At 44.3% G+C, this 65,068-nt stretch overlaps 3 protein-coding genes and 1 long non-coding RNA gene across 5 annotated transcripts in view; 2 read left to right on the top strand and 2 right to left on the bottom strand.

Annotated features, from left to right (window-relative positions):
- Positions 1-279, top strand: part of LOC144700910 (uncharacterized) — a 1,574-nt gene extending 1,295 nt beyond the window's left edge. Inside the window, exon 2 of the mRNA XM_078572493.1 lies at positions 1-279. This exon is cut by the window's left edge and continues 4 nt beyond it. Coding sequence (XP_078428619.1) covers positions 1-176 — 176 coding nt within the window. The 3' untranslated portion in view covers positions 177-279.
- A 15,953-nt stretch (positions 280-16,232) lies between these two features.
- LOC144700909 (polyadenylate-binding protein RBP45-like) lies at positions 16,233-21,119 on the top strand. The gene is made up of 7 exons (XM_078572492.1): positions 16,233-16,771; positions 17,438-17,894; positions 19,563-19,618; positions 19,689-19,819; positions 19,883-19,979; positions 20,058-20,321; positions 20,879-21,119. The coding sequence occupies exons 1-7, from the start codon at positions 16,406-16,408 to the stop codon at positions 20,879-20,881; spliced, it is 1,374 nt and encodes a 457-aa protein (XP_078428618.1). The 5' UTR covers positions 16,233-16,405; the 3' UTR covers positions 20,882-21,119.
- Positions 21,120-26,962: 5,843 nt separating this feature from the next.
- Positions 26,963-31,632, bottom strand: LOC144700908 (protein DETOXIFICATION 40-like). Of its 2 annotated transcripts, none has more exons than XM_078572490.1 (7): positions 31,189-31,632; positions 29,979-30,610; positions 29,567-29,623; positions 28,935-29,173; positions 27,386-27,504; positions 27,178-27,264; positions 26,963-27,098 (listed from the first exon to the last, which is right to left on the bottom strand). In XM_078572490.1, the coding sequence occupies exons 1-7, from the start codon at positions 31,483-31,485 to the stop codon at positions 27,033-27,035; spliced, it is 1,497 nt and encodes a 498-aa protein (XP_078428616.1). In that variant the 5' UTR covers positions 31,486-31,632; the 3' UTR covers positions 26,963-27,032. The 2 variants fall into 2 exon arrangements, with proteins under 2 accessions (XP_078428616.1, XP_078428617.1); XM_078572491.1 differs by having other exon boundaries at positions 31,082-31,205.
- Positions 31,633-51,284: 19,652 nt separating this feature from the next.
- Positions 51,285-53,681, bottom strand: LOC144700907 (uncharacterized). Its single transcript, XR_013580892.1, has 2 exons — positions 51,838-53,681; positions 51,285-51,616 (listed from the first exon to the last, which is right to left on the bottom strand). It is a non-coding gene; the product is annotated as an uncharacterized LOC144700907 (long non-coding RNA).
- Positions 53,682-65,068: the final 11,387 nt, after the last annotated feature.

Here is a 65,068-nt window from a genome sequence, read left to right as displayed (position 1 = left end):
TGCAATGTGGGGAGAGTGTAACCATAGAAGGCCAAACTTATACAATCTCAGCGGTGACCCACCGCTATCAACTGCGGCATGGAAAGTACAAACCCAGCGAGAAGAGGCTCGATGTTCAGTCAACAGGGAGATATATCTTGAATCTATACCTCGAAAATCTCCTCCAAATTTCGTAAAAAGTCCAAATTCTGTAATTTCTGCTCGTTTTCTGTAGCAAATAACGGAAAGCTCTTTTTTCTCTATGAGGTTTCATGTACAGAAATAATGTTGATTTTTCTATGAAGGTGTCCAGAGTAGGGATCGGCAATAGTCATCCGTCACGTCACGCGTCACCGTGACGGTTTCGTGACGGATGACGTGACGGTGACGGTGACGAATCAGAGGGCCCATGACGGTGATGGTGACGGTGACGGGGTGGTCCGGACGAGTGACATCAGTCACGGATGACGTCCGTAACGGTATTTTAATAAGTCTCTCTCTCTCTCGCTTTCGTTCTCTCTCTCTCTCTCTCTTTCGTTCTCTCTCTCTCTCGCTCTCGTTCTCTCCCACTCTCGCTCTCTCTCTTTCGTTCTTTCTATCGCTCTCTCTCTCTCTCGCATTCTCTCTCCCGATCTTTCTCTCTCTCGCACTCTCTCCCGATCTCTCTCTCTCACACTCTCTCTCCCGATCTCTCTCTCTCGCACTCTCTCTCCCGATCTCTCTCTCTCGCACTCTCTCTCCCGATCGCTCTCTCTTGCACTCTCTCTCCCGATCTCTCTCTCTCTCTCTCTCGCACTCTCTCTCTCCCGGACGTGCCGTTATGCTAATAAAAATATATAACCTATAAAAATGAAAAAAAATTCCGTCACGGTGATGGTGACGCCATCACCGTGACGATGACATGACGGTGACGAGGGTCTGCGGATGAGTGACGGTTCGGTGACGATTTTCCTGAAAATCCTTGGACGAGTGACGTGACGGTGACGTGATGACCAGTTCGTCACGTCACCGTCCGTCACGATTCATCACCGTCCCGTCACGTCCGGGGCGTCACGTCCCGGACGTGTCGTTCCCTAGTCCAGAGATTAACTTCGGATGGTTTGTGAGTCGAAAACTTAAGTTCAATTCAAAAATATCCCTCTGGTTAGAAATTCACGATTTTTTTCTTTACAGCTGAAAAAAGGAAACGATAGAAAACCACATTCATATCTGGTTCGTGAGCTCCACTTACTTTATTCTCTTCCTATTTTCCTTCTTGTTAAAATTAAAATAAAACAATCAGCATAATACTTTCTCGTGTGTGGGTCCGATCTTGACTTATTTCAGTTTTCTAATTTGAACCATAAAATCTAAACAAAGTCTTCTTATTATCCCTTTCGTTCTAAAATTTGACTGGTAAAATTGTAGAAAAATCTGCTCTTCTCCCGTTTCTGATTACACTTTTTTCATATTTCACTCTTATTGTCTGTATCTTTAAATTTTGAATAATAAATTGAGAAATATATTTTTCCCTTCCTCACGTGAATGGATGTGGTGGGAAAATCTGCACCAAGTATGCCAAAATTCGACAGCACAAGACCCCCTATGCAATGTGCAACGCATTTTTTGTGCAGAAATCTGTGCCGCACACCACAAATAATGACACATTCAGGCAAAGAAAAGATGGATTAAAAGGGGGAAGAAAAAAATGAAGAAAAAAGAGGGAGAAAAGTGGGGAAGAGAAGGAAAGAAGGAAAATTGCGAAGAAAAGTAGAAAAGAGGGAAAGAAGAGGGAAGAAAAGAAGAAAGAAGGGAGAAAAAGAGGGAAGAGAAGAATAAGACAAGAGAAGATAAGGAAGAAAATGCCAAAGAAGAAAATATGAAGAATACAGAAGAGAAGAAGGAACAAAAGAGGGAAGAGACCAAGAAAAAAACAAGAAAATTGGGAAGAAGATAAGAGGAAAATAATGAAGCAAAAGTTGAAGAAGAAAATAGAGGGAAAACATATAGCAGGATAAGAGAAAGAAAATAAGAATAATATGATAAAAACTAGAAGAGGGTGAAAAGGGAAAAGGAAAAGCAGATAAAATGCAGAAAATGGGGGAGAGAAGAATAAGAATAAGATGGAAGAAAGAGACGAAGAAGAAAACAGGAAAAGAGGGACAAAAGGGAGGAGAAGAATAAGAAAAGAAAATGGAAAGAAGAAGGAAGAAGGAATAAGTAAGGAAGAAAATAATAAAATAAGAACAAGAAATGAAGAAGAAAATTGGAAGAAAACAAGAAAAATAAGAAGAAATGAAGAAAAAAAATAGAAGCTCTTCTTTATTTTATAAAAAATTATCGAAAGGGCACAATAAAACTGCAGAGAGTCGTGCGCAGTGTGCGGTTCAGTTATTATCTATTTTTTGTTTCCAATTCACTTTAAACCCATTATTTTTTCTCCTGTGAGTGTCATCTCTGTTCCTTGTGGCCCATTGCTGGTTCCATTCTTTTGATGTATATGATTAGTCCACAAGGCCTATCAATTCTTACATATTAAGAATTAATTCTGATCTTGGTTAATCCGAGTTTACTGATAGACTTGATCAACAAAAAATTTAGATCCATTAGTGTTATTTATCATTATAAAGTTATTAAAACCCCCAGTTTATTTCATTATATAATTTTTTTTATAATGATCTTAATAAACTTGCTTCAATGATTTACATCACAAATATGAAATATTGGTGAATCTAAGCATTTTTGTAGTCTATTTACATGTCTTATCAGACCTAATGTAACGAAAAATGAAATCCACTTAAGGGGCAATTAGTATTTGAACGGTACTCTTGATTGAATGGAATCTCAAGTGAAGTTGCTTGATTCCTTTGCTTCTTTTTATTTCCCCTGTTCGGTCTATTTTGGGAGTTATAAATATTGAATAAAGTTCTCTCTTTTTCTTGGGTTTGGAATCCCCCACTGGATTTATTGCTAACATTTTTCTTTCTAAAGTTTGAGTGGTAAAATCAGAACAATATCCTCTTTCTCATTTTTGTATGCCACCCACTTGGTTTTTTTCCCCACAAATTTTCTTAAAAGGTTTTTACAATAACCAAGGAAATAATAGGTATATTCTCATTTTTTCACGGTCCAGTCTCATTTGCTCCTTTTTCTTGCCTTTTTATTTTAAACATTTTTAATAACTACATAGGAAATAAAGCACCTCTTTCTCCACCCTTTTCAGGTCTCACCTTGGATATTCGGATAGTCATAAGTATAGGTAAAAAAGGCAGACAACTGGAAAATACAGAGAGGTCGAGATACACTGTAGGAGACTTGAAGTATATTTTGAGAGAGAGTCTCAAAATTGTCTACCATACTCACGTGTATAAGTTATTGGTCGGTGGGGGAGGGGGGTGATCTCCCCTATATTTTATTTTTTTCATTGAATTTTTTCATTGAATTACAAGTTGAATAGGGTATAGTATATAATCCATCTTTAATTAAAATTTTGCTACCATAGGATATAACTCCACAAAATAATCACTGTATTTCTCTTTCTCTCTCTATCCAACTAAATATATATATATATATATAGTTATATTTATCTCACTCTTGAATTATCTAAATGACTTCACGCCTACAAACATATCATAAAAGGTCTCTGTTATATTTTTAAAGACGTTTGGGGCTTCAAATTAAAAAGCTGCAGTTTCCACTTCATTGGTGTAGCATATATCTAATGGAAAATATAAAAGGGGCTAAAGTATCTTGAGTTATGTCTATTTCTATGTGCAAGTTTGATGTTTATAATGGACCAAAATTATTGTATTTATTATTATCAAATTAAATTTAAATGATTTAAAATCACTTTATTTAATTAACCATGTCCTTGCACCCCATGACGTGCCCTAGCATTACATGCTCCTAGATTACACCTCTTGTCCCTGTATATTATGTATATGTCTGGTATGGTATGTCTATCAATCTCTGTCTTGATATTAGATATCAGTCCTAAAAAATCCAATATTTGTAAAATTTGGGACATATCCTGAGGACGATCTTGGACATCAGTCTGAATTTCGATTGTGCAGCTAATATCAGATATTGGTCTAAAATTCATCACCATGCCGATGATAGAAGATGTTGGTGCTGGATATTGGTATCCAATATCTGGATATTACAATATACTTTGATTAAAATAATATTTCATTTATATTGTACATCTAACTGGTACCAAAATACCCTTCCGTAAGTACTACTGATGATCTGCAACCGTGATAAAAACTATCTAATTTAATTGTTTCAACAATTATGGGTCGCAAATTTTCACAATGATCTCAATCCAAAATATTTCGATTACATGCAATCATTGATGTCATTAACATCCAAAAAAATTAAATAGGGACCAACTCTTTTGGTTTTATAGTGTGCTAACCAAAATAATGGTTGACTCATCGAATTGAAACTGTGTCCAATCCCGAATTAGATAAAATTATTTCAATCCTTCTCTTCTAAAGGCTCATGAATCACTTGCTCCTAAGCACTCATAAAATCGCAACTCTCCGCAGGAATTTGTGCTGAAATTCAAATTTTAAGTTAATTTATTATCTTTTTTATTCACTATAAAAAATAATATATTCACATTCTACAGGATAATAACTGATGATATTGTATTAAAAAATAAGTATATAATTGTTGAAGGACACAAACACAAAAATAACTCTAGGTATATGATCTCAAGAACCCCAAAAAAAAAATTCTGTGTGGACTTAAATTTACTACCATTTGGTTCTTTGGATGAGTCATCAAGCCATGAAAGTGTCTGACCTCTACAGATATATCTTTACATTTTTAAGAAAAAGGAAAAGGGGTGCTAGCATCATTCATGCATCTCCTTACAAGTGGTGAGATCATTCATGCATTTGGTTCTTTCCCTATCAGTTCTTGGCCCCCCCTTCTTTTTCTGCTCATAAATGTGCACCTTGATAGGCAATTTTCCACTGCTGGTGGTTGTTCTGCATGTGGAATGGCTGGCTGAGCTTTACGATTGAATGGTGGGCCTGGTTGTGGTAGATTTTATTGATCCATTCTCAAGATCTCTGGCCACCTGAGAAGCTCACTCCCCGTGATATTAGGCAGTAACTAAATCCTGGAACTGGAAGAGTCTATAAACGTTATTGCCATGGCTTTTGTTTCACTGAAAAGAATGTAAAAAATTTGCGATCCTTGACAATTTGAATTTCATCCGCTACTTCTCAATCAAGTGGCCATATATGTAGGCAGATATAAATGAGAGAGGAAGCACTCAAGAATCAAGTGAAGTTTTTTGGGGATTTTATCGTTCTAGATTTTATACCATTTCTTTGAATAAACCCCCATAATGTAAGTATATTAGTGACATACCATAAACCTCATCTGTGTGACCCCCTAAACTTATGTACCAGTCTATTTAAAAACTCCAAATGAACACTTACTCTATATCTGGTAATCTAATATGTATACTTTATCATCCATATTAATAAATTAATCTCAGATTGATTAAACCCATTGGACAGATCGAATCCCCAAGGATAGATTCCAAATTTAGAGACTTAATTTATCTCAATCTTGGAATTTGTGTTTAATCAACAGAATTTATAAATGCCTTTCATCACTGAAATAGATATAGCCAATGCTGAGTTATGATCATCTCCATAGGGAATGGTAATTACGAATTTAAAATTCTCTTAAGTGGTGATTAACAAGATGATGCATGATCATTATTGAATGTGAGATATGGGGGTGACTGAAATAGGGAGATACAAAGATAATATATAATGGTTATAGATTAATATGAACCATAGAGGATATCGGATAGTGATTTAAGGGAGATAACGGAAAAGTAAGATGGACAATGAAGTGAAAATACTATGACAAGATGTGAATGGTAATAGAGAGATACCCGATTGACGTGAATATTATGAGAGTTTTATTTTGATGGGATGATGGGACAAAGTGATGATGAAGGGTTACAAGGCAATGATGGAGGTGTATTGTGATGAGAAAAAGATAGTAGATGTAATGATAGTAAATATATAGGATAATAATGATGACATGTAAAGAACAATGTAAAGCAACAAGTTTTACCATGGGTCCTTATGCTCTGCATGGACTATGACATTTGTGGCTGTAGGTAAAGTTATGCACTTCTCTGTCTCTCATCAACACCTAGTATTCCAGTAACGAGCTTCATGGATCTCTAAAGCTCACTCTTTTTCAAATATCCACAAATAGAGGAAGCAATTTTTTTATGCTGATTGGACCTCAATTTATATATCTGAGTGCAATAATAGGAGACGATGAAAAATTTTCCCTAAAAAATTTCAGCTCAATCGGCCTTTTGGATCGTCAGATATCAAGCTTCGAAGTTGGAGCACTTATGGTCATTCATTTAATTAAATATTCTCTCTTGTCCACGATATTGTCACATCATATTTGTCCATTATTGGCTTTGTGCCCTCTGAATTCCCATAATCATCGGCCGATGGTTTCCTCATCACTTGAATTCCATGACTTTGAGAGTAATAAAGTTATGATGTCGGAATGCGGATTGTGACACTACCTCAACATGATTTTTTCATTTTCTGTCAATGAAATTACTTAACTAAAGCTTCCCGCTTTTTGGACTTTCCAACATTGAGTAATGTATAAAATACTGACTGATTTTTTGTGATTGTATATAACTGTAATTTTAATCATATTATTTTTTTCTATTAGTCCATACTATCCTGATATTGAAACTCAAAGGGCGTCGATGAATCTTGAATATTATGACATCATAATTGATATTAAAAATGAAAAGGCACTGATGAATCATTGAATATTATGGCATCATAATTTGTGATGCCATAATGGTATATTTTTTCAATGTTTAGATGTGTCGATCATTAACAAAATTGTGCTGGGTTGCCATTCAATTCAGTCAAATGATGACGTGTGACATGGGGGGAAATACGACTGAAAATATTAGATAAATCATGTTAAATAAAATGTACACCCAGGAGGTAAAAAATATAGATTCCAACTGAGAAGAATGATATCACCCTTATTATAATGTCAAATTCATAGAAATAAATTATGAGTTAGGAAAATATTTTCTTTGAGATGATGATGTTAGAAAAATCCTTTAGAGTTTCAATAAAAAGAATCAGAATAGTCCTCCAAAAATGTATCTGTTCATTTTAGGTTTTATCACACATGTATAATTATTTTAATGCATGAAAAATTAAACTTCATGATATTAAATAATAGAGATAGAGATATAGATACAGATATATATATAGGCAGAGATAGAGATAGCAATAGAGATGGAGATGCATTCATATACAGAAATAGGCAGCGATATTGGTAGAGATAGAGATAGATAAAGATAGAAATACATAAAGAGATAGTGACAAAATACCGATAGAGATAGCGATGGATAGAAATACAAATAGATATGCAGATAGATAGATAGAGATAGAGATTGGAATTGATAGAGATAGAGATAGACATAAAGATAAAAATACACAGAGGTATAAATAAAAAGATATGGATATTTAGATAGATATAGAGAGAGAGATAGGCATAAAAATAGATATAGAGATATAGATAGAGATACATACAGATATAGAGAGAAATATATAGATAAAGATAGATAGAGTGATAGATATAGAAATAGCGATCAATAGAAATAGAGATGGATATAGAAATAGAAAGTGATAGCTAGATATATAGATAGAGACAAATAGAGATAGTGAAAGAAATAAAGATAGCCAAACATAGATAGATACAGATATAGAGTGATAATAGACAGAACTACAGAGAGATTGAGACATAGATAGAGACAGAAAGAAAATGAGATAGAGATAGGATAGAGATAAATATAAAATAGAGATACAGAGAGAAATAAATAGATATAATTATAGAGAGAGAGAGATAGGATAGAGATAAATATAGAAGAGATAGAGAGAAAAAGAAATAGATATAATTATAGAGAAAGATAGAGATAGTGATAGAGGGAGGTATATATTAAGAGATGGAGATAGAGAATAAGAGAGGTAGGGATAGAGATAGATTGGGATATAAAAATAGAGATAGAGACACGGATAGAGATAGAAGTATATAGATTGAGATAGATGTAGATAGAGATTGTGATAGATATAGATAGAGATCGATAGAGAGAGAGGGAGAGACAGTTTGATAGAGAGATCCAAACATAGATAGGGATGGAGATAGCGATAGAGATATTGATATAGATATAAATAGAAAATAAAGCTTTTATCCTAAGAATAAAGCGAAATTGTCCTGTTTTTATAACCTCATTCGTAACATTATATGGAAGTAAAAGGTTAAATTGTCCTGTTTTTATAACCAAATCAGAGTAAATTCTTCCAAGTGTTAAATGGCTCCATCTGAGATAACCATGGAAGTAAGGGAGATATTGAATGAAATGATGATGAATTTTGAAATTTGATATCTCATCTATAGGAACATTAATTTTAGTGAGTGTTTCATATCCCATATGGAAGCAGATTATTTGTTTAATATTCATCTTCTATTGCCCTCATTTTTGTTTATAATATACCTTTCAGGATGATCCTCTCTATTATTTGAAGCCCCCCTTTCCTCTTTCATATTCATTTCCGTTTTGCTTAAGTGATCTTCTACCATTCATGATGAGATATAGTCCACAAAAGCATAAACCAGAAATAGTGTTTGTGATGAAAAATTAGAATTGCACCTTATCTTCTTACCTTTCCTGACTTTGTGTAGCTGATTGCACTATCAAAATGAGTAGTAACTGGGAGAAAATACCCAAATAAAAAAACAAAAAAACCTTAATGGCTAGAGTTCCCTGGTGATAGCGCCAATTGATAAGCCAAAAAATTAGGGTTTTAATTCATTATTGGTATTTTTTACTTTAGTCAATAAAAATATAGGCATGTACTCAAATAAGTAAATTTAGCTAGTGATGAGTGCGGACTGTCTCCACAAGGAATGGTGATAAAGGATTTAATATTCTTTAAATATTGATAACCGTGATCAGATGAAATATGCAGACAATATGTATTCGAACGACAAAAAATATGTGAGGTGAGACAAGGATAATTAAAACTATAATTAAGATGATTATAGTAGGTAGTCACAAGTGATAATTAAGTTTAAAGAAGATCAAGCGAGAGCGAGGATAAGTGATGATAATGAAGATAATATTAGGGAGTGATGTAAAGGGCAAGTTGTATTAGGTGAATGATGAGTGAGATGGCAACAATATGGTCACGTGAAAAAGATAAGACGTGATTAGAGAGTATACAGATGCGATGTAATGGTGGGATGTGATGGTGAACCTGATCTATGCAAACAATGATGTCGAGAAGAAACAATGTAAGGCTAGTATACTTACGTTCCACCAGGATCGAGGACTTTTGTGAATGCCAGTAAGCTCCCCCTCTTCTCTATTGCCTCTTCCCATGCACTCAAGACACCAAGACCAAGCTGAATGGATCACAGACAAGTACTAGCTTTTAATCGGCCATATGAGTAGGAAACAAGTTTAAGGATTAATTTGATGAGGATCCATGCCTTTATTTACAGATGCATTTCAGCTCAATCTACCTTTTAGATAGTTAGAGGTCAATATTTGAAATTGGATCAATCCTAGCCATCCATTTTTCTCTCTCCTCATCATTGGTGTTAGGAATGGGTCAAGGACTGCCATTAAATCACAAATGTGGACCCATTCGTAAATGGTGTACCCCTCATTGCGAGGTTGGTGGCCTCGTTCGCATGGCCCGTTAGTCTTCACCCTTGTGATTTGTCCTTTTAGGGGTCCCAATCAAAAATCCTGAAAAAGAAAGAAAGAAGATTAAATATTACAAAAAAATCTCACAGTCCAATCTTTCTTAATAAGATCATACAACTAAGATCATGTTTGTTCACTCAAAGCGACCTGCTATGATCAAGGCTTCAGGCCAGGTCAGCTCTAAGCTTGGCCATAACTTATTTGTTATTTCTTTTGGACAAGGCCCGTGGGCTCTTGATCAGTTTTTCTCCTAGACAGCCAAGCCTAGTGAGAAGCTTAAAAAAACTGTTATTGAAATCCCATAATTGAAATAATTGAAAATAAACAATTACTTTATAATTGCCATATTTCTCTAACCTTTGAATTGATTTACCATCTCTCATGTGCATGCGCTGGCCTCTTTGTGGACCTTATGGGGTCTCTATGTGGGCCTCTATGTGGGACTTATGTGGGGCCTCCATGTGTGGTAGCAATCAAAAGCTCCATGTGTGACGGTGCTCGTCAGAGCTGGCCAGCTTGAGTGTTGTGCGCTCAACAGCTGGTAGTTGGTGATGGCGCAAGCCATCAAAGATCGTCGACGACGTCATCCACGCCGCTGCCACCATCATCGAAGATCGGGTGAAATCGCTCGATTTATCGTGTTTGTTTTTCATCGCTCTTTCTTGTGTTTTATGTTTTCTCGTCTCATCGTGTGTTTTTGTCGTGTCCGCGACATGTCCCGTCTTTCCTTTGTCGTCGTCACAAGGAGGGATCCTTAGCCAATTTGGAACCCCTCCCTTGGGCCCTTGTTTCTTTCTTTCCTTTTTATTTTAATTTCCCTCTTTATCTTGTAATGAGGGGGCCCATTATATAAGCGCCCCCTTAATGGACCCTTCTCCTCCCCTTATTGACCTAGTTAAGGGGGCCCAATTGACCTCTTCCCCTTATAAGGGAAGAGGGGATGCCCTAGCTTGTTAGGCTAGGAAGCATAGAAGGAAGGAATTCGTGTTGCATTTTGTGGTCTTCCCCCTTCCATACAGAAGAGATTTCAGAGAGGAAGGGAGAGAGGAGGACGATCAAGCTGAACAGGAAGTTGAATTCTCACTCTCGCGAGGTTATCTACCACTTGTTCAAGGAGACTGTAGGAGAGGTCTGGCGCACGGCAGTGTTACTACCGCAAGAACCCGACCGTTTCAGGCATCGACGGAGGACTTTGACGACGGATTTGGGAGCTTTCCCACTTCCCCCATTTGACCCCTGTGGGGAACGACCCGTGGTTCGCCCCCCCCTGACCGATCAGAAGCGCCTCTGCCGGCCAACTTTGGTGACGATTCACCGCTGACTACTCGCGTTCAGATTGGCGGAGGCCGAATCCACTTTTGATGCTGGACGTCATCAAGACTCGTCCGGTCGACACCAAGGGTAACGGCTCGGTATCGAGTAGAGAACCCAATCAGACGACGATGGCAAGTGTCGTTCGATTGTGCGGGGAAACAGATATGAATGATGACGAAAATGCGACAAATCCTACTGTAGTACGTGCGAGTGCCGAAATGCGGTGTGCCATTCCAGGGATCCGACGGGGTCGCCTAGGGTATGGTCAACCAGACCACCCGAACCTCGCTCGAGAGGGTCGAGGACGACTATGTCGCCGAACAGGAATCTCCCGCTTGGATGCTCACACTCGTCGGGCTCACTCGACTCATACCAGCCAGGTAAGACTCTCAGAGATTGCGTCGTTGTTTTCTCAACCTGTCTCACCCTCACCTAAGTCTAACACGAGCGCGGAGGAGGCAAATCGAAGGTATACTGAAGTAGATAAGAGACATAAAGGGCAGTAGGAGGGGTACCTTCGTCACGTTCTGCAACGGATATCACGTAGCACCTTGGGGTCGGAGGAGCAGCAGTTGCGCGGCGTGGACGTCGGGGAGACGCGGGGTGCAGGCAAGCGGTAGCGCAGGCCGCTAGTTGGTGCAGAGTGGATGTGGTGCAGACAAGTACCGACGACAACGCGGCCGGGCGCAGCACGGGCTGCAGTGCGGTGACTGGTTGGGCGCGGCGCGGTGGACAGGCGTGGCGGGGGTGCGGATGATGGTAGCGCGCGCAGGCGCGGGCCGCGATGGCGGGCGGGCTCGCTGCGCAGCGGCCAGGCGCGGCGGAGCGGTTGGCGGAAGAGCGCGCAGGCGCGAGCGGTGATGGCGAGCGCGCTCGTTGTGCGGCTATGCATGGGTAGCACGCGGCAAAGCGCAGGTGGCGCGGAGTGGCTGACGGAGGCGGCGCGGGCCCTGTGCAGGGCGCGGTGCGGGCCCAGGGCGCGGGGCGCGGCGCAGGATTCAGCGCGGCACGGCAAGGCACGGGTGCATCGTGGGGCACGGCACGCAGCGCGGACGCGGCGACCAAGGGGCGGCTGGCGGTGGTGACGATGTTCCTTCCAGCACCTGCAAAGGCGAGGCCGGTGGACGGTCAGAACGACGGCGAAAGCCGCGGTGAACGGCGGTGGAAAGGCGGCGAGCGGCGGCGGTCTGGTGTGCGACCGTGTCGGCAGAACGGCGATGAGAATGGTGGCGGGCGATGGCAGGAAGGGCGGCATGCGGCGGCAACCTGGTGGACGGCCGGAGGTGCTGTTCCTTCTCCTTCTCTTCCTTCTTCTTCTTCCTTCCTCTCTTCTTCCACCCTCCTTGAGCGTGGGACTCTTCAACTTCCAACGTTATGATTTCAAATGAAAATTCAAGAGTATCAAAGGAGGGTGCCCACCCCTTCCTCTTATAGGGGATAGGTGGATGGGCCCCTTGAAAACAAAACAAACAAAAATAAAGAAAGAGGAAAATGGCTTAAGGGCTAGGGCCCATTAGCCGGAGGGGAAGGTATCCTCATACGGGAACTTCCCCTTGCTACACACGAGTACGAAGAAAACTAAGAAAGTGGGAATCAAAAGTGGGAAATGCGAGCAGGCACAGGTCGAAGATGGCGCGTCGTCACGCCGAATATTTGAACCCGGGGTTGCGCGTCGTTGTTGTGGCTCGTTGTGTCGGCTGGACACGTGTCGGTGGCGGGCTCAATGACGATGCTGGTTCCTCGATCGATGGTCCCGCCGTATCAGACGGTGCCGCGCCATCAGCTTTCCTTTGCTTCGGACCAGAGACGGACAACCCGAGCAGTCGTTGGAGACTTTTGTGGTGCCTTCGGCATCGTAGGAGCTCCCGTCGGCCTGCTGATTCAGCCAATCGTCGGCGGACCTCCGCTGCGACCACCCGACTAGTTGACTGTCAAGCTCCCGAACTGATTGGTCTCGTTATAACAATCAATCTAATCGACCCAGTCAACTGACCCGATCGACCCTGCGACCAATCGACTGCCTCGACCATCCAAACGACCGAGCTACCGACCGACCAGTCCGATCGATCAATCGATCCATTCAACCTGGCCGAGTGATCCGACCGACCTGATCAATCAACCCGACAGATCCCACTGTCCTGATCCGATCGACCAAACAGATTGATCCTGCCGACTGAACCGATCGGTCCGACCGATCTGACCGATCAAACATGTCGATCCAGCCGACCATCTTGACCGGTGTGGCTGACTAATCAGACCGGCCCTGTGCAAGACGAGACCATGAATCGGGTGGCTGCCCCCGACGCTGGATTTGCTGTCCTTGTGAGTCTTCCTCGGTCATCCATCCCACTCTGATAGCCACCGCTCGATTGCACGGATACTCCCTACCAGAGTTACTCCGTTCGCTGTCGCCCACTTGCCTTGATTGACCATTTCTGCTGGTATCACGCCATCCTCAAGCCGTGCTGCTCCATATTGGCTTGAGCCGCGACTACCACTGAGCTCATCTTCCTCCTTGCCTCCAACCTTTATTCATAGCTTCGGCACCTGCATTGCTCATCGAGCCGCCGACCGCTCTCCGATGCCTCTCCATCACACCCGCTTTGACCGGCGTCGGCTGTCAACGAATTCTGCACCATGAGTCTAACGGTGAGGTACGTTGTCCTCTCCCGTCGCTCGTTACTTACCTTTTGTAGTATAATTTTGATTTGACTCCACCGCGCTTAGGCTAGGTAGGTGAGAGAGGTTTGAGAGAAAACTAAGACACTTGAGTGTCTTACTGGTACAGATGAGACCGTTCATTACGTGCGAGCCCAACGGGTAACCCGTTCGGCCGTAGACGCCTACGTCGCTTCAACGAGGTTCGAGAAGCCACCATCGCCGTCACCGGAAACCTCGTCCAAGCTTGGAGCTCGGTGCCTCCCTCAAGTCGGAACCTTCGTACGAACGTAGGGCTCTCATCTTCACATCATAGTTACATCGACCCATTAGGGTTACCCGTCGGACAATGAGACCATCGACGTTTGATACCATCCTCATCTCTTATTGGCACCGAGCCATCATACTTGGTGTCGATCAGACGATGTCTTAGACGACGTCCGACATCATTTGGCTTGAGCGCTGTCGGCTCCCTCCTTCAGCTGGCCAATAAAAGCGCCCTTTTTTGTTCTTTTCTTTTTTTTTAAATGCCATTTTTATTCCTTGCTACAATATGCACTACCCACTTGTGTGAGAATTAATGTCAGTAGAGATAATAATTCCAAAACATATTCTAGTTGAGATAAAAATGGCCTTCAAAAATTAGGTAGAACTGTAGTAAAAAGAAATGGTGTTTTTTAACTTTTGCCGAATAAGTGTATGGAATAGGAATTTATAGTAAAATAAAGGTAAAATTAGTGAGCTGATGCATATAATGACTCTAAGTTGTGTACATTTTTAATACTCAAAATCACTTTATCAACTACACAAGGATGACCTTGCTAATCATAAACGTCATGCTCTTTTTATAATAATTTCATGCATTTATGTGCTTGTTTTCATTGAAATGATCTTGAGTATTTAAAATCTTAGAATGTGTACATTTCAAATACTTAAAATCACTTTATGAACTACACAAGGACGACCTTGCTAATCATAAATATCATATGCTATTTTTTGTAATAATTTCATGCATTTTATGTGCTTGTTTTCATTGAAATGGTCATAAATGCATGTTATTAATACTTAAAATGATTTAATAGACTTTTATAATGACTTTACTATTTTTCATGATTTTGTGGTACTTTGACGTAGTTTTCCATAATTAATTTCATGAATATAATAACTTTAAATGACATCAAATATTTATTTAGTAAATAGTTTAAAGAATTTATACTAATTCGAAAAATAAATTTGATAGATTTTCTAGTATTTTATGGGTTTTTCTGTCATTAAACTCATAAATAAAATCAATTTGTTAAAATTTTCTACTCCTAGAATACTAGAAAATTTTCTTCGTACCATGCTGGCAATCAACTGATGTCTTAGATTGCTCAATATCCAATTGATGATATCTAACCATTCGCAAGGAATTTTAATCTAAAATTTTGAGGGTATTTCCATCTTTCCCTACTTTATCCATCCACCATTGTGGGTGTATAAATAGAAACCCCATCTTTGTAAAAAAGGCGCCCCCAGATTTTGTTCCATATTTTGATTGGTGGGGTGACTTGTTCATTCAAAACCTCATTTAGGTCTATTCTTGTACTCCCCAAGCAAAGGATTAAAGTAACATTCAGATCTAGACACACGAAGAAGTGCCATTCAAGTCGTCGGCCACATAAGGACAAGGTAAGTGTGATCTTCATCTTTTTAACTCATGTCTTCATCCTTTTCCCTAGTTATCACTGTGGATAGCCTAGGTTTCTACTATCACGCACACCATCTTCAACTCCCGCCGCTTGTTGGCACATTTCCACTTCCATTTCTGTCACATTAGTGACAATAAAATCGTCATCACCCCCCCCCCCCCACTCTCTGCTGCTCATTGATGCACATCCGCCATCATTTGCATCACGATCAGTAGTGGTGTCTCTTTCATCCGGTGCACTCCACTCACGTCACCATCAATTGGTCATTCAGGGATGCCAAAGCACCGACAAAAGTAGTGTCTTAGAATCAATTAGCATTTTTCTTTAAAGTTCTATTAAAAATCATACAATTATTTATAACTTTAGAATAAATTAGGTTAATTACGACAATTATTTTAAACCATTTAGAATTCATTTTCACTAGTTTGCTTTTTTTTATTTTAGGCTAAATTACTAATATAGATATTAAATAACCAATAAATTTAAAGCTAAAATTCACTTATTAAATACTTGTTCTCAATGGATTCAACCCTTACAGGTCATATAAATACTATTGCATAAGCCAAAAGGACAATTATAACCCTAATTTCTGGTTCATCGGGTGCCCAATCAGACCAGCCCTAGTCCTGTCCCACCTAATCATTTCCTCTAATTTTTCCAAAATATCCAAATAATAAAACCGACATAAAAAATCATTTCCTCTATTTATTTCCAAAATATCGAAATCATAAAACCGACATAAAAAATCCCTCTTTCTCTCTCCATAATTCTAAGATCCTCGGTCTTAAATTACTTCTGTGGCTACCCTTTCTCCCCCCCTCTCTAACCTTTCCCGCTTCCCCCTAGGGTTAGGGTTAGGGTTTTTCGCGAACCACGACGATCGAGAGCAGTAGTTCGTGAAGATCTCGTCATCTTCTTCTACAAATTTTCCGATTTGCAGTTCTTCTCGATCTGTGATTATCTCTCTCGAGTTTCGACGATGATGCAGCCACCAGCAGGCTTGGTACCACCTCCCATGGCGGCACCGCCGATCGAGCAGCAGCTTCCGCCGCCTCCGGCTCAGCAGCAGTGGGCTCACATGATGCCGCCTCCTCAGTACCACCAGCCGCCCCCTCAGATGGCTCCGCCGACTTGGAATCAGCAGCCATCGCAGGTTCTTGCGCCTCAGCCAATGGGACATGTCCACGTGGCGCCACCGCAGCCTCAGCCTGTGCAGTACCAGCAGGTGGCTGCCCCGCCGGCCTCTGCCGGGTCTGCTGATGAGATACGTAGCCTTTGGATTGGGGATCTTCAGTACTGGATGGAAGAGACCTACCTTCACAGTTGTTTTGCTACCGCTGGGGAGGTACCCTTCTTTCCGTTTCTCTTCAGCATTCAACTTTGAGTTTAATGGCTTCGTTTGACTGCAATTTTCTGGCCCTGATTATGCTTTTGGTGCTTTTATTTTTAGTTTTTAGTTAAAGTTGATTATCCTGTGAATGTCTGGTGGTATCTGTGTGGGATCTTCTTTATTCCTTAGCCAGGAGTGTGATTGTAATGGTATTTGGCATTGTATTCGGGATTTCAAACTAACATCTTTGTTTCCTGATTTTTGATTGGAATGTTCGGAATTTATTATTCACGCCATTTTTTTTGAATTGTTGGTTTATGATTTTCGGTCTGAAACGAAAGCAGCTTTCGGACGTTTTTTTCCTGATTTTAGTTGATATTGAATCCCCAAGCGAGTGGCTGGTATTATTTGCGAAGTTCCTTGTCACTTTTTCTTGCAATAACACCTTTTATCCCGTATACCTGATTGCGATTTTCAGTCTTTTGATTATTTTTAGGTGAATTTAAATTCTCATGCGAATGAAAAGTGATATCTGTGTGCGGCCTCTTTATCACTGAATCCTGAGTTTAATTTGCAGTTATCTGGCATAGTCTCCCAAATGCTTTATGACGATCTTCAAACCTTTTTTCCCAAATGCTTTATGACTTTAAGCTGAAACTTAAATCCCTCTGAATATGGCAGGTGATGTCTGTGAAGGTCATCAGAAATAAACAAACTGGGCAATCTGAGGGTTATGGTTTTATTGAATTTACTAATCGAGCATCTGCAGAAAGAGTGCTTCAAGCGTTCAACGGGCAGCTAATGCCGAATGCAGAGCAGGCTTTCAGGCTTAACTGGGCAGCATATGGTGCAGGCGAGAGGCGGTCTGACGATAACGATCATCCGATATTTGTAGGAGATCTCGCTGCTGACGTCACTGACTACATGCTCCAAGAGACGTTTAGAAGCCGTTATCCGTCTGTTAAGGGAGCCAAAGTTGTTACTGACAGGGCCACAGGACGATCTAAAGGCTATGGATTTGTCAGATTTGGCGATGTCAATGAACAAAATCGTGCGTTGACAGAGATGAACGGAGTGTTCTTATCTACAAGGCCAATGCGGATCGGTTCAGCTACCACCAAGAAGACTGGTGGTGCAGGTGTGTGAACTTGTGTCATGACGCTATTCTTATATTTTTTACAGCATTTTTTGGCTACCATTGGTGAATGTTTGGTTCTTAGTGCAGATTCTATCTCTAGGCATTGTTTGATTAGTAGTATTTCGCTTGAAAGCCACAGTTTGTTGAGCATACACCCTCAGACTATTTACCTTCCCAGTGCTTTCCTTTATAATTGGGCAAAATTAAATAGAGATCCGATAACTTATTCGAGTCATCTTGTTCCAAAGCAGGATTCGAGAACATCAGCTGAGGTGCATATAACCTTTTATGCGTGCCCCATTCGGTCAGTGTTAAATCTTTAACGCACTCAGGGTACTTCAATTTCTTAAGTCCTTTCTCAAGAGGGTGTCTACTTTCTGAATTGTAAATTTTCTTACATTCCTTTCTTTTGAAGAGATGGTTTCATTACCCTCTTTCGTCTTGCGAGAATCTCCTTAAGTTCTTTCCTCTTTCCATTTCCATAATTAAATTTTATGCTATTATCAGCTTTATAATTCTCTACTCTTTATTTTCCCAATTTTCTAGCATTTGAAGAGAATGGTTTAATTACTCTCCTTCCTGTCGCAAGAATCTCTTTAACTATTTCCTTTTTCCATTTCCAGAGTTATATTTTCTGCTATTATTGGCTTTACAATTCTCTACTTCTTAATTTTTCCTTTTTCCTTTCGTATGAAGAGAATTTTTACATTGCCTTCATGTTTGTGTGAATCTCTTCCAATTCTTACCTCCGTCCATTTTCCAGAATTATATTTTCTGCCATTATCACCTTTATAATCTGAATCTACTCATTATTTTACTCTCTTTCCTTTCTACTGAAGAGAATGGTTACATATACCGTCTCTCCTTCCGCAAGAATATCATTTAGTTCTTTCCTCATTTCTGTGGAAGAATTATATTGTCTGCTATTTTCAGCATTATAATTCGATGCTCTATTTTTCCCTCTTTCCTTTCTATTGAAGAGAGCGGTTACATTTTCCCTCTCTCCTTTCGCAAGAATCTATATTACTTATTTCCCCTTTCCTGTTCCTAAATTAGGAATTGTCATTTATCAGATTTATTTTCCTCTACTCATTTAGTTCTGAGTCCTGTGTCGACTCGTTATCCCAATCAAATTTCGCGACTTCCATTTTTGCTCATTAACATATGACTAGTTTTGCATAGCTGAAAGAACTGTCATGATTCCCCCCTCGTTCACAATTGTTTGATAAAGTATGGGTTTTCATATTATCTCTGGCATTTGGGGTCACAAATGTTAGAGACGTGCTCAAATTTTTGGAATTTTAATTTGAAAATTTCCTTATTTTCTTAGAAAAATAAGGGTCGCTACTTCTGCCAACAAAGAGGAATTACATATTCATAAGCTTTGGGAAATACTTCTCCCAATGGTTCTTATGGTTACTATACGTTTGATTTCACTTTTCAGAACGTTCTAATCTTTTTTGATTCCTGTCCTTCAAGTTTTATCCTATTTGTACACATGATATTGAACTGTTGTTTGATTATCTATTATGGTTGTTTGAACGTAGACATAGTTTTTTACTAATGACGGAAAGATATTTGTACATTTTTGTCTTACACTTGTTTGAAAATTACTAGCACTCTTTGGATGTTTTGGGGGTGAAATATATGCATTATTTTTTCTCGCAGTTTCTTTCCCAACAGCTCAATCTGGTCCCTCGGAGAGCGACCCAAATAACACAACCGTGAGTTTTTTATTCTGAATATATACGCTATACATGTTAAAATTCCACCCTAAACTACATTTTTCTGCAGATTTTTGTTGGTGGATTGGATCCAAGCGTCACCGACGACATCTTGAGACAAGTCTTCGGTCAATACGGGGAGCTCATCCACGTGAAGATACCTGTTGGGAAACGCTGTGGATTCGTTCAATACGCCGCAAGGTCTGGCTCCTTTCTCACCCATAACTGTTGACCACTACTGCTGACCATCGTCCTCGCGCTCAGAGCCTCCGCAGAAGAAGCGTTGAACACTTTGAACGGGTTTCAGCTAGGCGGGCAATCAATCAGGCTGTCATGGGGCCGAAGCCCGTCGAACAAGCAGGTGTGTTTATTTTACCTTGCCCTTCTGGCTATTCAAAACGGTGGTTTGCTGACTATATTTGATCAATGTGGGCTCAAGCCGCAGGAGCAGGGTCAATGGAGCAGCGGTGGTAGCGGCGGCAGCGCCCCCGCCGCGTACTATGGTTATGGGCAAGGGGGATATGATGCAGCCGCGGCGTCTTACGGGTACGCTCCGCCACCGCAGGATCCGGCTATGTACGGGTACGGAGGCTATCCCGCTTACGGCGGTTTTCCCCAGCAACAAGCCCCCGTCCCGTCGCCTCAGCAATACTTGCAGCAGCCTCCACAGCAGCAGTATGCGCAGCCTCCGCAACAACCAATGGTATTTTTACATGTATAGTTCAGGATCGTCCCGGACATGGACGAAGGATGGAACGGGACAAATTTCGTCCCGTCCTACGTCCGGTGTTAGCTCAGGGACGAAAAACCGTCCCGTCCAGTCCCCCCAGGAAGAATTTTCGTCTCGAAATTCGTCCTGGACGAAAATTACCCATTTTAGATTTTTAATACATTAATGTGGATTTTTTCAAGTTTTTTAGGGAATTACTTAGGAGGTAGAACGCAAATGGACATTTCTACAATTATTTCTGAGTGGCGTCCATTTGCACGCACGTAAAAATACGTGGACTTTGATACAAATTGTCATTGCGAGGCCGCGTGGCAACATCTCAACCGTCAGATGTGAATCTGGCGGTCCCTGGGACGAACTTCTGTCCTGATATTCGTCAGGATCCTCGGAGGGGACGATTTTTTCGTCCTGGGACAAAATCCTCCCGTCCGTGTCCCTGCACTATATTTTCACGTCATCTCTCTTTCTCCCTCTCTCTCTCTCTTATGTGTGTCTCCATTTTCTTATCCTGACTCTAAACTTTTCTGCAGTGATAGCATGAGGCAGCTGGATGGTGGTGATGCTCTTTGTTTGCACCATACTCTCTCTTGTTGGTTTGATTTAACTATTATAGTGTCTTATGTAGCTGGGATGACGAACTACTGGTACTTGTTTTCTGTTGGTGTTATCATCTCTCTTTCCTCATCTATATCTTTGGCTTCGCTGTTGCATGCTACTATTGTTATTTTCCTGGTACGTCTCCTTTTAAATCTCTTCCCAAGACCTTGCTGATGGGTTGATCTCTATCATTCCGATCCCCATCTCTCTCTCCTAGTTGGTCATTGTCGTAATTTCTGAGGCATGCTGTTGGTAGAGTGCAATAATGATCATATCTCTACGAATGAAACATATAGAAAATAAATGACGAATTCGCTTTGCTGAAATGAAAATTCAACTATCTTGACAACTTGGCATTGACGCACTTCAACTATCTGCCTTCCCATTTTATATTTAGATTGCCAATACTCACGACAGGTGGAGAGAGAGAGATATATATATATATATAGGGGGAGAGATAGAGAGAGAGAGAGAGAGAGAGAGAGAGAGAGACAAGAAAGAGAGATGGAGATAGAGAGACAAGAAAGAGAGATGGAGATAGAGAGACAAAAGAAAGAGAGATGTAGAGAGAGAGAAAGAAAGAGAGATGGAGAGAGACAAGAAAGAGAGATGTAGAGAGATGGAGAGAGACTAGAAAGAGATGTAGAGAGAGAGAAGAAAGAGATGTAGAGAGAGAGAAGAAAGAGATGGAGAAAGAGAGAGAAGAAAGAGAGATGGAGAGAGAGAGAGAAATATTCCCAAGTTTTGCCACATGAATGACATTCAGAAGAAACCTACCCGTAGATAATTCTTTCTTTATGATTATTAAGTATTTTCGCCGTGGAACATTTAGTCTGCAGGTTATGATTTGAAATTAATTAATTCTCATCAGGTGTTAAAATTGATTTATTCATTTGAAAATTGATTTAAGATGAGTTATTCATTTTTTCTCATTTTCTAATGTAAATGCAGTGCGCTCTGCTCAATACTTACCACCTACAATTATTTCTGATGATGTCCTCAGTCATATCTATAAAGTAGTGTAACAGTTTCCACTTGATAAATAGGGCAATGCCCAAACTATAAAAAATTTCCAGATGGTAGAGATTGTGGAAAATAATTCATCTCATATAGATAAAATAAATCATGACAAAATTGTTCAAAGATTTTGGATAAATTCACTAAAATTGGTCTGAACTGGTACTAGTGCACGCATTGCCAGTAGCAAAACCAATGCTCAAGGGTGTTGTCATGCAAAATAAAGATACAGTACAAATGTGTTCTGGAGACATCTAGAGAAAATCCAATATAATGTTCACGATGAGATCAAGGGCTATTGACCTGGCAGAGAAAAGTAATGGAGTATGACGTTCGGTGAAGTAAGCTATACTTCTGATGCATCTCCTTGGAGCAGTTCATGTGTGATTATGGTCTGTCCTCAAAATTTGTCAGGAAGAGGTCACCCTAACAAAGGTGGTTCTATGACATGTGAGTGGTGTTGATTTCCCTGGACTGAGTGTGATTAACTCCACAGTAGAGAAGTAAAGGGGATTTCAGTGCAAATGTTTACTAATGTCCACAATGCCTCACTTATTATAGGCTCTTGGATCATGGGGAACAACAACACCTTATTATGCATCGTGACCCATTGGACTAGAAAATCCACTAGCTAATTCTTTCCCTTGGAAAAATTGAAGGATCCCACATTGGTGCAAACCGTGGAAGAATTGTCCTACAAGGGTATACAAATACGGCTTTGAGGGGAAGCTCTGACCAATTACTACAGACAATGCATCCAAAAACATAACAATATTAACATTCATTCCGCTGGATTAAAGTTTTTGAATCAGATCTATAGCGTGTAGTGTCCCATACCTTGTGCTTCCAACATTTTCAACCTTGTTCTCTAGGCTAGACTAAAGATTAGTTGTACTCTAACGGTACAGGTAGCAGTGCCATATGTGAGTAAAGTGCAAACGCATCGATGGGCGAAGTACATTACAAAGAAATGAACCATCTAAGTTACCCATCACAATCTTGCACATGTAAGAGTGCATGTTGCTTGTGTAGAGCCATCATTGATGCAATTTAAGGTTCCACAAAATATATTACAATTCAAGGCTCTACAAGATACATTTGTCTTTGTAGAAAGTTTGAGATGCCAAATTCAAACAAAATACAGCATTGACTGCCCTTGGTGTTGGGAGCCCACAATATATGTTTGAGGGTCCCAGTACTCGACAACATGGTCTTGCACTTCATCTCCACGCCTATGAAGGAATTACAACATTTGAAGAACTGAATGGGACATGCCTAGAGGATACATGGACATCCTCTATCAATTGTGCAACTATTGGCATTTATTTACTCATCACTTAGTGTCATCGATTGGTCACCACACTAACAACCCACCCTCCAAAAGCCATGAAGAATTCAAGATCCTTGCTGCCCACAAATCCTGGGGACACACTATGGATGACATGCAATAAAACACATGAAATATTAGATTTCGTGATCCTGCTTTGCCTTAATCAAATGCTTGCAAGTGTGTTGATTTTGTATTCACTTTAAAAACTAGACATTGTGAAACAAATATTTACTTCCACCCCAATGTGCTCCTCCAAGTATTCCGGGGGCATCTTTTAGGGGGGCATGCTGGGAGGGGAACCATATAAGTACTTTTGCTCATCACTTCCATGATTTATGGCGGAATCCCACCCTTTTTATCCCACCCTCATAACCATATGAGGAAGGTCTCTTCCCCCTTATGTACCAACAACAAAACCACATCATACACTTGTAGTGCCAACAACAAAATCACATCCTTTGGCTTCCTCTCCATCTGGTTTGTTATGCAAAATGGCTTGGACCCTTCAGGAGATAGGTCACCATGGTAACGAGGGAAAACTACCAATATTGCGGTAATGAGAAGGTCCAACCCCAGGTTGAGGAAACTAGTGTACCGCTCCCACCTGCCCATACAAGGGCAAGATGAGAAAGGTGGTGTGGCCCACCCACGTGCCCATCCACAGCAACACACCTTTGACCATGTGCTTTTGAATTCATGACCTTGATCTTTTTCATGACTGAAGATAGGGTCAGACCAAACCACTTTAATGTTGTGTGTGGTGATGTTGTCAATCATGCCCATTGAGTGCTGATCGTTGATGTGAATGTCAAGATGAATGAGGCTGAATCTGATTACTAGATATTATGGTGTGTCCCTGAAGCAAATTGGAGCGGATTCAGTGTAAAATTGATGCTATCCCCATGGACTTCCTACAAGGCGACCGTAGAACATCATTGACATTGTTTGTCATGAATAGCGGGCAATCTGCTATGTAGTTGTATCCTCCACATGCCAATCAGCTTTGCTTAGGTGGATCTACTTGGGTCGTTATTATGAACATGGGGACCACATTCCCCTCGTAATGACCCATACTGTTCTCCCAATAATTCTTCTCACCTCTACTGCCTAGCTAGAAGCTTCGGGAGATTTTGATGGGGCACTACCCTGATTTTGGGTGCTATGGCGTTGGTTGATTGTCTGAAATCACATTTCATGCGTCATAATTGGAAAATCGACTCATAATTCATCAAATAAACCTTATACATTGTTATCACATAATGTGGAAGTCATAGTTTTCACCTTGGAAGTTACTTCACGTCATTCACATATCTGGCCTCTAAACGTATCCACATAATTGATGCGATGATGCACATCCTCTTCAAATTATTGAATCCTTGTTGAATATATGGTTGATCTTCTCACCATTCGAACACACTGCAGGGAGTGAGGTTTTGAAGAAGTGGAAAAGAAAGTAGGGGGAGCAAGGGGGTGCCCAGATCTGGCCGGCATGAACACCTAAAATGGGCGCCCCCTTTGTACTTATTTTTGGAGGTTTTCAAAAAAGCCTTCAGAAGAATTTAAGTATACACATCATGTATAGGTCTTGTGCGTGTGATCCTTCAGAACAATTTATCAGCAACGCTAATAAATTTAATGACGCAATTACACTTATTCAGAAGCCTTATTATATGACTATATATATTAATCTAGGATTATTTTAACCTAATCGATATGTTAAGTTTCCAAACCTTGGGTTGCAAAGCTATACCTCGTGCCCTAGAAAATACTCAACTATGATTGAAATCTCTCATGGAACCTTTGTGCTTATTGGTTACCATATATGAAAAATTCTTCATGTGCATGAGAGTCCCAAAGGAATTGGGGTATGGTTAAACATCAAACCATCAGTCATTGTAGTTAGTGCTGTTATGTAATAGAGATCATTGGAAGAAGTCTTCTCCAATATCACGACTACTTAGGCCAAGGAATACATCTTTTTGCTTGAGACACTCTCCTCCCATACCAAGGTTTATCATACCATTTGGACCACTCAATCACCTTCACGTACTTAGTGCTTTATCTGAGCTAAGAGTGTTTTGAGTCTTTTGATTAGGGACTCTTGAATCACAAACAAACCATAGTCATCCACACACAATATGGGTTTGGTGTCTCAGGTCTTAGTACTACTAAGATTAATTCAATGATCAAATTTTCTGTTATTTAGTGTGTCTACACTGATGGTCACAAGAACAACCATACTTAACATATACGTAAGATAAAATATTTTTATTCTTGTATGATAGCGGATTGTCCATCTTGAGTATCCTTCAATTATGATATTAAGTATATATGTACAGACCAAAGATTACATTATTATGATCTGATAATAAGTCATTTTATATATTTGAAGACCATTATATACATCATATGAGAATAATAATGAATAATTATTTAATTTAATGAACCTTAACATGATTGGCTTGATGGCCACATAATATCAACCATATTCTTATTGGCTCCTTCATAAGGAGTCTTGTCTATCAGATATTCCACCATGCCCTCAAAAATTGCATGGGCCTCTTAAAGGTTGTCAAAATGGTACTGCTCTATATTGCTATATGCTCAGGCCTGGAGGCCCTTTATGATGTGATAGAGCTAGCTTGCCTCTTCTATCTCCATGATTTTGAGTGGTAGAGACACAAATTTCTTTTCATAATCCATGGGGCTTCCTATCTGTCAGAGTTGTCTAGCTCCATTCTTGCCATCTTGAATCTGTTGCACCAAATAAAGTGCTCTTTTAGCTCTTACATGAAAGACTCCCAATATTCCAATGACACGCACCCAATGTCCTACAATTTTGGGCAGCATGAAAGCTTTGGATTGCTGGAGAGGTAGTAGTTTGCCGCTTCTATTTTCTCATCTTCTGGGGTCCGAGACCCCAAAAACTTCCAATGTCACATGTGAAGTTGCTGACCTCGTCTTCTTTTTGCACTCAATCATAAGGGGTCAGTTCTGGCAATCATTGCCAGTTGGAGTCTATGCAACGTACCACACTCAATGCAATCTCGTGCGGCTCTACCTAGACATGAGTTTCATCTTCACCTCTCAAGTGTGCACTCTCCTCCATGCGTGTTGCATATGACGTGGTCATCTCTACAATTATGGACCTCGATTGGACTACCTCTATAATAGTCTACGTATCATCCACCCTGGAGAGTAGTCTCTCCTATTTGTCATGTTATACCTCCACCTTATCCCTTACGCGATTAGGAGGCTTTTTCTTTGCTCTCCCTTATTATCAGAATGACCCTTCACTCTCTTTCTTACTACATAAAAGCTTATCTTATCCTTCCATTACACACCGATTATGAATCCAATGCCACTAATAAATGACATAATACATATCTTCCTACTAAATCTACATCACTCTCAACCCCTTCATGTAACTCATTTCTCTCTCTCTTCCACTCAACATTTACTTAAGCCCTATCTCATTATCCCTAGGGATATGCTTGTTTTCATCGTCTAATTGTGGTTAGTTCTCTTCCCTGAATTGTTTCTCTCAACATACCTGCCATGATCATGACATATCCCAAACAATCTTGTTTATCCTTTTACTGTCATCTCTCTATGTTTGCCTGCTCTTATCCTACTCTTATCTGACCATCTCTCTCTCTACCCATGAATGAAAGATGAGGGAAAATTGTTATAATCCCGTGCCGATACATGGCAAGAAAATTGGGGAAAAAGCTGCTGATTCAGTGAAGCAGTGGCTCGGTAATCCCTGTGTCCCACTTCTCCAACCTCTTCACTGCCACTTCCACCTGCGCCAGACGACAAGCGTCAAGGTCATCGATCAAAAGTCAACAATCAATAGGTAAATCATTGACCAAGTGGGTCCACCTCGTCGTGCCAGTTGGTCCTGAAAGTGACCCACATAAGGATGATGGTTTGCATGACCGTTCCGCCAATCATCCCAGACCAGATGCCCTAATTTTGGATAGGTCAACGGTTAGTTAAAAAAATGTAATTTAATGGTAACAAAATTTTTAAATGGGTTTTATAATGCATTTTATCTATGTTTGGAGAAATTTATGTGGCTAATTATTACCTTTGCACCAAGATCAAAGTAGAAGCCGAGGAGCGCACCGAGGGGGATTCCAACGAAGTAGTAGCAGCCCACATTGACGTAGGCCACAAAGGCTTGCCATCCGCATCCCACGGCCACACCTTCAAGCGAAAGAAAACCATCATCCGTTGTCATAGTTCTCTGCCATCCTTCACATCCTCTCATCATCCTCATCATTATCCACATCATCATCATCACCCTTAAAATAATCCTCCACATCCTAATCATCTTCCCGTTATCCACACCATCATCATCACCCTCGTCCTAATTATCATCTCACCATTTTCTACATCATCATCATCATCATCATCATCATCATCATCATCATCATCATCATCATCATCATCATCATCACCCTCATGCTCATAATGATCCTCCTCATCCTAATTATCTCACCATTATCCACATCAGCATCATCACCCTCATACTCGTCCTCTTCCTAATCATCTCATCATAATAATATCATCGTCATCCTCATCATCATCATTAATGAAATGCAGGCATCCAGGGATATCAGAGAGAGATATAAGGTTCTCATAACTGTGGGAGACAGGAAGAAAGAGATAGAGAGTGGTAGGGCCGGAAAGGAGAGAGAAAAAGAGCGATACTAGGGAGGGTTAGAGAGAGAGCGAGACCGAAGGGAAAAGGGAAGAGAGAAATGTAACACGAACGAGAAAGATGGGAAAACGACAAGGGAGAGTCAGAGAGATAAAGGGACAAGCACTGACTAATTATTTTATATCCCCAGGAAGAGGGTGAGATAAGAAGCTGTTTTAATATTTCTTTTGAGAGAGAAGGAGAAGGGACAAGCACTGACATAGCCCGGGAGTGATGTGAAAGATAGATGAAAGAAAAAGAGAAGAGAGAGAAACAAGGAAGAAACAAATATAAATAAGTATATTATATTGAAATCTCTAGAGAGAGAGAGAGAAAAGGAAGGACAAATAAACCAAAAACGCCCACCTATATTGCACTGGAATCCCTAGACAGAGAAAGGGGGAGAGGGGATTGGCATTCCCACCTTTCTGTCATTCTCGTTCTCTTTGGAGATAGAACTGGAAAGAGACAGGGATAGAGACCCAAAGAGAGCGCCTCATGGATAGAAAGAAGAGCAGCGAAATACGACGTGCAAAGATAAGGGATAGAGACGAAAAGATAAACATCGGAGACCCAAAGAAAGCGACTTCGCCACGTATGTATAGAGAGAGAAAGAGGAGAGTGATCGCGACAAAGTGGAATACATGGATTGAGACAAAATAGAGATGGGAGACTCAAAAAGCGAGATCTATCTACAAGAGAGAAAGAGGAGAGAGACCAAAGCAAACATTTGGCGTATAGAGAGAGAAAGGGGAGAGAAGAACGAGACCCGGAGAGATAAAATGCAAATAAGACCCGACGAATGAGAGAGGAAAATGTCAAAAACATAGATAGTTAGATATCTAGAGAGAGAGGAGCGAGACATAGGAGATCCGGAAGGAGAGAGATAAAACGCGAAGAAATGGATATTTAAAGATAGAGAGAGAAAACTCACCAGAGAGAACGGGCTGAATGCCGTTGAGGAGGAGGGTGAGAGCGAGAAGAGGGCAGAGGTCAGAGACGGCGGCTGCCACTGTCTCTCCTTCAGTGAAGGCGTAGCTTATAACGTCGCGAAGAGCGAGAACGATGACTGATGCCAACGCCGATATTGCCAAGGCCAGTAGCGTCACGACCACCACCGAGAAAGCCGCTGCCTTTGGGTTGCGCGCACCCAACTCGTTGCTCACTCTCACGCTGCCCCAGGCGAGAGAGAGATAGTTAGATATACAGATAGATAGATATATAGGGGAAGATAGAGAGACAGATAGATAGATATATTGGGGGAGATAGTTAGAGAGACAGATAAGATAGATATATAGGGGAGATAGGTAGAGAGACAGAAATATAGATATAAGGTGGAGATAGTAAGAGAGACAGATAGATATATGGGGGGAGATAGAGAGACAGAGAGATATATATATATATGGGGAGATAGCTAGAGAGACAGATAGATAGATATATAGGGGGAGATAGTTAGACAGACAGATAGATATATAGGGGGAGATAGAGAGATAGATAGATATAGAAAGAGAGATCATTTTCTATGTGTAAGTTTATTTTTACGAGGAAGCAGGGGGAGAAGCTGACCTGGCAGCTGCGTTGAAGCCCACCGATATCATGAACACCCATCCGGAGATGATAGTGCTGTACCCAATCAAAGAGGACAAGCGCATCAGGTATAAGGAAAATGAGAGAGAGATAGAGGGAAAGAGAGAGAGGGGCGATAGAAATGGAGAGAAAGAACGAGAGGTAAAAGGAGAAAAAGAAAGAGGAGAGATAGATATAGTGAGGAGGGAGAAAGAAAAAGAAGAAAGAAAGGAGAGAGAGAGAAAAAGAAGAAAGAGACATAGAAGAGAGACGAAAAAAAAGAAATAGAAATAGAACAAGACAATAGAAGATAAGAGAGAGAGAGAGATAGAGAGAGAGAGAGAGGCAGAGAGAGAGAGAGAGGCACAGAGAGAGAGAGAGAGGCAGAGAGAGAGAGAGAGCATGATCTCACCAGATGGAGAGGGAATCCAAGGCGAGCTCGGGGTTTTTCAGTAGCCCAGCGAGAAGAACGAGAATTTGAAAATACCAAGTCTCCAGACACAGCATCACCGCAGACGCTGTAGACAGCCGGAAAAACTCTGAAAGCCCAGTAAAGGCCTGTGCCGAGAATCCCCTCCAAGTCCTCCGACACCTCTCGCTATTCACAATAAACAAGTACTGAGCCACGACGATTATCCACCACGACAAGCTCAGAACAAGCGACGCCCCAAGAATACCCAGCCCAAGCTTGTACACAGTAAGCCAGCTCAGGATAACGTGCACCACGAGCGTGCCTCCCGATATGTACGCGCTGGGCGCGACGATGCTCTGTGCTTGGAGGAACTTCTGTATGGGGAAGTTGAAGGCGTAGGCGAAGATTTGGGGGATTAGGCCGTAGACGAAGATTGAGGCGGCGTGGGAGATGGCCGGAGATTGGCCCAGCGCAATAAGAAGAGGCCGAGAGAAGGCGTAGATTAACGCTAATGGTATTCCTGTTGCTGTGAGAAGGATCGCTGATCTCTGCAAGTACACGCCCAGCATCTCGTATCGCTTCGCACCGTACGCTTGCCCGCACAGCGTTTCCACTGCGCTTCCCATGCCCAGCTGCAAAGATCCCAGATTGAATCAGAGAAGAAATCCTCGTCACGAAATCATTAGATTGCTGATAATCTAACTAAAGGTGTAAATTTTAGATAGATTTCTATGTGGGTTTTGCGGTTGAATCGAAACCCCAGTCAAGAAATCCAGTTGAAGATTTTATCTCTGGCAATAGTTCTTGGTGGGGGTTCCTCGCTTGAATCAAACCCCGATACAGAAATCACGAGCTCGCTAAATAAGTAACCAGAATAGGAATCTTTACGTAGATTTCTAAATGGGTTTCCGGGTTGAATTAAACCCTACTTAAGAAATCAGGAGATCGGTAGTAATCTAGATGAATGTATCATCTCGAGGTGGGTACGTCTCATGGGTCAGGAGGAACCCATCTTTGGCAAAGATTAAAGCGGGGCGAGTTTCGTTTTTCGCCAAGAACCTATATTTGGCAAAAAATCAAGGGGGGCAAGTTTCGAAGGTCACCAAGAACCCCTCTTCTGCAAAAATCTCGAAGTCGGTAACTTTCCCGGCTAACGAAGAACAAATCTTTAGATAATTCTCGAGGCGGGTTTGGCGTTGAGCGAGCACACCATTAGCCCGTAGGCGAAGATTTGAATCCCCGTGTTGCCCAGTGAAGCGGCAGCGAGCTCGAGGTTGCCGAGGTGACCGGAGATGATCTGAGTACTCATGGACATGAGAAAGTTGAGCATGTAAACGAGCACTGCCGGCGCTGCAAGATTGACCAAAAGCTTCATTTCGATGCACGTAGCGGCCACAAGTTTCTTCCCAATCGGCATATCTCCATCGTTTAGAATCGCCTCAAGCTCTGCGCTGCCGCCGTGCACCCCGTCTGCAGACATCGCCCTCTCCCCTTCCTTGGAACCCATCTTCTTCTTCTCCTTCTTCTTCTTCTTCTTCTTCTTCTTCTTCTTCTTCTTCTTCTTCTTCTTCGACGAAGTTTGAAGGTCAGAATAGGACAGAGAAAGAGGAGAGAGATGGAGAGATTCGACAGAATTGACTTAGCAGAAGATCTGAATTCCGAAGTTATTTAACATCTTCCTCGGGGGCAGGTATAGCTAGAGAGAGAAAGAGAGATAGAGAGAGGGTTGGTGGAACGGGTGGCAGAGAGATGGGTGCAGCTTGAGAGGAGCCAAAAGAAATATCTGGTTCTCCAGTCTCCACGTCCGTTGTTGTAGGCAACTTGTGTAGAGAGTCCAATGAAATTTAATGCCTACGGAGAAACCCATGTGGTATGGTATGGTGGACGTAATGGTAGTTGGCTGGGAGATGATTACTTTTGAGGCTCATTTAACCACTCTCTCCTGAAACTTTTGAGTATAGTGTCTTGACCAATGAAAGAGTTGTTGAACATTGATGGAGGGATATCGTACTCTTTGTAGCTTATGAGCCAACGATCCTATAACTGACACACTTCCACGTTGGTGAGCAATGATGCACACTTATAGCTCACATACAAAGAGTTTTGTCGGATCGCTTTGTCTGTCCATGAAATATGGTTAAGCATTCATGGAGAATTACACCATTCTCTTTTTGTGTTGGTAGTTGCTGTGTTGATGAAACTTTGAAGCGAGGGTATACTAGGACTGGTAGATTTCAAGGTTGAAAGGTAATGAAGCAAATTATTTTACATCAACATTCAAAAATGACACTGTGAATAAATTTTATTGAGTCATCATCTATCACGTAATTGATATTGGGTCAATCATCATAGACTGACTTAATTTTATTGATTTTTTTTATGAAGGAAACCCACCCAATTTAAAGACTGACATCTTCCAGTTTTGATTGATGACATTCAGGTTATATCACAGAGGTTTTCTCCCAAGCCGTTGGGGTCTCTTGTAGTGCCCGGCATGTCTTATGCTGATTTTGTTTTGAGAGTTCACAATCTCTAAGACTTAAAAAACGAGTAGATAAAATATGGTTTGATTACTGGAAACTGTAATGTTACAATTAGTGCACTTATACTGTCTCGTATTTTATAAGTTCTAATGATTGTTTTATTCGTCAAATAAGATTAATACCATTATATCTCCATCTATCCAAATATTAAAGTCATCACAAACTACTATGATGAATTATGACCTGAAAGGTTTAAAGTGTTGTCAAGATAATGTACTTTGTAATTGAGCGTTTGTATATTCATGATTCTAGATGATGTATCTGAGCTGAATTAAATACCATGATTATGATGTAGGACAACTAAGGGAGATGGGAATGACGACGACGGGTGGAAGATGCTAGACGACTAGGGGAGAGACAACTAGAGAGACGGGTATGTCAATGATGGTGGAGAATGCAGGACGGGTTTGGGTAGAGGGATAAAACAGACCGCGAAATTCAAACGATCGAATTCGAAAACCTAAAACCGATGAAATAATGGTGGTGCAGCCCCGTTCCTCGTCGAGGGCAGTACTGTCTTCAACCACCGCGACGATGCCAAAGCACCAAATCCAATACTCGAATTCACGTCGCGGGAAATCTCACGAAAGGAAGAATTTTAAGGAAAGAAAGAGATACTCAAATCAAATCTGACGGCGGTGGAAGAATCCTTGCGGAACACTGGGCGAAGAACACTCGACACCAAAGAGTTCAGGCGTACCTCGGCACCGGAGTGCGTGATGAGGTTGCTTGAAATTCAGGTCGAGACGTAACTGGGCGATCTGGGCGTTGCACGGCCCTCTGGACAAAAGATCTGGGTGTTCCAGGCGTTGAGCGGCCCTGGCAATGAGACGGCCGGACTAAGCCTGGTTGGTCTATGGTCGGAGTGCTCGGGCGTGGGGCGTCGTTGGCAGGACGATTGATGTGCGCTTTGACAGGGTGTCGCAGATCCAACTATGCGGTCAGTTAGTGGGGGGTCAAGGGGGGGGTCGCCCTCTTGCGGGGTTCGGGGTAGTGCCCTGAAAGCTAAACGGTATGTACGACGACTTGTGGTGGTGAGGGCGTCTGGGGCGTGGGCGGTCGGCGTGGCAGCCTATGCTAGCGTTGGAGCGGGCGGCCCTGGGCGGGGGGCCAGCGCCGAGGCCTGGTGGGCGGCCTTGGGCAGGCGACCTACGCTGGGCGTTGGCGCAGGTGGCCTTGGGCGGGCAGCCGGCGCCGGCGTCTAGCGCGGGTGGCCTTGGTAGGTGGCTCGCGCCGGGCGTTGGCGCGGGCGGCCGGGCGCTGGCGCGGCGCGGCGGCCTTGGGCGGGCGGCCTTGGGCGGGCGACCTGCGCCGGGCGTTGGCACGGGCGGCCTTGGGTGGGAGGCCGGCATCGGGCGTCTAGCGTGGGCGGCCCCGGGCAGGGGCGGCCTGCGCTGGAGAGATGGGTGCAGGCGGAGAGTAAGAAGAGAAGAGGGAGAGGATGGGCGAGAGAGAGAGAGAGGTGGTAGCCGGCGCCGGTGACGATGGTGGCGACGGCGGCAGCAACCTGAGGGAGAAGGGGAGGCTATGGCAAGTCCTCCAAGAAGAGTTAAAGAAACTCGATTCCTGAATTATGACTTGCCTAACTGTTTCTTGGAACATTGGCCTATACATATAGGCCTTGGAGGAAAGAGAAAATACAGTTCATAAAAATAAAAATAAAGACGAGCGACGTGACGAGCGACGTGGTTTCGTGTCACGTCAGGGGACAGTTCTGGATACGCCTTTGGCGACGTATCAGGACGCATGAAGGGGCGTGCGTGGGTGGAGACGTGCCTGATGCTGGCGTGTGGACTTGGTCTGGTGACGATGGTGGCATGTCCTTGGCAGTGGCGTTGACTTCAGATGACGGTGGCGGCGCTTCTGGTGTTGATGCGTTGACGCTGTCACCACCATATTTATTTGTGCTTTTTAGGAATCTTCTTATGTTTATTGGGAATGAGAGAAAGAAGCCACTCAGCTAATGTTTAATTATTGTATTTTTTAAATTTGTATATTAAAAAATGAATTTGATCAATCTAACTTCTGATGCATCATTGGTTTCAAATTTTATTACAAAAAAATCCATCCACCTTTTCTTTCCTTTTTCATGTGAAAAAGGGGTATTCTTTTATAGTCTCACGCTTTTTTTTTTGTGTTTGTCATATTTTGTGGCATATATAAAGATTATCAGTTTTATCTCAAAAGGCATATTTGAAAACACTTATTTTGAGATTTGCTCATCTATTAGATACCACCCGTGTCGAGAAAGTGCTTAGCTCTTGTGACTTAGTGATAACTACAATTTTGGGTTAAATTTGTAGTTACTGATTTCTCATTCACACAATAAAATTTATAATTTCCTAAGTAAATACACTGTAATTGAAGAGAAATCTGGAAGTGTACAATTTTATTGGTGGTGAACAACAAAGAAGGATGTGAATGTGGTTAAGTTGGTGAATGATGGTTCCAAACATTTACTGGATGAGGTTTAATTCATCTTTCCCTTGAAATTGAGGTGCAAACCCCCGATTGGTGCCAATCTTTATCAGGGTGGTCCCAAAGTCCTTAGCTCCTAATGTAAATACCAACATCCTTTCCTATTTCACTCTCTTGCATGGTGTCACACGCTCAAATCCCAAGCTATGTCAATTGCTCAAACTTGACGCGTGCGGGCCTCAATGCTTGGAGCATAACACTGAGCAGCCTTCAATGATCCAATGATAGGTTTACATACCCTACCCAACACCCGACCCATCGAACAGAAGCAATGATTCTCCACGTAAATATTCCACTTGATTTATCTCCTTTTCCACGCAATATTTTCAGATATATCTTAGAGTCGGTACCTCTCCAAAGGTAGACATGAATGGTGATGATAGATAAGACATCTACTTATTTTGGCTTGATTCTGAAAGATAAGTTGATTTAGTCGATGACCTTTTCAATATAGACATGATGATGCAGGACAATGTTGAGGACGTCGTCCGGTCGTCACCGAGTATGATGGCTCAGTGACGATAAATGATAAAGTATCAGATAATGGCGGTGTCATCGTCCGACAGTACCCTAACGGGTATGTAAATATGTGAATGGGGAATCCCTACGTGTCGTACTTGCAGGCTCCGACTCGAGGGAGGCGCCGAGCTCCTAGCTTGGACGGGTCGCCGAGTGACGGCGACGATGGCCTCACGAACCTCGTCGGAGTGACGAAGGCATCTACGGCCGAATGGACTCAATCCGTTGGGCTCGCACGTAACGGACGTACTCGTCCGTAACGGTAAGACACTCAAATACGTAGTTTTCTCTCGTTTAACCTCACTCACCTACCTAGCCCGAGCACAGTGGAACCGGAACGAAAATACACTTCAAGGAGTAAATAAATGAGCGACGGTGAGTACGGCGTACCTCACTAGCATGGCTCGTAGTGCAGTGCTTCGTCGACGGTCGGCATCAGAGTGGGTTTTATGAAGGGCGCCAGAGAGATCACAACGGCTCGAGGGGCGACAGATGGTACAGGAGTGCTTCATAAAGATCGGTTGATGAGGACCCGGTGGTAGGGGACGTTCCGAGTGGCTCGGACGGTGTTGCACTCGGGGGCGCAGCAAAAACGTCCTAGAGTGGCGAACGCAGCCGACGACGGGCGTCTCAGACGTCCTGAGCGTACGTGGTGAGGTCGGGGAAGCGGGCGGAGTGGCTGCGCGGCCAGCGGCGGCTTCAGGCGGCTGGCGCACGGTCGAAGCGCGCGACACGGTGTGGGAGGCTGTAGGCAGCACAGGCGATGCGTGCGGCAAGGCGCGGGCGGTCACAAGCGGCACGGGTGATGCACGCGGCGCGGCGCAGACGGATGCAGGAGGCGCGGGCGATGCGGTGTGAGGGCTGCGGTCAGCGGCAACGTCGCGACAGTAAGAGCGCGGCAAGGCGGGCCGCGCGGCGCGTTGCGGCGGGCGAAGGTGCAAGGCGTGGTGCAGTGGCATGGGTACTACGGGTGACTTCCGCGGTCGGTGACGGCGCTGCGGCAGTGGTCGCGGTGGTGAAATGTTTGGCGTGGCACGACGGCGTGGACGTGGCGCGACGCGACGGCATGGCAGTGCGTGTGCGGTGAAGTGGGCGTGGCAGCGCAGGCGCGGTGGGGCATTTGCCGCAGTTGGTGACTGTGCGGCAGCTGCAGGCACGCGGGCGACGGCGGTCGGCCTGCGCGGTGGTTGGCGGCCCAAGCGACGGCGGCGGGCAGCGGCGGGTGGCTCAACGACGACAGGGGCGACTTTCCTTCTTCCTCCTGATGGGGGACCATCCAACTTTGAAGACCCTGTCGATCTCGTGCGTCGCGCAAAGGCATAAGCGTGGTACCCAGACTTCGTAGTACTCGGCCTCGTCAACGGGCCAACAAGGTTTGATATTATCTTTACTTGCATTTTTCTTGTTTAGTAGGCCATGTATGCCGGCCTTTTATGTGTTATTTGTGTTTATTCACACCTCTTTGGACCGCTGTATGAAACTACACGTTGCGCGTGTGTTAGCGCATGTGTAGACGTTATCATCTGCCTCTGTCTCCTATTAGGGGGGCCCTAATTTTTAATTGGGTCTTTTTCTCCTTTATTTCTAAGGGGGAAAGGCCCATATTTGCCCTTATAAAAGGTGGGGGCCGCCCATAGGAAGAGAAGGAAAAGAAAGATTGAAAAATGTGATTTCTAGTTATTTTTTCTGACTTTTTTGTGTTTTTTAGTTTTCAACATATTTTAAAAAATGCCACTACAAAGTTAGGAGGGAGAAAGGAAACCCTAAAGTTCGCCGGAAACCACCGACGCCATCGCCAGAAACTGCCATCACCGCCGTCACCGCCACCTTTGCCAGAGTTCCGTCGGCAGCTCCTAGGCTGCTCAACGCTACCAGAAACCCCACAGGGCCGCCAGCGGCCACCATCGGCAGTCCAGGGCCGCCCGCAATTGCCACGGGCTGCCAGCAGCCACCTGCGGCCGCCCCAGGCCGCCAGGGGCGACCATGGGCTGGTAGTGGCCGCCAAGGGCCGCCCGCGGTTGCCATAGCCCCTCGCGACCGCCAAGGGCCACTAGCAGCCGCCAGGGCCACCATAGGCCACCAGCGGCTGCTCAAGGCACCTCGCGACTGCCAAGGGCCGCCAAGGCCGCACGCGGTCTCTGAGGGTCGCTAGCGGCCACCCATGGCCGCACGTGACTGCCAAGGGCCACTCGCGACCGCCATGGGTTGCTAGCGGCCGCCAAGGGCCGCCAGCAGCCGCCAGGGCTGCACAGGACCGCCAAGGGCCACGAGTAGCTGCCAAGGGGCCACAAGCGACCGCCTAGGCCGCCCGGGGCGCCCGGGGCCGTCCAGGCTGCCCGAGCATCGCGTGGGCATCCAAGCCACCCGCGGCTACCTGAGTAGCTCGCAGCTGCCCATGCCACCCGCGCCCCGTGTCCGACTGAAGGCCGCCGCAACCCCCGGCCGACCAGAAGGCACCGCCTCGAGATCGACCAGAGGCTGCTGCCTCGCCACCATCTAGAGGCCGCCGCCCCACGACCGACTTGAGGCCGCCCTAATGTAATACGACGTCGGCCAGGATCGATCGACTCGTATTACATCATAGGAATATGATGCCATGTAGGGATATGCAGTCGATGATCGGAAGATGTCAAATGAGCAGCGAAGGATCAACGGGTAAAGATGCAAACCGTGCCAATCAGAGAGAGGAGAGTGATCCTAGGATCAGACTCCCAATGACCCGCAAGGACTACTCGATGACTATGTAGAGAGGAGCGTCTAACGGCCCTGGAGTGTTCGACGTCTAATGCAATGGTTACCCTTTCTACCATAAGAAATCCTACACTCGACAAGGTGGCTTGTCCTATCCATGATATGAATTGAGCAAAGGCGGCAGAGGACGTGATAGCGGAAGACGAGACTGCAAAAAGTAATAATACTGGAAAGATGGAGAGGAGGCGAGAAGATACCTTGGTTTGGCTAATCCACGGTGTCGTCTCGCAGAAGGTCGATAAGGGCCGTTCGATGTCGAGCAGAGACTTCAAAAGACACGGGCGTGACCGATCGATCAAATAGGACGAGACGTGTAGTCCCTAGTGCCGGCGAGAGCGGTGGGCGGACGGGGGCGCATGAATGAGGGGCACGCGTGCGCCGGAGCGCACGATCGAGTGTCCTCAGGAGCGGGACAGCGCGCAAGCGCGTCAACAAGCTGGACGGACGAGGTGTGGCAGCTCGTGCGTGGGTTGGCAGACGGCCGGCCGCGCGGTAATGAGAGCGCAGGGCGGGCAGGTGAGAGGCCGCGAGGAGGTGCGGCGTTTGGGCGGCGGAGGCCACGCACCAGCGTGGCGGAGCGGGAAAGAGCGGGGCGTCACGCGGATGGAGATGCTGCGCAGCGTGCGGTGTGATAGCAGTGCGGTGAGTGATGGAGACCGCAGATGGCGGAGAAGCAGCGCGGATGGAGATAACAGTGATATGGATGGCCGGCGAGGGCGTCGATGGCATTTCTTGGAGACGGGATTGGATGGTGGCGGACTGGCGAGGGGAGGGACGGGCAGAGATGATCAAGAGGGAAGGGTGAGAGGCGCGGGGAAGGTCGTGGGCGGTAGGGCAAGGGAGAGGCGAGGGAGAAGGTGCGGCGATGATCAAGAAGTGGCGGAATGGAAGAATGAGGGGTCGGGGTAGCGGCGGTGGAGGGCTGGCGGGCGAGGGTGATGACGAAGGTCGAGATAACAGTGTAGACGGGCTGGAGGGCAGATGGTGATGGTGGCAAGCGAATCTTGAGCCCCGAGAGGGGTTCTTGATTTGTAACAGCTCCCAGAAACACCCAAGAACACATTCTTGATGATTCTTGGAGATACCTGTGTGATAGCTCCGATGGGAATCCTCGAAGCAGAGTGGCTTGGCGGCGTTCTTGGACCTTTGGACTCCTCCGGAGTGATCTCGACGACGGAGCCTTTTTGACCAAGCGCAGACGACTTTCTTGAATCTTTATCCGTACCGGAGTGATCTCGACGACACGCTTGAACACATTCCCTCGGAGTGATCTCGACGAGAGAACGTGGGCTCTAGACCACGGAGTGATCTCGACGTGGGTGAGGTTAGCTGGGCCTCCTACACTACTCTCTAGGATGAGGGGAGACACAAGTTTTGAAATTTTCAACAAATGACTCCAAAGGTTCCTTGGGCATGTCATCCCCTTATATAGGGAGGATGGGTGCCAAGTGAACGTGGGAGAGGACGAACCGTCGCAAGACGTGGTTTGGCCTCTCCTTACAAATTTGAAATAAAAACGTAAAAGAAAACGAAAGACGAAGGACGGGACGCAACATTGGCCCAGTCCATAAATCCAGAAATACAACTAAAATGAAAACAAACGTAAGTGAAAAGACATACTTACGCGGGGTACTTGAACCCCGGGTGGCGAGCGTCGACGCGAGCTGCCCGGCGTGGTTGACGACATCTCGTCGTATTGTCTTTGAGATGGTCCTCCATCACGCCCTCCCGAGGTTGCCCCTCGGCTGTCCTGCGGCCACTCTCTTGGTTGCCTTCGGCCATACGGCCTCCTCACATTCACCCTTTGGATGCCCTAGCGGCTGTCCCAGCGGACGCACATAGGCCGCCCATGTAGCCGCTCTTCGGTCGCCTCCTTCGGTCGCCACGCAGCCACCTCTATGATCGCCTATCGCCCACCTCTACGATCACCCAGCAACCAACCCCCCGCTGAGTGTTACCCATCACACCTCCGTGCCTCGACGCCTCCTCACCGTGCAGTCTCGCCCATTGCTACCCTAGTGTCGCAACCACTATTGCACCCATTGTTGCGCCCGTCGCTGCGCGAACCTATTCCCCGTGGCGCCTACCTGCTGGACGCCTCCCACAACTGCCAAATCAGACCTTGCGTGCGCCTACCACTACTGATACACTCATCTATTCCCCTGTTGGTATTATATTATTTCCTTCAGTGCCTCCAAATGTTTTGGCACTGTCGGCCTTCAACCGATATCTGGATCACTGGGAGCCTAGTGGCATTCCCAGGTCATGTTTACTGTAGCTCAATGGTCGTTGGTGTACGTTGATGTCGAATATATACTTCTCAGTGATTTCAACGTTGCATCATCATCCCTCGCGTTACATTTCATTACATTACATGATTGTCATCTCCCTCCCTATGGTGTAACACGAGTTGTTCGATCCCGACGTACGTCATGTTAAATCACCTCTGATGCCGGACGTCGTCAAGGCAGCCACTCGGTATAGAATAAGGGTCTCTATCGGACGACGACGGCAAGAGTCGTCCGATAATGCAGATGAACAGATATGGATGTAGACGGAAAATGCAAAAATCCTACGTGTGGTGTGTGCGAGTGCCGAGATGGGGTAGTGCCGTTCCAGAGATCCGACGGAGTCGGCTAGGGTATGGTCAGCCAGACCACCCGAACCTCGCCCGAGAGGGTCGAGGACGACTATGTTGCCAAACGGGATTATCCCGCTTGGATGCCCAGACTCGTCGGGCTCGCCCGACTTGTACCAGCCAGGTAAGACTCTCAAAGAACCCATCGTCATTTTCTCAACCTGTTTCACTCTCACCTAGGTCTAACCCGAGTGCGGAGGATGCAATACAGAAGCGTACTGCAGTAGATAAGAGACGTAAAGAGCAGTAAGGAGGGGGTACCTTCGTCGTGACCTGCGATGGTTATCTCGTAACACTTGGGAGCCGGAGAACAACAGCTGCACGGGACGGGCGTCGGAACGGAGCAGAGTGCGGTGATGTGGCGGAGGCAATTGGTTGGTGGGGCGGAGGCGAGGTGCTAGGCGATTGCCGGCGGCAGCACACGGGCCCGACCGAGCGCGGTTGGGTGCGGCTGTGGGTTATGGGGCAGCGGTCGAACAGGCGCGGGGCACCGCGCGACGCAGGGCGCGGTGAAGAGCGTCGGGCGATGCTCGGCTGACTGGGACGCGATGCAGTGCAGTAGGGCGCGACGTGCGACTGCGACGGCGTCAGGCAGAGTGACATGACTGCGGCGAAGGGCGCGGTGCGGGCGTGAGTGCATGGGTCGGGCGTGGTGCAGTTGCAGCGTGGGCACGTCACGAGGGCATGTCGCGGCCCGGCACGATCAGGCGCGGCATGACCGTGAGCGGCGGCTCGCAGTCACGGCGTGTGGGCGACCCGTGGCGTGGGCAACGTCGGGCGCAACATGGGAGGGGCACGGCAACTCGTGACGGTGCAAGAGCAGGCAGTGGGCAGCCAGGGGCCGGTGCGGGAAGGTGTCACTCCCTCCCAGCGGCGACGGCGGGGATCAGCCGGCGGCGGAGGGGCACTGAGAACGGCGGCGGCAGAGGTGGTGGCCGGCGAACGGCGGGGGAGGAGTTGTGGACGGTGGCGCGCGACGGCAGCAGGTGGGAAGGGTGCGATATCTTCCCTCTACTCTTCTCCTCCTTCCTCCCCTTCGCCTTCTCCTTCTTCTTCTTCTTCCTTCTTCTTCTTCCTTATTCTTCTTCTTTCTTCTTCTTCTCCTCACGATGGGGACTCTTCAACTTCTCACGTTGAACTTTCAATATGAAATTCAAGAGTACTTTGAGTGGCGCAGATGTAATACGATGTCGGCGGGGATCGAGCGGCTTGTATTACGTCACAGGGAATGAATGGATGCGTGAGATGCAAGCTGATGAAGTGAAAGAACGAATGAGTAGTTGTAGGTATCGTTGGGTGAGAGGTGTAAGTCACGCCGGACAACGAGGGGAATGATCCTAGGATCAGACTCCCAATGACCCGCTAGACCTACTAGACGACTAATTAGTGAGGGGCGTTTTACGGGCCACGAATGTTCGGCGTCTAAAAATCAAGCGAGAATCCTTCAACCTCAAGAATTCCTACACTCGACGACGGTGGCTATCCTATCTGAGATTTATGACGACAATAATGGCAGAGGACGCGATAGCGGAGGACGAGACTGAAGAAGATAATAATGCTGGAAATATGGAGGGGAGACGAGACTGACCTTTGGGTATCGCTAGTCCAAGGCGTTCGTGTAATCCCATCGAGTTGAAGGCGAGATGTGGACGGCTCGGGTCGTACGATCGATTAGAGACGACACTTTCCGGTCAGCAGGTTTCCCAGCCTGGTGGCGAAGGCACTCGGTGATGCTGGGTCGGCCGACCTTTGTCACGCACGTGGGTTGGCGCCGCCGCGGGGCGCGCGCGCGGGTGGGCGCACAGCGCTTGTCGCGCGCAGCCAGAAAGGCGCGGTGGCGCGCGCGCAGGGGAATGTGGCGGGGTGGATGATGCACGTGAGCGAAGGAGAAGGATCAGGGCGCGAAGGGGTGAGGACGGTGGGGTAAGAAGTTCAAGAAAGAGGGAGAGGGCGGACAGTCAAGAAAGGTTGGAAGGGAAAGGGGAAGGGGTGCAAGGGTGAAGAGGGTCCAGAATTGGGTGAATCAAGAACGTGGGGAAGGGGGGGGAAAGAAATGGTCAAGAACGTGGGAGGAGGGGATCAAGAACGCGGGGAAATGGATCAAGAACGTGGAAGAAGGGATCAAGAACGCGGGGAAATGGATCAAGAACGTGGTAGAAGGGATCAAGAACGCGGGGAAATGGATCAAGAACGTGGAAGAAGGGGATCAAGAATGCGGGGAAATGGATCAAGAACGTGGAAGAAGGGATCAAGAACGCGGGGAAATGGATCAAGAACGTGGAAGAAGGGGATCAAGAATGCGGGGAAATGGATCAAGAACGCGATGGGAAGGGGAATGGATGGTGGAGGTGGGAAAAGGTACCAAGAAATGGCTTTCTTGAACTGTAACAACCAAGAACCCTCCAAGAAAGAGGAGTTCTTGATGGATCTGGGGTGTGCTCCCTCGGCGGAGCAGATTTCCCCGGTTGATGGCGTGTCGGCGATGCTTCTTGAATCTCCCAAGACCCCCGGAGTAATCTCGACGAAGGCCTCTTTCGATTCTTGACGGCGGCGGCTTCTTGAAACTCTTTCCTCGCACCGGAGTGATCTCGACGGTGCACTTTAACACGTCTCCCTCGGAGTGATCTCGACGGGAGAGATGTGGGCTCTACCCACGGAGTGATCTCGACGTGGGGTGGGGCTAGCCAAACTCCCTACACTACTCTCTACGATAGGGGGGAGACGAATTGTGAATAAATTTCAACAATGACTCCAAGGTGTTCCTTGGGCATGCCATCCCCTTATATAGTGAGGATGGGTGCCAAGTGAATGTGGGAGAGGACGAACCGTCGCGAGACGTGGTTCGGCCTCTCCTTACAAATTCAAAATACAAACATAAAAAGTAAAAACGACGAGGATGGGGCCCAACAACATTGGCCCAGTCCACGAATCTGAAAATACAAACACACATGAAAATGAGCATAAGTAAAAAGATAAAAGTTCTTACGCGGGGTACTTAAACCCCGGGTGGCGAGCGTCAGCGCGAACTGCTCGGCGTGGCTGACGACGTCCCATCGCGTCATCCTCGAGATGGTTCTTTGTCATCGTGGCGTCGTCCTCGAGATGGTCCTCCATCAGGCGCCCTCCCCTCCCTTTTATAGGAGAGAGGTAAATGGGCCCCCTTAACTACAAAATGAAAAGGTAAAATGAAAATAGAAAAGGGGTTTATGAAGGCCCACTAAGGGGGTGGGGGAGGGGAAGGTATCCTCATATGGGAACTTCCCCTCGCTACAACGAAGATGAGAAGACACACTATGAAAGAAAATAAGAAGCGAGTAAATAAACGATCCGAAGGTGGTGTGTCGTCACGCCGAATATCTGAACCCGGCTGTACGCGTCGTCGCTTTGGCTTGTCGTGTCGGCGGGACGCGTGTCGGCGGTGGGCTTTTTGACAGTGCGGGCTCCTCGAACGATGGTCCTGCAGCGTCGGACAGTGTCGCGCCATCAACCTCCCTTCCCTCTTCCTCTCCTTCTTCCTCTTCCCTTTTCCTTCTTCTTCTCCTCTTCTTCCTTCTCTTTTTGTTCTTCTCAAATGAGGAAGGAGACCTGCCTTGTGTTCCATAAAATGTCTCAATGAAAAAACAGGTGTTTGGAATTAGGGTGCCCACCCTTTCCCTTACAGGGGGGGGTGGGGAAGGATGGGCCCCTAATGGGCCAAATGGGGTCCTTTGGGGAGCCCTTATAAATGGGCTCCCCCCTTACAACAAAGGAAAAAAAACATTAAAAGGGAAATTGAGGGAAATGGAGAGAAAAGGGAGAGAAAAAGAGACGGGCAAGGGGAGAGGGTCATAGGACGGTGCCTTCCCCTTGAAGACAGTATGTGGACGAATGGAGGACATCACGACGTGAAAAAACATGACGGAAATGAGACGAACAAGAACGGAAAAGACAAAAACACAAGAGAGAGATAGACGGAAAGCGGGAAAGATAACTGGAGCAAGATCACCCGGTCTTCAACGTCGCGGCGCATGGCGCGGATGATGTCGATGACGATCCTTGATGGCGTGCGCCATCACATAAATTAATATATTAACATGTTTATTTCTGGATGGATGGATCAAATTGCTGTCAGCACACACCATGATTTTGGTCTGCACATTGCAACTGCTGAGATTTCCTGGGCCTGAAAATCTCAACCTACCTAGTTATGAAAATAATGGATGATTGACCTTAGAGATGGTGTTCATGTCCATCATTGTCTCCATCAATGTCATGCATCTGCATCATTCCAACACAACAAAATCACGCTTTTAGGGCAGCAATATTACTGTTTGTGAGGGAATAAAAGTTTATATTGATGCCATTTTGAATTTCAGATAAAGACTTGGGAAAATAATTATAAATAGTCTTCAACCCCTTCAAATTCAGTAAAAATTATTGACTTTGGCCACATTGTTCATGTCTACGACTATCATTGTGGATGTCACACATTAATATCATTGAGGCACAATGACATCAAATAGCAGAAACTTACGTATTTTTCACGTAATGAGGGGAAGACATGATGGGGGTGTACTCAACTACTAGTCTCAGACATTTTATCTTCACATGAGACTTGTGTTAGAGTTGGCCAATTAGGCCCGTCATGGACTTATTCTACCCACATCCCTATTCTTCCTCCACCACATCCACTCTTTGATTTCTCTCTCTCTCTCTCTCTCTCTCTCTCTCTCTCTCTCTTCTCCTTCTTTGAAAATAAACACATGTAATATTCCATTTACTTTATCCATTGTAGGGTCTCTTTTTATATTTTTCCACATGGTATAAGAGCCAAATGTTTCTCATCTCATTTTTATCAGCTCGTTCCTCGTTGATCACGCTGTTTTATCGATGATCCTTCCTCTAGTAATATCCTCTTCGACCTCATCTCTAATATCTCATTAACATCTTGATTCAGGATGACGTCGCTGACGTCCCCTTGAGGTGTACCAAGTGATTCTCGGATATCGGGAGATTGCGCGGACGTCGTCGAAGATATCATCCGTTGGTGTAGACCTACGGAGATGCAACTACGTGATGCGATAAAACCCTAGGTGAAGGTACATGCAGGCCCTGACTCGTGGGGTTTGCCCGGCTCTGTGCTCCGAGTGGGCGATAGATGGCAGTTACATGACCTCCTGATCCTCATCGGAGAGACGAAGTCTATGTCGTTGCCGAACAGACTGAGTTTGTGGGTGCTCTCACGTAATGGACGGGCTCAGCCCATACCTAGGGAAGACGCTCGTTGGACACTCTCGTGTTCTTTTATACTCTCACCTAGTTTTATCCCGAGTGTTGTGGAGTGAAATAGAAAAGGTACCTCTTCGGTGATGTTGTCCCAGAGTCGTTGCCCTTGTCGATGCAGAGATATCGGCTGTAGGGCTGATGGAGCTGTGTCGGAGGGGACATGGCGTCGCTTGACTGGCAGCCTGGCATGGCTCAAAAGTGGTGACGTAGGAGTGGAGTCGGAAGAGGAGGGGTGTAGAGTGTGGGCGACGGCGGTGGCAGATGCATCGACGACGGTGGTGTGAGCGGCAACAACGCGAGCAGCGATAGAGTAGATGGCAAGGCAGCACTGCGGTGGTGCGGCAGTGGCGCAAGTGACGGCGGCACAAGTGGCATCTCGAGCGGCAATGTGGCAGTACAAGCGGCAGAGTCACTCGACGGAGGCGTAGGGCGCAATGGTGGTGACATCTAACGGATGCGCAGGACGCATCGGCAGCATGAGCGGTTACAACGTGGGTGGTGAGGCGACGCTGTTGCAATGCGTTGACGATGTGGGTGATGGCAGCAATGACGATGGTGCAAATGTCAACTTGAGCGGGGGAGCAACAGTGCGCGTGCTGGTAGTGCGGGTAGTGATGGAACGAGCGGCGGCATCCAGTGGGTTCAAAAACTGGCGTTATGGAGGTGGTCTCCAGCAGAGGCGTTGTCGTGAGGATGGCAGCCTTCGGCGGAGGTGCAGGATGCAACATCAGTGCTCGATGCTGAGGGTGGTGGCAGCAGCCTAAGGCGGAGGCGCGGGCGTGGCAGAGGCGCCTTGCAGGGTCGCAAAGTGCATGGTGGCCTTTGGCGGAGGCACAAGCACGACGGCGGCCTTCGACAGAGGTGTAGTCATTGTGGTAGCGACCTCCAATGGAAATGCGAGCGTTGCGGCGTTGACCTCTAGCGGATGCACAGGGCATGACAACGGTGCGTGGCGGGGCTACAGAGCGTGAGGGTAACCTCCAGAGGAAGCGTGGAGCGCGGAAGCGGCCTCTAGCAGAAGCACGGGTGTGCGCGACAACTTCTAACTAAGGCGGTGGCGCCTCCTTCCTGCCCCCGTTCCTCCCCTCCCTTCCTTCTCTTCTCTCTCTCACACATTCGTGAGTGGTGGTGGGTCCCTTTTAAAATTCAACTTTAACCTTTTGATCTTGACCAACACCATTAAGGCGCCCACTCTATCTGTTATATGGGGAATGGTAATGGGCCCCATGAAAGAGGTCCAACAAGGGGGCCCATTAGATAAGGGCTCCCTGAAAAACCCAAAAACAAAAGGAAAAAAAGAAATACGAACAAATCGGGTGATGGTATACCCTTAACTGGCACATGCCAATTGGGCAATAGTATCGGGGGGGGGGGGGGGGGGCGCGGCAAACTCCCTCACACTAAGTGGGTCTAGAGGGGCCAGGTCAGGGGGAGAAAACCTTATCGGTACGGAACCAGGTTCACCACATTACATGTGGAGCGAATCATCCACAGCAGAGGACTATCAACAACGTAGGTGTGATCGCCCACTCATTGGAGGATTGAGGACGGGGTGGCACCATGAACACATAGCTTTGTTGCCGTCCCAGGATAATAGCTCTCTGGTGTAAGTCTCACCACCATACGGTGTCCCACGTCGAACACTCACAACCGGCGATGTGAGTCAGCAACCTGCTTGTACGATGTAATTGAGACTCGTGATCCTAGCATAAGGATACTGATGCAATGATAAAACATGCATGTCATGTGCATAACCATGCTACTGCAGCAGGTTGACAAGGAACATGGCTGATGGAGATCTTCGTAGGACTCAACCCAATGGGCGATTCACCGGTAAGTTCAGTGCGTGCTGGGCACGGGGAGTGTGACAATGGTGCTCGACCATTGTTTGGGGGATGGCACAACGATCGTGACACGGGAATGTCATACCATCCATCTCTAGGCCGAAGAGTGTAGGGGTTGTCTCGGGACTCCAACTATCCTGTGTGAGTCTAGAAGGGATGATACCCTCTTTCTCTAGACAGTTTGCAGGGGCTACTCGGTGAGTGGTGCGTTCGGCCGAGCATGGTGGGGTGTTGTGGATATCTCATCTCGGCTCTCAGGGGGGCGCGCGATAACTGATGATCGTTAGCCTGACCACTCTGGTTGGGGCAGTCTTTGCTACCGAGTTCATGGTGTAAGGGTACCAAGAGACCCGTTGTTCCTGGGGCAAGAACGAACAGATGTTTGTTCGCCCGGCCATAGCAACATCGTTGTGATGTAACCACGGTCGGTACCATCAGAAGTAGGAGTTCATACTCGACTCCAAGTTGGTGAACTCCTTCGACTTCCTCGACCCTTTGAAGACAGAGACGTTGGCTCGGATGCTCTTCTGGATACGGGCTTGATGCTCTTCGCGTCAACACTTGTAGTCGTCTGGGAGCGGAGTGCGCACCGGGTAATTTTTGAGATGGCGATTGATGGGTCGTCGAAGCAGGGTCGGGTAGCGCTCGTGGTCAACCCATTGTCGGGGTTGACCATCACGGATATCAGTATCACGTGTAGGGGGTATCGAGGAACCTCGATGGGTTTGCCATATTGGTGGTCCTGGGCCAGATATACTCATCTCAGCAGGATGGAGGATCGACCTGGAATGTATGGTTGTAGTCAACACGGGGATCCCAACGACCTCGGGCACGGACATCCTATGAGATGCGTGAGGGATAAAGGCCAGAACAGAGGTCTCTCCAAGCCTTGTCCTGCCACCTCTCCTCATCTACTACTTCGTCATCATAGGGGCTCCGAGGGGGCTCCTAGGTCTTGCGACCCTAAGGGGGCCATGAGCTCGATCAGGCGCCACGAGTGGGGGGGCAGTGGTGGGTGCTGGGAGTATTGTCAGTCTGGGCCTGTAGTCACTCCACTCGTTTGGCGACGACGCTCATAGTGCAGATATAGACATCCCAGTGATGCAACAGGCCTACGACCGGGATCGGGCGGCTCGCGTTGCAACACAACAGCACTTCACATTAATTTTATGAACTGATAATGAAGAGAATGATGCACTTAATGAAAGTAAGCAACGAGAAACACTAGACCGCTATTAATCTAGGAATTAGTCCTACTGATTCGTTGAGATGGGCTAGTAAAGGCCAAGTGCCCCGAACTCCGATGACAGACTCGAGGCCTCCGGATGGGGTGCCCCCGGTCAGAGTTGAAGCCTTCACTCAAGTGATAGTTAAGGGTGATTACCTCTCTATTGGAGTGCTCCCGTCTGAAAGGGTCCCTATCAACTACCCAACCCGGCTAATTATGAAAGGTAAGGGAAGGGCGAAAGGGGGAATGAAGGTAGTTCATGCGCAGTAGACACGAGGAAAAAGATAACAACACCATAATTAAGGGGAGAGAGTTGATAAGTCCAAATTCAAAGGTTTATGTCATTGTTTTGATTCAGACTTAAACAACACAATTTATGAAGTTTTTCCACTTAAATATTCTATAATTAATATAGGGAAAGTAAGGGGTCAATCTGCAGAGAGGCAGAAATTTAATTTCAGAATTTTTTGTCAAGGTTGGGTTGAAGACAATGATTTTAAAAGAAAATTAATACAATTTTTGGGATTTTTCTAGATTTTTAGGTGATTTTCATAATCCCCTATGATTTAAGTTAAGCCAAAATACAAAGAGAAACACAAAATCATATTTTTACACTAAATTTTCTATTTTCTCTTAGCAAATTAATCATAAATAAATATTTTTAGAATTTTCTAGAATTAAATTTACATAAAAAACAACTGTAAATATTAAAAATGAGAGAAAGAGATTTGGTAGAATTTTTTAGATGTTAAAATGACTTTAAATATATCATATTAATTTTCTAGATTTTTTCCTAATTTTTTCATATTTGTTTCAATGCATAAAATAATTTTTTTTATTTTTTCTGATTGTTTTTCTATTTTTGAATAATTTTTAGATACTAAAAATATGGTATTTACCTAATTCAGCGATCGCCGGAGCTGCGGCGACAGCCGTGGAGCGGTGGCGGTGGCGGCAGGCCAAATGGGACGACTGGCCTGCGATGGCATGTATAGGGCTGGCCTTAGTGGGTCAGCCCACTAAGGTTAGCCCAAGTTGGCTAAGTGAAGATAGCCAAATTGGGCTTAAGCCTTATTGGGCTTAACCCAATGGTCAGGACTTAGCCGATTTGGCAAAGTCCTGCAAAGGGCTACCCTGTGCGCTGCGTTCGTGTGTGCTGTCTGTGCACGGACAGGCGGGTAGAGGGCTGCCCTGCTGCACGGGCACCGCACGGCACCGCACGGTGGAGGCTAGAAGACAGAAAAATTGAGTTTTGAAATCATAAAAATATGATATTTTAATGCAATTTTTTGGGATTCGAATTAGGGAAGGCATGAGGATCTAGAGAGATATAGGGAGATATTTTAGAGGGAGAAAAAAACATTTTTAGAGAGATAAAATGTCAAAATGAGAGGATAGAGAGTGAAAATGAAGAGATAGAGAGAGAAAATGTAGAGATGGTGTACAGAGAGTTTGAGAGGGAATCTGAAGGTGTAAATGAAGGAGATTTTTTATGGAATTTTTAGGGGATGAACTTTGGATATGTATAAGGTCTAGAGAGAGAAAGAACAGATTCTAGAGAGAAAGGGCAGAAATGAGGAGATAGAGAGAGAAAATGAAGAGAGTGTAGAAGAAGTTTGAGATAGAATTTGAATGTGCAAATGAAGGAGATTTTTTATCAAATTTTTAGGGGAGTAACTAGAGATATTGATGAAGGTCTAGTGAGAGAAAAAACTATTTTAGAGAGATAAAGTAGAGAAAATGAGTGTTTAGAGTGGGAAAGTGATGGATTTTAAGGGTAAATGGATGGGAAATGATGGAGAAAGTAGAAATCTAAGATCCTAACGCCTCAATGCAAGTTTACTGAGCCCTCAATGCTTCCTCTCAAGTATGGGTCCTTATATGTTGCCTGGATCAGGTGGTTTTCAATGCAAAAAAGAGACGAGATTGAGAGAAAACTTCAATAAACTTTCATTAAGCAGGTTGAACTACCTGGATTCTGAAAAATGCCTTGTCCTGCTGGCCAGCCACTTGCTAGAGCATGTCCAGAATGAGGGAAAATGAGGGAGAAAAAGTCTATTTATTCATTGTGAGAATTAATAACATACACGCCTTTGGACATTATCCATTCTCTTTTCTTGCCATTTTGCCTCTTTTTCTCCATTGGTTGAGAGCTTTGCCTTGTAATTTCCAGTTTGTTTCTTTTGTAAGGTGTTTGCAGGCCAAATAGGTGGGTCAGGTCATGGTCCAAGCCCCTCTGATATCTCCTTTAAAAATGCACAATACCGTTTCATCATTTGCAGCCCATTTTGATAATCACTAAGCTCCCAAAAATCCTCCAATTTCATAAGAATGATATCTTCTAATTCCTGTAAATTTCTGCACATTTGGAACTATAAAATACTCATCAGTAATCAAACTGATTGACTTCATAGAAGTCAATGAAGTTGGTGAAAAATAATCATAATGTGCAAAAGTTTGAATTTCTAGCTAATGCATAAATATTTGGTTAGTTCAAATAATAACATGATAAATAAATTAATAATACTAAAAACATCTGAAATGTATAAAAATATAGGTTCATGTATCATGTTATCAAGAGCAGTGTGCTGACCTGGGTTGGGGATTAGGCTCCTGCGGTCGCAGGAAGAGGCTAGACCCCGTCAGCGGAGATTCAACCATTTGGCTCCTCATTGGATGGGACAGCAGTCGGCGCCCTTCGTGGCAGAATACGTCGTCGGGTCGGGGGAATTTTGGAGCGGGGCGGATAATTGACCGGTGATGGTGGCCGGCGATTCCCAATGGCTCCCCCTCCTTCGTTCCATGACCCGGGGGTTGCGGGATGGCCACAGTTAAGAACACTGAAAAGAATCTCACAACAAGTATCTTGGGCAGGAATGAGGAAGGCCATCAAGGCATATGTCAACCAGTGTCAAGTGTGCCAACAACACAAATCTTCTACTCTTAACCCTGCGGGTTTGCTCCAACCCTTACCAATTCCTAGTCAAATATGGGAAGATATCACCATGGATTTTATGGAAGGGTTACCAAAATCAGAAGGATTTGACTAGATAATGGTAGTAGTTGATCGCTTGAGCAAGTACGGCCATTATATTGCAGTTAAGCATTCATTCTCACTGACAGAATCCCAGTCACAGTGCGCTTCGATCGGGCTGACGGATCAAACTGGTCAGGGAACCTGAGGAGGATCGCCGTGGGATGGCTGGGTCGCCGGGTCTGAGCATTGACGAGAGCACTTGACCGCTGATGGAGGCCACAACCGAGGGAATTGGACCGAAGGGGTGCAGATCCTGCTGCCGAAGGGCCTGATTCTACGACCAAAGGTTTTAGTAAATTTTGGCGGCCATGTGGGTCTGATCCGGTAACGTGGCTCGGTGGTGCCGGATCTAGCTCGTGGAATCCGGTTCTGTCCGGTCGAAGGTGTGGTCCTTCAGTCAGCCAAGCAGAGACGGTGAGTGGGGTCACTCAAAAGTGGTGGGCAGAATTGGAGACCGAGGTCCCCAGCAATCTTCCCGGAGCAGAAGTCAGCCTCACTCCGATTGAAGACCCGGACGAGGAGTCGGGATCACTGGTTTCGTGGTCGCAGAAGAGGAGTCTTGACCATCGAGGGTGATCTGCAGCACAATGAACTTATTCTTCTTCCCCTGGCGTCGGTCGGGGCTCCGCGCTCGTCCGGGATGGGTGAATGAATTCCCCCTTTCTTCCTTGGCGATTTGAGCAACCGGTGGAGGGATTCCCTGTTAGAAGAGAAGTAGAGAACAACAAAGAGGCAGAGTGGGCACAACAAGCCTGGAAATCTTCTAATGGTGGGGGGGGAGAAAGAGAAGAGAAGAGAGGAGAAGAGAAAAGAGGAGCGTGGAATGGGGAAGTTAGAAGAAGGGGGCAGGAGGGAATCCTCATGAAATCATAATTCTTCTTTAAAATTTCTTGAGAGAAAACATGGGGCGCCTCTTCCCTCTTTTAGGGTGGGGAAAGGAATGCCCTAATCCTGCTTGGCATGAGTTCATGCCAGGCACCACCCTAGGGCCGGCACGGTCCTAAAAAAAGGATGTGGAAAAGAATGTGCGTGGAACCCCCGAATATGCGTGGGTAGTCGCCAAAAGAAAATGAAAGCAAACATGAACTAAATGCGCGGCAGTGGACTGGTATGAGTTCATGATAAAATAGAGGAACAAACCTCACGCTGTGTATTTGAATTGTGGATCCTTTGCACTGGCTCGGGTTGCACGGTGCGGGTGCTTGCAGCCCAGTGCTGGTTCGCTTGGATGGTCCTCCATCACTTGGGCTTTCCTCGATTGCGTCCTTCTCCTTAACCTAATGTAGCAGGAATCCGACATGCAGGTTTGCTCACAGTATCAGTACCATGAGAGCGATGACTTGTCTTTGCCCTTTCCCCATTGTCACTGGGAGACGCGGTCCCTAGTGATGGGGAGGAATTGCTAGGGGATCGTACTCGTCCCTAGCGGGCGTGGGTGTCTCTGCGGGGTCCGGATGCCTGGCGACAACCCTAGCGGTGGGTGCAGTCTGTCCGGGTTCCAAAGGAGGTGGTGACACACCACCTTTGGGCGTCAGAGGATAGAATGCGAGGGGGCGCATTGGGCTGCCCCTCTCGGTTGGCGCCTGATAAGCCTAAAATGCACGTAAATATGTCGTTGATTTGGCGTTAGACTTATATAATAAAATTTAAAATTTCCCTTAATCACTAAATATAGAATATAGAGTAAGCAAGGTGTCGAACCACAGGGAGGCAACAAATAAGAATTTTTATCCAATTTCAATGAATTAATTCAAAGATGAATTAATTTTGCAATTAATAAATCTTAATTATGCTTAATGATGTCTTCAATTAATCAAAATCAAGTTTAATTTTGATTTTAAATATTTCGGTCAGAAAGCTCAAGATAGGAATATTTCACTTTTAAGATCAGACTTATTTGGATTATTAATTTCCTAATTATTATAAAATTTTAAGACAATTTTTATGAATTAAAATTGGGAATTAAATAATCAAGAAAATGAATTTTTAAATTGGACTTCCAGCTGGATGAATTTTCGAATCAAATTTTATTTTTAGGTTTTTATATATTAAATTAAATTCCTAAAAAATAAAAATTGAAATCTAGAGAGAGAAACTAGACAAATTAACCTAGAGAGAGAAAGTGAAGAATTTGGGGAAAAGATGAAATCCGACCCTAAATTAGAAATCCAATGAAGCAGAAATGTTCTAAATTGATGTAGAATTAAGGATCAAAATCAGATCTTGAATCAGAATCAAATTGCAATGCTAATTTCATTCAAAATCAACTTCTAGGGCATGTACATTTCGCCCATGTCTTGGTGTTTTAAAATCGTTCAAGAAGAAGATTGAAATCCAAATCAGAAACTTACAACTTTGAGTGTAGAATCAAGAACTATCGACTTCCAAAGCATCCCTTGTGTCCTTCCTGCCAAATCCTTGGAGAGAGCTTCAAAAAGTAATTTTTGCCCATTTCCAGATCTCCATTTAAAGATCCAACCGTCTGGATTATAGAGGGGGAAAAGATGAATCTACCCTCAAAATTTCAGCCCAATCAGATGTCTAGATCTCAAGATATCGAGGTTTTAGTGAGGATAAATCTGGACCGTTGGATCTTTTTTCTTTCTTAAAAAAAATGAATTTTTCTAATGGCTGGCATCATTTTTCTCGTCTTCCCCCATCCTCGGATCGTGTGTCGACACGTCGTTGTGCGCGTCAGCCGTTTGCAATCATTGGAGAATAATTCTCCCTTTTAAGTGGTTGAGAGGACGCCACGTTGCCCTGTGTTTTAAAAAAAAGAAAAGATTAATATTTTATTATTTCTTTCGTTGAGCCACAATGTTTGACCTCTTCTTCATTGCCTTTCGTGCCATGTCGTCTTGTTTTAATAATAAAAAAATGTAAACGACAAAATAACACTTTTTGTTAATATTTATAAGCCGCAATTTCGATTCTCTGCCTGCATTTAATGCACGAGGAAATCGATTGCGGCTTTCATTTTTATTTTTGAAAAAAAAACACGCCGCAATCTTTGAACTGTATTGTTTCTAAAATAATAAACAAATGGGGTAAACTTACGGTGTCGATTTTTGCATGCCATATATGAGCTAATGATTGGCTCGTTATGGCATCGCGATTTGCGATGCTATAATGAACCAATAATGCTCATTCTTTCTGTCTCTCTTCTTATTTAAATAAATAATAATCATCCATTCATTCGCCCGAATTTCAGGCGAATGACGTGGATGCCCTTAATATATATATAAATACATTATAAAATGCCAAATAAATTAAATATGTATTATTTAAATATATAAAAAATTATTTCTTGGCTATATAATGGTAAACAATTATATAAAAATATGGGAAAATTCCAAAAAAATTAGAAAAACCCTTAACAACCTTTAGCCAAATGTATAAGGCCCTACAAAAAATATTTCTTCACAAAAATGAGGTTAAATTCCACGTGATAAATGATAAAAAATCAGAAATAATAATAAAATGAAAGTGTAAGTGATTTATCTTTATTTTAATATGATAGCATGCAAATATAGTCATTGAAACACATAAATATAATGTAAAATTCATTAATTAATCATGTTAATTTGCAAGTTATCAGCGGCGAATCATTTTTTCGCGTGGAGGTTGACCCTCCAGGTCGCATCCATCTGCTAGATCGCGTCTCAACGGCCATGGCTAGTTCCTCTGTTGTCCTAGATTTTTTTTGAAACGATGAAATGTAGATGGTATGATGTGGGTACGGAGACGTGCTATGAGCGACCACATACGAGCTCCGATACCAAGATGATATAGGACAATGTCGCTGGTACCATCCCAAGGTGTACTGAGTGATGCTGAGATACCGGGCGATAGTGCGGATGTTGTCAAAAATGTCGTCCGTTGGTGTGTACCTACGGAGATGCGACTACGTGATGCGATGAAACCCTAGGTGAACGTAAGTGCAGGCCCGACTCGTGGGGATTGCCAGGCTTCGCCAGGCTCTGTGCTCCAGGCGGGTGATCGATTGCGGTGACAGTGACCTCTTGGTCCTTATCAAAGAGAGGAAGGAGTCTATACCACCGAACAGACTGAGTATGCGGGTGCTCTCACATAATGGCTGGCCGTGGCCCATACTTAGGGAACACACTTGTAGGATACTGTCGTGTCCGTTTATACTCTCACCTAATCTATCCTGAGCCTGGTGGAGTGTAATAAAAAATGTATACAATAAAATAAAGATTAACGAGCAGGCTAGGGGAGCCGAGATAGTCTTCAGTGACGTTGACCCCAACTCCTTGCAGTTGTTGTGGCAGAGATATTGGTAGTGGGGTTGATGTGCCGGAGGCGGCACGGCGTCGCTCGTCGGGTGGCGTGGCATGGCTCAGTAGCAGTGACGCAGGAGCAGAGTCAAAAAGGGAGGGGCGCGGAGTGCGGGTGGCAATGGCGGTGGCGGTGGTGGTGGCGGCGGCGGCGGCTGCGACGACGCTGACTGTACAGGCGGCCGCGCGAGCGGAAATGGCGCAGATGGCAAGGCAGCGCTGCAGCGGTACGACAGATGGCGGGGATGATGGCATCGCGAGTGGTGGCTCGAGCAGCGACGTGGCGGTACGAGCAGCGGGGACACTTGGGAGAGGCACATGCCACAATGGCGCTGGCATCCGACGGAGGCGTGAGGTGCGTTGGCGGCATGAGTGGTGACAGTGCGGATGATGAAGCGATGCTGCAGCAGCATTTTGGCGACGTGGGTGATGGTGGCAATGACAATGGGATGAATGGCGGCTTGAGCGACAGTGCACCGGTGCGGGCGGCAGCGACAGCGCGAGCGACAGCATTCGGTGGGCGCAAAAACCTGCATGACGGCGGTGGCCTCTGACAGAGGGATGGGTGTGACGGTGGCAGCCTCTAAGGGGGGCGGGGGATGCAGCAGCGGTGCCTGGCAAGGCCGCAGGGCATTGTGGCAGCCTAGGGCATAGGTGTGGGCCACAACATCGGCACTAGCGAGGCTGCGAAGCGCGGCAGTGACCTCCGGCGGAGGCGCACTTCATGGCGGCAGCCTCTGACGGAGGTGTGAGCATTGCGATGGCAACCTTTGGCGGATGTGTGGGGTGCAGCAGAGGCACCTGACGGGGCCGAGGAGTGCAGCGGCAGCCTTTGGCGGAGCTGCCGGACGCGGTGGTGCCTTCCGATAGAGTCAAGGGATGAAATGACGGCTGTTGGTGCATCTGTGGGACGCGGCGACGATGCCCGAGGGAGGTCTGGAGGTGGTTTTCGATGGAGCCGCGGGGTGTGACGGTGACACACGAGGGAGACGCGGAGCGCGGCGGCAGCCTGCGGCAGAATCATGGGCACACGACGACGGCTTCTGGCACAGGTGACAGTGCCTCCTTCCTCCCCCGTTCCTCTCCTCCCATCTCTTCTCTCTCTCTCACGCGTTTATGAGCGGTGGTGGGTCCCTTTCAAAATTCAACTTTGACTTTTTGATTTTTACCAACGGCATTAGGACGCCCACTCTATCCCTTAAATGGGGAATGGTAATGGGCCCCTTGAAAGAGGTCCAACAAGGGGGCCCATTAGATAGGGGCTCCCATAAAAACCCAAAAAAGGAAAAAAGAAATACAGATGAAATTGAAAGAGGGATCAAAATGAAAGGGCTATGGTGAGGACATGGCCCAAAGATCGGAGTTACTAGGGTACTTTCGCCTTTGCCTTGGCATGCCGATCTTGCGGGGCTCGAGCCAGCGGGTGTCGTTGGCGACGGTGTGGGCTTCGTCGGCGTCCTTAATGGAGCGGGATCTCATGCTCCATCACGTCTCCTTCCAATGTTTCCACCACTTCTACCTCTCTACGCACCACAACTGCCATCTGCATTAACCCCACACTGTCACCATTTCTCTTGGCTCTCTAGGTGCCATCTCCAATAGGCTTTGGCATTTTGGACCGGGGACCAGTCAGAACTGGACCGAACTTCAGGTAAGGTTTATGTCCATGCCAAAAAACTGGAGATGACCAGACCCTGTCCCATGCACTCCCCATCCCCCTCCCCGTCGCCCTTCCCGTCACCCACCCCAAGTGCTCTTGCCGCTTCTCAGTGCGCACAACGCCTCTGCCACCCCCGTGCTCCTATGCCACCCCCTGTACGGGACCAGACCGGGACCAAACAAGACCGGACCGGAACCAGACAAAACTTTAGGTACGGTTTAGGTCCATGCTAGAAAACAAGGCCGGACTTGGACCGTCGAACCCTAATCTCCAATGCCCCTTGTATCACATCTTGAACACCATGTGATTGACCTCCATGACCATACTGAAAAATAAAAATTAGGGTCTTGTTTTATTGTCCTTGTAAATTAAATGTGTCTAAATAAAAAAGTGTGTAGTTACATAAACTCATTCAAATATATATGATAGGATTGAGGTATTCTCCACTGGGACTTTCCTATAGAGGTAGGTATTATCATTGAGATTTAGAACAATAATGGAAAATAAGATAACTTTGCTGTGCATATAAATAATAGAAGGGATAAAGTGATAAAAATGAAGATAGTGAAAAGGTGAAACTATTAGTCAGTAAAAATTAGTATAGGAAGAAATAGGGGAAGGTAGATATAATAGATTTGTTATATAAGATATTAATTAGATTGTATGAAGAAATAATATTTTTATGGATATCAGAGATAGTTAGTGGAACAATGAAGGAAGAGATTAAGATAGATATTGGAAGGATTTTAGATTTTAGTTAAAAGGTGAGATTTATGAGTTAGAGAGCTTAATACAATAGTAGTAATATTAATATATAGTTTCATTATCACCCCAATGTTATTATATTAACTGCTTTTAGGCTATCCTTAATATGTAGAGAGTTAGTGAATATGGGTATTTATTTTTAATAAAATATAACAGAAAGGATGGAGGAATCGGAGCTAGAATGATAGTAAAAAGAGTTGATTAAGTAGATATAAATTACTTTGGTGAGGTATAGGATGGGAGTTTAAGTTCTTGAGGGATTGCCTCTTTGTCGAATGCATGAAATTATCAATCAGCCCATCATTGAGCCTCGCCAATCCTAAACATCATTACTTTGGTGTTGTCGAAAGTTGTGTGGAGTGGGGGGAGGGAGGGGGCCACTCTTCATGACCGACCACACATCTTTTCACCTTCAAGCAATATCACCAAGGGTTCTTTGCAATGTTTATATGAGTGAACTTCACCCATCGATATCGTCAAGAGTTTTTAAGTGTACCTAACATATCTCATATTTTTTTTGGCTTCTCTTAGAGTGAATACGAGCAACCTACATGCCAACTCAAGCCATCCTACATCTGTAAATAAATCGGATCCTTAAAAAATGGTTTCCTCCGCTTAATATAAAGTACCAGTTATGCAAATACATCTGAATGTAATGTATCAGTTATGCATATAATGTAAATACATCTGAGTCCTGTATCAGTTATGCACACTCTCCTCGCATCTTCATCATATCTATGAATGAAGGAGCCATATGACCAATTCGCCCACCAATTTGTCAGCATACCGACCTTCTCCTAATCATCATTGATAACATGATAAATGCATGGATATTAAGATAGATTTCAAATGATTATGGCATTATGAGTCAGAATTTATCTTGTTATTATTTGAATTAAATAAATATTTATGCATAAGCAATAAGTTATAATATTTGCACATTATGGTTATTTTTGACTAAAATCCATGACTTGTTGGAAGTCAAGAAGTTTTAGTACTGATGAGTATTCTATAGTTTCACATGTGTAGAAATTCACATGAGTGAAAAGATACAGTTCTTCAAGAGTTGGAGAATTTTTGAGAGTTTCATGATTCTCAAAATGGGGCATGAAATGAAACAAATGGTGTTTTGGGCCTTTAAATGAGAAATCAGAGAAAGATGGGCCACTACCTGACCTTCCCATTGGGCTTTCAAAAGCCTTCCAAAGAAAGAAGTTGAAGATTATGAGGCAAATGACAAGAAAAGAAAAGACTCTTTTCTCCCTCATTTCTCCTCATTCTGGACGTGCTCTAGCAAGTGGCTGGCCAACATCACAAGGCATTTTCCAGAATCTAGGTTGTTTAGCCTGCTTAATTTAAGTTTATTGAAGTTTTCTCTTAATCCCATCCATCTCTTGTTTGCATTGAAAAACACCTGATTCTGAAAAATATAAGGATACAGACTTGAGAGGAAGCATTGAGGGCTCAGTGAACTTGCATTGAGGTTGGTGGATATTAGTTCTCTATTTTCCCCATCATTATCCATCTATTTACGCTTAAAATCCATCATTTTCTCACTTTAAACACTCATTTTCTTTATTTTCTCTCTGTAGAGTAGGTTACTTATCTCTCTAATATTCATCCGTATTCCAAGTTACTCCCCTAAAAATTTCATAAGAAAACTTCTTCATTTGCATCTTCAAATTTATCTCAAACTCCTACACTCTCTCTTCATTTTCTCTCTCTTTCTCTCTCGCTGTCCTTATTTCGGCCTTTTATCTCTCTAGAATTGTTTCTTTATCTCTATAGACCTTCACCCATATACCTAGTTCCCCTTAAAATTTCAAAAAAATTCTCCTTCATTTATACCTTCAAATTCCCTCTCAAACTCTCTCTACACCATTTCTTCATTCTCTCTCTATCTTCTCATTTCCACCTTTTCTCTCTCTAAACACATTTATATCTTTTTCTAAAATATCTACCTATCTCTCTAGATCCTTAAGCATTCCCCACTTTGATTCCCAAAAAAAGCGCATTTAAATATCACTTTTATCCTTTCAAAACTCTATTTTCCCTCTTCTAGCCGCCATGGTGCGCTGTCGTGCACTGCTATGTGGCGCTTGTGCGGCAGGGACAGCCCTCGGCCTGCCAGTCCACGCGTGGGCAGCACACAAAACCTCAGGGCACAGGGTAGCCCTGTGCAAGAGTTAGCCAAATCGGCTAAGTCAGTACCATATTGGGTCAAGCTCAATAGGGTTTAGCCCACCTGAAAAATTGGGCTGGCCCACTAAGGCCTTAGTCGGCTTAACCTTAATGAGCTGACCTGCCAAGGCCAGTCCTGTACAGGCCACACTAGGCCCGCCGGTCCCTCAGTCCGCCGCCGTCGCCACCGCCGCCGACGCGCCGCCGCTGCTCCACCATCCCCACTACTGCCACCGGCGATCGCTGGAGTAGGTAAATTTTACATTTTTTATATTTAAAAATTTTAAAAAATCAGTAACATCAGGAAAAAATAGAAAAAATATTTTCTGCATTTATAAATTCTGAGAAAATTAGGAAACATCCAGGAAATTCATGTAATCAACTTACAGACATTTTAACATCTAAAAAATTCAAAAAAATCTCTAACTCTCGTGTTTAATATTTCGAGTAGTTTTTGCTGTAAATTAAATTCCATAAAATTATAAATATATTTATTTTCATTTTATTGTTAAGAAAAATTAGGAAACTTGTGCAAAAATATTTTTGGTGTTTTTCTTTATAACTCTTCTTCAATTTAAATCATAGGAAATTAATTAAACTACCTGAAATCCAGAAAAAATAAAGAAATTCTATTTTTCCTTTGAAAATCATTTTTTCATCCCAAGCTTGAGAAATAATTGTGAAATAAAATTCTGCCTCTTTGTGGGTCAACCCCTTACTTGCCCTATATTATTTAGAAAGTATTTAAGTGGAAATTTGTAATAAATATTGTTGGTTAAGTTCGAGTTAAAACAACGACATAAGACCCCTAAATTTGGACATACGAATTATCCTGTCAACATTTCTATTGACCATACTTATCCAATAAAGGCCATGACAATATTATTTTTTCCATGATTATTCCTCTCATCTAGGTTCTCTATGCTCCCAGATTTCATGCTGACCTATTATCTATCAGCATTATTTCTGATTCCTCCATTGCCTAGCTACATTTACCCTTTTAATTGAAACTTACACGATTTGTATACCAGATAGATGATTGGTTGCATGGGAGAATGAATGAGGCATCAACAGATAATTTACTCTACAACCATTTCATCTATGCTGTGACATCATCGATTTGAACATCCCCATTTTAAAATGTCTTTATTGATGAATACACTGAAGTGAGCGGGCCTATCGTCTCGAAGATCGTACCCAATTTTACACCACGGTTGTCCACTTCATTGCCAATGATAACACCCTCACCTTTGTTGTCTAATTCAAGTAATTAGCACATTGTTACCTATTTAAAGAGTTTTAAATAGGGTTGTTATGATATATTTACATATTCCAAGTGAATTTTGATTTTACCCTAATTTTCTGGTAATTTATGACTTTATGGAATTTATATAACCTTGGAATAACTCTATTTAAATGGAAATGGCAGGTTTAAAAAATAATTTTTAAGGTTAATTAATGTGGGGATGAATTTAATAGATTTTTCTACCATTCTATTGATATTTTGGGAATTTATTTGAGAACGAAATGATTTTTTAAATAGAAAAGTATATAATATTACGAAAAATAGGAGTTTTACGCAATTTCTAAAGTCAGAGGGACTTTTGTTTATAATTTGGTTGCAAATATACCCTTAAAATAGTTCTGGGTTCAGCGCTGCTGACATAAACATGTCATTTAAAATAATTTTAGTATCTTACCTACGTAATCTGGTTTTTCTATGGTTTTTATCAGTGAAATTTGGAGGATATAGAGAGCAGAGGGGCATATTTCTAATTACTTTAGTGCTATATTTTCAAATGAGTCATGTAGCGTCATCAACTGGCAATATCTAGTCTGTTAGATGGGAATTCGACGGCGTTAATGTGGTTGACATATGTAATTCTTGAGGGCAGTAAGTGCATCGCATGTGCTGTGCATGCAAATATTCACGCACGGGAGGTAACGTGGCGTCGCCTAAGTGGGAGTCGGTGGTAAACAATCACAGAAAGTCTGGTACATGGTTTGGAGAGAGAGAAGCCGCCAAGCTGCTGTACTAATGGCGCTGACCAATCATAAATAGATACAAAGATTTAGTGAATAAAAATTGAATTGAATAAATGAAATATTGATCCAACTGCTAGGATTGATCAATATTCATTTATTAATTACTTTGTATTGAAGTCAGATTAAGCTCAAATTTTATGGGCTTGCTCATGCTGACCTCCTCTTTCTATCTATGTCGTTGGATCAATCAGATCAAGTCTATGTTGATGGATAAAAATACGTTAAGAATTTGGGGTGAAATAGTAATTTTTATGACTTTACCTAAGTATAAGAACTGAATTTCGAAATGAGGAGATCATTCTGGAGGGAGCCCTTTCACAGCTCCAAGACAGAGAGGAGAACCAGCCTGGATCAACCCTATTTGATATGTTTACTTCATTGTATTTGAAATTTATTGTATTTAGGATTATTTTCAGCAAAATTCTTGATTTCTCTTCCAGGTCTAAAATTCTAAATCGCTTGGCTTGAGCGGCATGTACAAGCCCTTACAAGGATGAAGAGGAGTGATTATTGAATTGAGGTAACTGTTCTACTTGCACATTAAGAACAAAAAAATAACAATTTTTTTTAATCTCTTAGTAAGAATAGATTAAGTTTATGAGAAATTAGTGAGCTAATTTTTTTACCCAGTTCCTCCAAAGAAATTTATTATATATTTTATTCTTAACACCTCTATTTGTCTACTTTGAGACTTTTTATTAGATCAAATAAGTCAATTTAGGGAATCCCTAATTCTTTTATTCTTCCAATCTCGGATACCCTCATTTCCAAATTCTTTATATAATTAGGGTAAATTTATTTTCATTAAAGATTAAATTAAGTCTATTTAGGGCCAGATAACTCAATTGGATAAATAATTGAATTGCCTTACTGGCCTTCCTTAGAGGACCCCTGTACTCATCATCATACATTCTATGTTTAGGGAATTACAAAGTTTATTGCATAAGGTGAAATTGACAAAAATAAGGGATTATAATTAGATAATTCACCCCTTATTTATGGCTTATCAACCAATATCATTGATTAGTACCCCTATTACACCCGATATTTTTCACATTGGCAATGCTTTTGAGCTAGTGCAAAAGTCAGTTGGCACATTTTGCCCTTAGGAGACATTCTCCATCAAACCACACCTCGACACGCATTCCAACAAAATGGGGTTGTTGAATCAAAACATTGCAAACATCTACACATTGTTTGCAAACTACTCATTTAGATGAATGTTCATTTGTGAATCTGATTCCATCTTTACAACATCATATCTTCAAAATAAGCTTCCTTCCTCCCCATTTGTGGGGAAATTTCACTACCCCATCTTTAACTTAATTCTTTCCTTTTTTCCACACCCCCTCAACTCTTTGGATCTTATAATTTTTTATCTAATACTATTCATGAGGAGCCTAACTTATTTTCTCCAGTATTTACTCTTCCTTGATCTACTGAATCATCATAATCTAGTTTTCCATCTCTGGTGGTTATTGCCAATTTTTTTCTCTTCTTTCTGCCTATCCAATTTCTCCATCATCAGTGCCTCCTCCTCAAGCACCTCAAGCTCCATCATTGTTGGAATCCTCTACCCTATGATCAGATTCACCTTCATCATATGTTAGCAAAATGTCATTCAGAACCTTTTGAATAACTTTCAAATCTGCTTGTCGTGGTCTTTGATTGAATGTCAGTATTTGCTTGAGATTACTAATAATAAAAAGGCATGCTCCACCTCACACTTGATCAGCTTTATTTAGCATAGTAATGGAATTGCTGTGACCTGAACCATAGTGCTCAAGTGTATGTCTGCATTACATGGTAGATAGATATAATAATGATGGAATATATG

The sequence above is a fragment of the Wolffia australiana genome, chromosome 3, assembly GCF_029677425.1.
Source record: "Wolffia australiana isolate 7733 chromosome 3, ASM2967742v1".
Classification (NCBI taxonomy): Eukaryota; Viridiplantae; Streptophyta; class Magnoliopsida; order Alismatales; family Araceae; genus Wolffia; species Wolffia australiana.
The sequence above is the reverse complement of the archived record's forward strand: the minus strand, read 5'-3'. Positions and strand labels throughout refer to the sequence as shown.

Bases quoted from the DNA above. Each gene is read 5' to 3' on its own strand.
- LOC144700908 (XM_078572490.1), bottom strand. From the start codon at position 31,485: ATGGGTTCCAAGGAAGGGGAGAGGGCGATGTCTGCAGACGGGGTGCAC. The intron at 30,611-31,188 runs GTGTGCTCGCTC...GGATCTTTGCAG, and splicing joins TCTTCGCCTACGGGCTAATG to CTGGGCATGGGAAGCGCAGT. The intron at 27,099-27,177 runs GTGGACCCACTT...CGTCTGGCGCAG, and splicing joins GGACCAACTGGCACGACGAG to GTGGAAGTGGCAGTGAAGAG.
- LOC144700909 (XM_078572492.1), top strand. From the start codon at position 16,406: ATGATGCAGCCACCAGCAGGCTTGGTACCACCTCCCATGGCGGCACCG. The intron at 19,619-19,688 runs GTGAGTTTTTTA...ATTTTTCTGCAG, and splicing joins GCGACCCAAATAACACAACC to ATTTTTGTTGGTGGATTGGA. The intron at 19,980-20,057 runs GTGTGTTTATTT...TGTGGGCTCAAG, and splicing joins GAAGCCCGTCGAACAAGCAG to CCGCAGGAGCAGGGTCAATG.